We start from the raw sequence: 71,778 nt of genomic DNA, 5'->3' as shown, positions 1-71,778 counted from the left end.
CTGGAATCCCTGTCTTTGCTGGAAGAGGGGTCAGGTGCCCATTTCATAGCTCTAAGGGAAGCGACGTGGTCCTGGCAGAAATAGCAGGATCTTTAGGGGCATTCAGCTTCTGTTGAAATTCAATTCAGGTTGATCTGGTTCCTGCAGGGCTTTCTGGAAATCCCCACCTTAGTATTTTTTTTTTTTTTTTGCCTCCATACTGGTTGTCATCAGCAATATGTTGTTTGTGTTGCTAGAGTTCCCACAAAACTCGTTGCACTGAGTGCAGTGAGCAGGTTGGAGAGCATCCATCCATCCCTCTAGTGCCTCTGTAGGGTAGAGCGTGGCCTTGGCATAGAAATTGTGAGCTGGGGCTCAGAGTGGAAGAAGAAGCTGATATACTCGCTTCTCCAGCATCCCGCTGCTCGGAAAAACATAAACCCAAAGCAGATGTGTCATTAAATCATTTTGAATCATTGCAAACATTGCAGGAGCTCAGTACAAGCATCCATAGCTTTAAGCCACCTCCGCAAAGTGTTCTGTATCTCTGTCATAAAATTTGGATGAACTACACTGGGTAAACTGTTTTACTGTTCCCTGATAGCCACCTACCTTTTAAAGTTGAGGTTTACTGGAGAAAGATAGATACACGTTTCAGTGTATTGTGAGAGCTCACCAGAAGACTGATGTGATTTCTTGGTCCTCATAAAGCTGCTGCCCAACATGGAAAATTTCTCCCTGGAGTTCAGAGAGCAGGCAAAGGAAGCTGCCTAGTATCTGAGATTAAAATATGTGATTATTTAATCACTGGTTAGTTAGTGATAATGAGCAAGTGTTTTGCAAAATGAGCTCTTAAAATGAATGTCTAAACACAGATCCTGGTGCTGCACAGCTGAAATTGAGTGCAAAGTGTAGCCCCGCTGTTCCCCAGAAAAGCTCACTGGATCAGTGGTGGATCTTGGCCAGGCGGTGGTGGCAAACCTGCTGGCCAAATTTCCAAGCAATGTGTGTACCAAGGTTAGGGGGAGGATGTGGCTCCAAGGGTTTCTTAACTCATAAATGTTATTTCGTGTGCTTCACTGAGCTTTTCCAGCATGGATACTTTCCCCTTTAATTGTCAGACTTCTGGGAATGGCTTGTCAGAAGAGCAGCCAAACAGTCTTGTTTTCCTTTGTTAGCTCTTTTATTCTACCTGGATCATTACTTATCAAAGAGGGCTGCTATCGCTTGAAATAAACATGTTTAAACATTAATAAGTAACATAAGAGATGCTCTTTTTGATGCTGTGTGGGAAAACATCATCTGATTTTTGGAAAAGAAAAAAGGTAGTGTAAATGGTTTTTACCTCCTGTGTTTTAATATCCCTCAGTAATTACTTTGCAAGTGGGAAAGCGAAGAAGGGAAATTGCTGCAATCAACTGCCCATAACATCGCCTCGACAAAAGCCCAACTAAGCCAACAAAATGTGAGCTGGTTCCCAACAGCAGCAAAAAGAGGGTGCACCTGGGTCTGCCTTGTGTCCGCCCAAAGATGTGTTGAAGACTGCTGTGAGTCTGGTGGCACCGAAAGCAATGCCCTGGATCTCTTCAGCAGTGGTTAGCACTATGTTAAGACAATTAAAAGCAAATTTTTCTTTATTGTCTATTATAATTACAGCTATGTTGAAAGCCTCAAATAGAGACTCAGAATATAACGATGGTGCCCTTATTTCCAGATTTCTTAGAAACTGAAGATTTAGAAAGGAAGTTTTATTCCATTTTTATATGGCTGAGCGTGTTACAGTGCTGCTCTTCTGTCCACGTGAGGTGCTGGGTTCAACACTTCACATAGATTCAGAAAGTCAATGCAGAAGTCACTGTTGAATCATGTGTCCTTGCTCCAGCATTTCATGAGCCACTGTGTTTCCACTTGCTTGTCTCAGCACAGGGCGCACTGTATCTGACTACACTTTCCTGTGCAGGAAGGCGTCTGGGCTTCATGTGGCATCTCCAAGAAATTAAATATTTGCTACTCTATTTGATAGCCTGTTCAAGAGTTTAATGATTCATAGTATAAAAATACTTTTCTTGTTGGCTCTTCCTTGCCTTCAGCTTCCAGCCAGTGATTCCTTTTATTCCTTATTGCAGAGATAACAAAGCCCTTTTTTTGTACTGTGTTTTCCTTTGTGAAGAGGGTTTTACGCTATAATCAAGTTACCTCTCAGTCTTCTTTAGACAAGCTGAACAGATTGAGCTCCGCGTTTCTCATTATAAGACATTTTTCTCCCATCCAGTAATTTTTACGGCTGTCTCCCATATCCTTTTCAATTTTTCAACATAGTCTTGCCAAGGTTGACCCCAAAGCTATTCCAGAATCCATCTCATCAACTGTGACGTATAGGGGATGAAATTGCCTCCTGGCTTGTGCCTGTTGCATTTCCATTTTATGTGGACGTGGCTTAAGCAGAATATCCCCTGTAATATGGAGAGGTTGTGTTCTGGTCTTCTGAGTATTTTTACAGAGGCATTTTGTTACTGGCTGCTGCGTCTCGTTCTGTAGATACCTCTCCACTCCTTGTGGTGCCCTATAGTTTTGTCTCTTCATTGCTTTTTCAGCAATTAAAAAAGTTTGACAGTGCAGAGCGGTTTCTGGAGAAAGATGAGTTACTAACTTAATGAACACAGGTATTCCCAGTGCTTTATTATTTGCTGGTTTGGCAGCTAAGCTAAAGTTCAATTAAGTGCGTCTAACCTTGCTGCAGGGAAAGCTGGGGAACCATTTGTTATTTTAAATCTCTTTACTTTTTCAATTGTCAAATTCAATTAAGGAAGAGTTTATACTTTCATTGGAAAAGGGCAGCAGCTATAGAAAACCCAGCGACCTGAGCTGTTCCAGGATCTGATGAGGATTTTCATGCTTTCAGCACAGAGTCATCCTCAGAGGTTTTGGTAGTAACTGCAAATAGGTATTTGCTTGTCTTAACATACGGGGAGTTACACATGCATGTTTCCATGCTTTGCAGACAAGCTACAGCCCCAGAGGACAGAGCTCAGCAGCGTCCACCTGAGCAGTGCTGGAAACTTGCTTTTAGCCAGTTAGCAGAAACTTTGGTTTACACAGACCGTACTTTGCTCCAAAGCCGTTGAAAGCAAAAGCAACATTTCCAGGGCACCCAAACATGTATGTGGGGTTTTGGGGGTTGTTTTTCTTTGTTTTAATTTCACTGCCTCCCAGAAACAACACTTCTTTCCTTCAAAGTCTAATTTGTGGATGTTTTCCTGTCTGTGGGAGGGCGAAAAAAGGGCTTATTGTGCATTTGTACATTAGAGGACTTCATATGCAAAGATTGTGGGGTGCTTTAGTCCCATGGGTCCTGTAAAAGTACGAGACAGGCATTGTCATGGGCTTTGTCAGTCATTGGTGCAAAACCAAGTAACAAATGTTGCTTGAATTCATCTGAAACCACTTCTTAACCAGGGAATTGGGCATTTGTGTTGACCTGCTGCATGTCCTGTGCCTGGTTTCACAGGAGACTTCTTGTGTAAAATACCATTCTGAGGCTGTCAGGATTTTCTTCTGTATAACCTGGTTAGGTTTCCTTGGAGTAAACTTTGAGCTTTTCAATAGTCTCAGAGCAGATGCTCTTTCTTCTCTTGCTGTCTCGTCCCCTCTCCTTCTCCAGCTAATGGTAAGAAGTATTTTTAAGCACTATTTCACATAAATCTGGAAGGCTGACTGACTTACAAGCCAGCTGGGAGGATGAATGTTTCATCACTGGAGTAAAACATAGATTTGGGGAGTTTTCATGGGTTTTTTTCAATGTTGCCATTTCTGGTAGGCCAGCAGATGGAACTGCCCACGAGGCCGTATTTATGCGTGCAAACCAGCTGCTGCAAAATGCTGGGGGCGAGGGTTGCATGGACTCCTGTGCTTTGGAGAAGCTTGTTATTATAGTGATAATGTACCTCTGTTTGGCTTAGGGATGTTCTTCAAATTGGTATTTGTTCTTGAAGTTGTATATAATTCCCGCTTAGTTAATTTAGGCCAATGTAATTGTGTAAGATACAGCTGCAAGTTCATAATTGTTCCTCTGAAGAAGAAAAAAGGATCAGAGAAATGGCATGAAACGTGATTTTTAAGATAACATCGCACTACAGGATGTCTGGTGGCGTCCACTGGCATTCCAGGAATTAAAGGATGTTCCCCACTGGTGTGGATGTGATGTCATACCAAGGATTCCCCATAAAAGCACAAATGTGGTCATTGAAGTGCGTGGCAATACTCTTGAGGCATCTGTCACTGGTCCTGAGAGGTCTTGGAAAGGCAGCAGCCAAAAAATGTGGGAATGAGAGTGCCACAAGCTGAGAAACAGACAGAATAGCTGTAAAACTTTTTGACGTTTAGGATGAAGAAATGCAAAATAGTGGCACCAATGGGTATGCTGTGCCCAAGAAGAAAAATAGGGTAATAATAAAAAGAATTGTTTTTTGAAGCCAAGCAGGGCAGCAGCAGGCAGAGTATGAAGGGCCAGATGAAGCCAAATGTGTGCGTTTGCGAGCAGCCTGCTCTGCTGGCATCACAGAAACCGTGAGTGCCCAAGCCAGCCACAAACCAAGCACTGTGCAGTGGTTGCTGCACAGGGGTTCTGTAAATCCTGTGCATGCTGGGAAACCCTTTGGAAATGAATATTTAATACAGAAATAAAATGATTATATGTACGTGTAAATGCTGTATTTATCTCCCTGCTGCCCTATAAATGGCTGGTAGCTATGAGCCCAGGAGGGCTGTAATAATTATGGCTTCACTGACTTGGCTAATAAAAAATCAATTCCGTTGAGATGATCTCACTGGGAGGTGCTGAAAGTGTTATCCCCATTCTAAGTATGCACCTGCAAGGAAAAGGGACTTGCTTACAGTCTAGCTTTCCCCCAAACTGGAAATTTATGAAAATGCTGGTTTTTCCAAAGCCGTCTGTCTGACAGCCTGTGGACATACTCGTGCTCGTGAGCAGCAGCCGCTTTCCCTGGCACCCATCAGACTTTTTCCTAACTAAACGTCTTTGGTTTTGTTTTGATTTGAGTTTTTGGTTTGGTTTGGTTTTTTTCCCAGAGGAAAACTCCAAGACAGAAACTTTTTGCAGATTTTGCGTTGGTTCTGTCAGTATTTCACAAGAAAAAGTTTTTCTTTCCATGGTAGTGTGAGACAGGTAGAAACCAAGACTTAAGAGTGAGACAGAGTGCAACGTTATTTGTGGATGTATGAACGCATCCCCAGTCTCTGTGTGGGAGCTGATACTGGGGCTGGTAATGACTGAAGTCTTCAGTAAAGGCTTCTATATTAACTTTCTCTATTAGGTGGAGTTGTGTCGTCTTGTTTCCTAGGGGCAATATATAATTTATTCACTAATAGACTGTCCTTTTTAGACAAATTAGACCTTTTTAACACCATTCTTATTAATTGGTTTTGACTGCACTACGTTAATTACAGCAGGGATAGGGATGTTGTAATTGTAGAGAATTGTTCTCTAATTTGGGGAAAACAGACAACACTCAGTGCCCGGCTTCCAGTACGAGTTTGTTATCTCTATTTAAACATGCTACTTAAACCATTAACATAATCTTGGGGTGGCTGTAATTATGTGAATAACCGGGTGGGAAGGAGTCATAACATGGTGTAAAAATAGCACCAGGGAGTGCAAACCTGTTTTTATAGACCAAATAAGCGTAGGATGGGGATGGAGATGGGATGCCAACACTGCTGCATCCTGGGGCTGTCATGGATGATTATTGTGGCTTATATAAAGTGCAGGCAGGGCCTGGGTGTTGGCATTGCCAAGCACAGTGCAGTGATCCCTGTCCTCCCAGTGGATGTTTGGGATTTATTGCCTGTTGAAGTGTCTGGGAAATCATTGAAGGCTTTGAGTAAGACCTGTCAAGGTTCATTGGGCACTGCCTCTGGGATACATCTCCCAGGTCGTCGCTTTGATCCCCAGCAGGAGCAGCCTTCCTGCCCAGCAAGATCCTCCTTTTACCCTCATTTAATTTCATTGCTCTCATTTCCTTCCCTCCATGCTGTGCGGAAGAAGAGAGCAGAGAGTCCTCTTGCAGTCCCCTGCCGAAGTTGAGAAGACCCAGACCTGTTGGAGAGAGAGTGAGCCTTCGCAGTACGCCTGATACTGAACCTGTGGGAAGGGACTCTGCTGCCTATGTGCACGTGGGCTGGGGTAAACGACGCACATCAATACGCTGGTTTCCCAGAGCTTGTCTGTATTGTTCTATGTTTTAAAATCTGCCTGGTGCTACTAAATCAATGCCGCTGCAATGCTGCAAGGATGCATGATGCTGGCAGGGTAACAGAGCACCTTTGTCTTTAGTGCAGAAATCTGGGATCTCAGCATCTCCAGCATCTCAAGAGTGTTTGAGCCTTCTCTCAACCCATAGGACCTTCTTGGCCACAGAGTCACCTTTTAAATTTTTTTTAAAAGATTTTTTTTCCCCACTGTTGGTTGACTTTAAACCTGCTTGATTTGGAGCAGGTGAATTGTTGAGATCCCCCCCAGCTCAGCCTGACACCTTTCCCCACAGCTTATAATGTAGAATATTTGTGTTCCCATGCAAGCTGCCTGCAGGATATGTAGTACAAAGGGTTTATTCGTTGCTGCCAAAACAGAGGCAGTGATCCCCTTACTGTCCTGCGTGCGTGTCTTGAAACCATCTTAATATACTGTATCATGGCACTTTAGAAAGTCAAATCTCTTTTTAGCCTGACTTCCTAAGGAGGCTTATGTGATCATGCTCTGTTTATATCTTCATCCCTCCCTTCGAGAACTTTTGAACCTGTGGCCCCCGATCAGCCAAGTTTATCAGCTGAAGGTGTTGGTGGTAGTAAGTCTGCAAGGCTTTTTTGGAGCTAGATAAAGCGGTGACACTGAAGAAAAGTGCTTGTGTGTCAGCTCACAGCTGATCAGACATGAAGTCTGCGGCAGAGGCTTACAGACGCCAAACCACACGCCAGCTGTAGGAATTGATTTTTTTTTTTTTTTTTTTTTTTTTTTTTTTTGCAGAGCATTGGCAGGGTCACCCCCAGTCTGGGTCTTGCTGCAGAGGTGCCTTGGCAACACGGTGGCTTGCAGGGCTCCCCCATTCCTGCTTTCGTGGAGCTTGGCCACGCAAGAGGCCATTTGGCTGTAAATAGCAAGCTGCAAGTAGTGGAGGAGACATCACGACAGCCAGCAGGCTTTCTGCAGCGTTACAAAAATTGGCAACATTTGCAAGAAACAGCAAAACTTGCATTCTGATTTTTGTGTTGGAAGCATACAGGGAGATCATGAGGGCTGCAATAATTTGGGGTTTTTCGAAGCTCTGCATCTTGAAACAAAGTGATGGAGAATCTCAGATTTTGTATTTTCACAATGACTTTCACGCACTTCTAACACCAGAGAAAAAGTTGAATGAAGCCAAGCCAAGCCCACAGGTTCAGGCACAGGAAAGCTGATTAAAGCTGCATCTAATTGTGCACGTGTGTGTGTGTCTATATGCATGTATGTGTTCATATATGCATACATAGGCATGTGTTACTCAGTACTGTGTATTTTGAGCCATTCTAATGGCAAAGTGAGATTCATTATTTTTAATCTCAAGCTTGAGAATACAGCAATAGGAGAACACTCCTGTGGAGTCTCATCCTGGGGGGCAGGCAGGTAAGTTTGGGGTACTCTGACAGCTAAACTAGACCTTACTGCAATCCAAAACCCATGAGCTCATTTAGACTTTGCACCTTTTTTTCCTGTGGACACATGAATGATTCCCTGCAGTCTCGCCTGACCTGAGTGAAATAAAACCACACCCACCGGGTTATATTTCAGGAGGAAAAAGCTTGTGTAAACTGAAGTCTCTCAGCAACAACCTCAATGAACTAAATCCTTCTCTGGGAGCAAAAGATAATGATACGAAGAGGCTCAGTTTCCCCCCGCTGTGCATCTGTCAGTCAGCTTTGCTGCCGTAACCCTCTGGGGAGAGTGGGACCAGATGGGTGGGGGATTACATCTGTGACAGTGAGAAGGGAATTGGGAACGGCCGTGCCAGCAGCTCCATCGCTGCTGGTCCATGTGCAGGTACGGGGAGGTATGCCTCACCGCAGTCTCGGGGCTGCATCCAGCCCTCCTGTGTGGTGGTTTGAGGCATGCATAGTTATTTAAAGGAGAAGGCTTTGCTGCGGCCTGCTGAGGATGCTAAATCCATTTTTACTCAAAAAATGATTGCATTTGAGACTGGAAGGTGGAATTGAAAATGGTTATCCACTGATCTCAAATCACTTTTTTTTTTCTTAGGTTTTAATCTTAAATGTGTACCCTTGTCTTACAGTTTCAATTGGAATAAGCTCTGTTTCTGTTTCAAATTGGTGCTTGACATGACAAAGATTGTCTGATGTCAGTGTATAATTGTAAAGGCAGTATAGAAAAGAATGCTAATTAATAAGTGAGGCTAAAACTTTTTATTTCCTAATTTATGTGACACGGCTCTGAGCCCACTGTAAATATAATATTTTCTGGCAATTGAAATTGTTGCTTTTCTCAGGAAGAATTAAAATATCCTAAAAGAAATGGCATATAACATGAGCAAAAAGGCAGCAAGCAAAACTCTGAAGTGCCTTGGTGGTTCATAATCTCCTCTGTTATTTTTAGCCTGTTGTATCTTTTGGGATCTTTTAGCTAAGAATTGAGGTTCCTTCCATGAGCTTCTCTGATACATTCTGACCAGCCTCTTTATGATGACCTCTCATTGCAATAGTCATCAGGGACACATTGCGTGACTCATCCAAATGTCATTTAGGAGGAAGACTGTAGAAATGGTTTTCTAGCAAAGTCTTTACGATCTCTTTTTTTGCCTTTTTTTATGTGAGCATCATATTGTATACTTGGCTTCCTAAATATTTTTTCCTTGCTGCATGAGTCTTAATTTTCAGCCTCTACTCTTCAATCTTTATGAAACTAATTAAAAAATAAAAATTTCTGAAGGTTAGATGTTTTTCTGCACAGAAAATCTTTAAAGCTTGAATTTCTACTGCCTTGATTTTCCTGCTGTTTTCTGGTAGCCTTTTGCTTGGATGGACATGGGTCTTCCAATACTGTTTTCCTACCAGCACATATGCCAGACTTGAATACTTTAATAACCATGTTGTTGACTCTAGGACCTTTTGGACTGGCTTTCTCATTCTTCTCATGCGGTTTATTATTTTTGGCCTATTAACTTTGATAGGTGGTTAAATTTAATTATATGAAGTTGAACTTGATTATTTAACCTTAATTAAGCCACACTGGTCTCCATTCTTCAAATCTCTTGAGAAAGAATTACAGTATTCCCTTTCCAGTATAACCTACATTAGGAGTATCAGCTAAACTTTTTAAAACTGAGTAAGAGAGGTAGAGCTCATGGGTTTCTTGAGGTGAATGTTGTTAAGGCCTGATGTTCAAGTTTGATGTGCTGTAAACATGCCCCGTCTTAAATGTTGGGCACTGCTTTGTCATAATAAAAGCTTGTAAATAGGTTTGGTGGTTTGTTTTGTTTTTTTTTTTTTTTTAAGAATAGCCTTCCTAGTTATGAATTCTGGAATCTGATCTCATTCAAATAATCTCACAGCAACTGTGTGAGACCTTTTCCTGGAGTGCAGTATAAATTGCAGATTAGGTAAGATTGGCCATCTAAACCAATATTTTAAAATTACAGTCCATCTTATTTTAATCAGGGGCTTCAGAGCTGACTTAATAAATATCAACTCAGACATATTTAATTAAGTATGAAATATAGTGTTGTCCTGGATTTATTTTGAAAGGGTTGAATATTGTGATACTTAGATTTTCATCTGTTTTTTATTTAATTTATGTACCTTCCTATGTGGCATATTATAGGCAGTTCTTATGAGATACTTCAATTCTTTTGTACTGTAATTTGATTACTTTTGTACTGTAATTTGATTACTTTAAGTGAATGATCCATCTTTATGGGTGGAATGTGCGGCAATTATTCTACCTTCATGGAAGAATTAATCTGTGTATAAAGCTACAGGGCTCGGGCAGTGGAGGCCCTTTGGCTCAGGAGGGCTGTTGGTTTTGCTCCTAGCAGAAAACCACTGAGAAGGATGTTCTGGTGGGGGCCCACTTTTGCTCAGTGCTTGCAAATCTGTTGTAATGGTGAGTGCCTGCACTAACTAGACATTCCCCAACTCTTTCTGGTGCATAACGCTGCCCTTTTGGTGCTCATTGGAAGAGAAAAGTAGATCCAGAAAATAAAACTATCCAGATAGGCAGCCCCTGGTTGGGGAAAACTTTCTGTTATGCTGGTGGGGGCTCTTGCACTTGTGAGCCCCAGCTGGTGAGATCAGCCATCCTCCTACCTGCAGTGCTGCGAAATATGGCTAATCTGGAGAAAGAGCTGGGCACCAGGTGAATGAATTTCTGGGATGCTTTGAAGCAGGTTTATCTATAGCTATGTATAGGATGAGCTTTCTCAGTTGTTTCTGGTACCAGTTCTTGAGCTTATTCTGCTAAATGTTTCCCAGGTGTTTTCTCTAATAGTTGCATAAAATGCACTTCTTTTCAAACATTGCTGACATAAATTCTCAGGCTAATGTATCCAAAGGAAACAAATACAAAGATTAAGTAGAGCATTTTGTACCTGGACAGATATTACAAAGATCCTCCCCGATCTGATTCAGCCTGACTGTAAATCTGTTGTAACTTTCCAATTTCCCTCCTCTGTGAGATAGCAAACGGCTGCGTCCCATCCCAGGTGATTACACTGGATTTACGTTAGTGTTGGGGTGTCTGCTAGAGAGCTGTGCGTTGTCTGACTTACACATGAAGCACAGATACGTTGTTCCAAAAGTAGCACATCACTTCTAAGAAAATGAGAAAGCAATGTAAAATGCATGACCAGTTGGTTTGCTAGTTGAATAAGAAATGGTTTCTAGAGGCCATGAATTATTCGCTAAGTCATTTTTAATATTAATTTTATTGGTGCTTTTTAAAGTGGGTCTAGCAGTGGCATTTTGAAAAGATTAGAAATAGTCAGAACCTACGGCAAAGAGCAGCTCCAAAAAGACGATTACCTTTTTGCCTCAGAGAAGAAAATCAGACCTTGGTCTTGTGAGCTTTGATATTTGTTTCGCTTTGAGCACAGGAATAGTCTCATTAACCCTTGTAAGACCAAACAGCAGGAATAAAGTTGTGCTTGTGTGTGGATAGGATCGGGCCTTAAAGCCCTCTCAGCATCAGACCTGATCTGTGCCTCTAAGTTTGGGATTTCCCAGGGAAACGTTCATGTGAGAAGAGGTGGACTCAAAGGTTTGAAGTCAAACCCAGGCTCCCAAGGCAATGTAGACAAATCACTTCACTGTGCGATCAAATGGGGCTTGTCACGCTTGGTTTTTTTCTCCGTTCTGCCTTTTCTATGTAGGCAGCAAGGCCTTTGGTGTAGGGACAGTGTCGTACGTACAGCAGATAGGCAGTGGTACCTACAGTCTTCACAATAACTGGGATGAGTTTGGCTCTTTGACATCAATTAAGCTAAGTTCAGACAAAATCCCTCAGAAGAGTTAAATCAGCATAATTCCTTGGCAGAGCTGGGGGCGTTGGTGCTAAGATGTCTGGTTTAGAAGTGTATTTAAAACCAAAAATCCCCCATGATGCAAGCATGTAACCAAGTAAAAGGTATTCTGGGCCAGATTTTGCAGTTACTTGGGCTTCTGTGATGTGCAAAGCGTCATGTCAACTCGAGATCTTTTCCCTGTCTGCACAGGTGGTGTTTTTACCAAGCACTGGGAGTTTTTCCCTGTGTGTGGAAATACCATTGCTCGTTGAATTAGTTGTTGCTGTTCAGTGATTGAGTCATCTGTGTAACTCTCCAAGGCAGGATGCTGAGTGTAAGCATTGGGGCCTCATCCTGCAAGGTGCAGAGGGCTCCTGGTACTAAGCGTAGCACTGGCTGGTGCTGGCAAATATGTTTTGAACCTTGTGTTGACCAACAGTGTAGGGCCCATTGGGTTTGATCCTGCCAGAGATATCTCTCCTTTCTGTTGGCCTTGGAAGCTGTGAAGCATGCTTTGCCGTTCTTGAGTCTGGGATGCCGAGCAGCAAATCTGGGAAGGATGGACGGCTTTCTAGGCAGAGAAGGAGAGGAAAACATGAGTTGTACTGCTGGCAGGTGGCTGACCTGGGTCCCATCCTCAGTCTTCGCCCATCTCTTTGTTTTGAGGAGACACTGAGAGACACTGATACGAGAGCGTTTAGAGATGTTGTTGGGGAAACTCCTTCTGAAGGTCCTCTATTAAATCCCTGCTTTGAATAAGACTTTGAAGAGATCTGGATCTTCTTCTTGCACCCCAGCTGAGCTGTGTAACTGCATGGCCTTTCAGCATAGGAGCAATGTTGTCACCTTTCCTTCTCCACAACAGCTTCATGAGCAATGCCTGCATTTCTAAGGCAGAAGATAGCTGAACCTGTGTGCTGGATTCAGCCCAAGTTCATAAGTAACCTAGATTCTCCAAAACAGCATTTTTAAAAAAAGTCTTATTTCAATTTTCATCTGACACATGGCTGATGTTTCTCTTGGGCTCTCTTGACATCTTTTCCATAACTGTTATTAGTCGTTACTAGCAGGATGAGTGCTTTCGCTTCCCAGCTGGGTTGAGCGATTGCCTACATAGGAGATGTTTCTTCAGGCTGCAGTAGCCACAAGCCCCAGCACACATGGGTCCCATGAGTCTTGGTGTCATGGGATGACACCTCCCTGAGGCAGATCCATGCTCAGCCTTTTTTTTATGAGCTCACCGGGGCCTTTGTCATGTGTTTCTCCTCCTTCACCAGGTCTGTCCTGGCTTGCAGGGCACCCTCCCAGAGCAGCCCCTGATTGCTGGGTATCTACTGTAGGTGGCGTTCCTGTGCTGAAAGGGACGGTATTTAGCAACAAGTAAAACATTTGCTGGTGGAAAGCTACAGCATCTGCAATCCTCGATTGTGTTTATGTTGGCAATTTCAGTATCTTTGCCGTAATAACAGTAATTTCAACAGGTACTGTTGACTGAAGGACAATCAGGAATTGTTAAATTTTACATTTCCCTAATATTCACCACGAGCTGCTAGCGAGCCCCATTCTGCTGGTATTTATAGTACTATGACTGAGCAGCCCCTTTGAAGTCAGTGGCTGTAAATCAACAGGAAACCTCAGGAGCACTGGCACTGGCACTCGGCGTGGCTCCCCGGCGGCGTGCCATGGTGCTGTAGGTGGTCACAGAATTTGTTCTCCTCCTGCAGAGATTCCTACGCAGCTGCTCTCCCCGACAGCCTGATTTATGCCCTGGGATTTATGGAGCTGAACGAATGATTATAGAAGAGCTATGCGTTTTATTACGCTTGAACCCATTTTCCCAAGCCAGAGGGCAAATCCCCTATTCTCTACCTGCGCTCTGGTTGTGCAGCTGCCGTGCATCCTCTTCGATAGTCTGGAAGCTGCAGATTCGGGGGTTCAAGGGGCCAAAGGAGTGATTTATGCTCCTTTGGAAGTTGGGCCCAGGAACAAAGTAGGTGTTGCTGTAGTTTGCCACCAGCCGTGACCTTGCTGGGGGATGGAGCAGGGTGTAGGGGGCCAAATCCATCAGAGCGCAAGTGGAAGCAAAATTTTAAAATGGAAATTAGAGGGAATTTTTAAAAATTTCATTTACATTTACGGATGTTTGGTCTCAAAGCTCATTACAGGAGGGAGACTGAACACTTACTTTCATTTCCATTAGCTATTTTGATAGTCCAGGAACTGCATTAGTACTGCCAGAGTTAATGAAGTGTGCAAGTTAAAAGCTTTATCTAGTCCCTCCGCTTTCTCAAGTGTCACTGAGGCCTGACTCGGACCATTCCTTAGCAGTAGGTGTGCACAGATGTTGCCAAGTGTGAGATCTGACCCACAGGAACTTCACTGGTGGTGCCAAACAAGCCAGAGGAGACCTGGCTGGACTCTGGGATCCTGGCTTGAGGTTTCATCACTCTGGGATCAAGAAATGCAGATTTCCATGTCTAAACCGAGCCCATTGAGCCTGGAGCATCGCCAACACCACAGAATTACTGTTTCCATGGAGGCAACTGGGAAACCAGATTTTTGCTTTTAAAGAAAGGCAGAGAATGGGACAGAGCACATGTACTCCAAACGGGTGGAAATTATTTACCAAACCCTGGCAGAAATGCACTTGTACTGATAAAACTGCAGAAAGCGAGCCTCCTTTAGCCGCTCCTGCATAAATTAATTTCCTATAAGCCAATTGCAAGCATGTATTTGCAGAGAGCTGAGGATTACTCACGTGTGCTGGGTGGCTTCTGACATTCCTGTGACCATGGATGGATGTGGGGTATTACCAATCTCAGAAGGTCTTGCTTCCAGGGAAGAAAGAGAGGGATAAAGAGCTGAGCTCAAAGGAGTTTTATGGATTTGTGGAGCCCTCCTTTTGGGGGAAGGGAGCTGCCAAGGCTGAGTCTGTGTCTAATTAACTCAATTCTGAGTGATCAGGGTGCTGGGAGAAATACGCAGGACAGACTCAGCAGAAGGGACCCGCAGCAGCTGCCACATGACGCCAAGCTAATTGTGCTACCGTCCCTTCACCCTGTGTAAAGTGAGGCTGCTCAAATCCTCCTCCCTACCTTTTAAGAGCCGCTCGGCTGGCTTTCCCCTTCGGTACTGGATCAAGTCAGAGCTCTCTGATTGATTCAGCTCCTTCTCGCCTGCCCCCTCCTCCCTTACTGAATTTTCTGTTGCATCTGGCCCCTCAGATGGCTGAGCCTCCCCCTCCTCTACCAGCCACTCACGTCGATACCTCTGTGCTGCTCCCATCTTCCCGAAGAAACCCAACACGATTTCTACCTTTGTGCCTGCTGCCCTGCCCTCATCGCTCCTGCATTTCCTGTTGCAGACCCCTCTCTTCCCTGCCACCCTGTTGACCTGTGCACAGTTTCCCTATAGAGATTGTCTGTCCGTTGTGTCTGTGCTACCGGCACATGCAACCAGGGCTTTTGTTTAAATGCTGAGAGCATCCTTCAATGCGATTGATGTCACGAGAAATAAATGCAACCTGATGCTTTTGCTGGTTGGGGGGCGTCACAGTGCAGTGGTGGCTCCCCAACTGCCCGATGAACGGTTGCACGCTGAACATTTTCTGCAGTTTTTTCTGGTGTTTTGTGTTGGGGAAAAGAGCTTGGTGCCAGTTAGCACGGGAGAAAACTGTACAGCAATGGCTCTGGTAAGGGGTAATGCTGCCTTTCCTGTTTTCTGATTCAGCAGGATAGATATTCTTAACATACAGAAAACCTTACCACAAAGGTCACGTACCCCGCCGAGCGGATGGAGCACAGGGCGAAGAGGAAGGTGTCAGTGGGAAGCAGATGGACAGCACAGTATGCGGTTTGTCTGGCATTTGCTGCTTTGCTATAGGAAGCTCAGCAATTAGTTACAGTGGAACCAAAGAAAAAGGAGAAAAGGCATTGAAACCATCAATATTCAGAAGAGCAGAAGAAACAAATGTATTGACCTAAATGGCCATTGGTGACTCAAAAGCTTGAAGGCAATACATGTAAAAGGCGATGGTGCCGTTAAGCAGCACGAAGACGTGCAGGGAAAAGGGGCTGTGAAGGCAGACATGGGCAGCTGCTGACTTCTGGAGGAAGATGCAGACTAATGGAAATAGTTGCTTTGAGGGTCCACTCTTTCTGCCCTGACCACAGAGACTCTTTCCAAACCAGATTTTTAGGTTAAAGTATCAACTTCTCCCGAAAACGATTCAAGTACTGCTGCCTTCCTTGGAGAGTGTTTCATTAGGCTAATTCAGAGAATAATTCAATCTGAATCATCTCCATGTGATTCATCTGTATGAATTGCAGACTGATTGCAATTTCTGCCTGTGTTTCTCCCAGCTGAAAAGCAAGCTGACCTGCAGGTTTTTGCTTTGGTGCGTCCATAGGAAAGTTTTCCTTTGCTGGCCTATCGTTATTTTTTCCTCATTCCACATTTTTTTAGACAAACAAAAGAGATTAACCTGGGTGGAAGGCTTAACTGACCTCTTTCAAGCAAATCTCTTTCATAGAGAGGCTTGAATTAAACCTCCACTTTTATTCCTGCAATTTAACTGACTGGTGGTCTCTTGTCTGTAAAACAATGTACTCTGATTCATTAAGCCTTAATGTCTTAGACTTTTGAAAGCTGATTTTGTAGAGGTACAGAATGTATAACACCTGTCCTGAAACCTGCCATGTTAATAATGTATTAATATTCTGTCCTGATTTTAGGCATCTCGTAGTCTTTTACATTTGTTTTTGCCTTTACTCTGTGTCCTTGTAACCATAATTTGTATATATTTCCTACCTAATCCCTGCAGTGCCCAAGTTTGCCTCTGTATTGCCTTGTGTATTTGTTAATTTCAGTGCATGATGTTATTAAGGAAAATCCTTTTTATCTGCTACCGTGAGCAGATGGTCTTGTGTTATTTTGCAGCAAACATCAGGAGTCAAAAGGAGAGGGGAGTAACTTTGCTCTTGATAACCGGAGGTGACAGTGAGGGTAGGGACAGAGTAATAGCTGACGATGAAGTTGGGTTTCAGATGAAGTCTGGAAGATTATTTTGCATAAATAGGTAACAGAGGAGTGGTGTGGGAAAGGATAGGTAGGAGCTGGTGGAGGTAATCCTTTGGGAACCAGCCCCAGCTCAGCAAAGGGAGCAGGAGCCTGGCGAAACAGAGCCCTGGAAAAACGGGTGACGTGGAAGAGCTGCAGGGGGTCCTGGCTCTGCTTGGAAAGTGAGTATGGAGGAGGAAGCTACTACTGAGTTCCCTTCATGTGCTCTTCAGATTTAAGTATGCCTTTAGCCAAGAGGAAAAAAAATGTAGTTCCTCCTCCCCCCTATCCATAATTTGTTTGCTCTGATTATTACCAAGTGTGGAAGCACTTGCCTCTGATGGTTGCCAGCAGCACTGGAAAGCTGTCATCAGGGGTGGGGGGAAGAGAAAAAAATCTCTTCTTATGTTTCCTGGAGCAGAGTTCAGTGAAGGCATTTCAGATGCTTGCGTTCAGATTATTGCTATTTTGCTTTGCCTGTAACTTACCTTTTCCTCTGAATTAGAAAACTACCTATTAATAAGCTGATATGCAAGTAGTCATTTTGCATGTTAAATACTGTGATTGCTTCATCCCAGCGGGATTGTACTCTTTCAGGGTTGGACAGGTGAAAAATACATACATTGGTAATTAAATTGGACTTTATTTACAAGTAATAGCTCAGAGATTTTCCAAGTCAGAAATTTCTGTTTCCTTTCCCTTTTCTGATTAACGTAAGTTTTGCAGGATTAAGAACTGCAGGTCAGCTTTAATCCAGTGTTACAAAACATTGGCTCAGAAAACATCAATGAAGGGGCACAGTTTAAGTTGCAGAGACTTTGGTTTCCATTGAGACATGGGAGACAGTGACAGCAAAATTGAGGGAGGGAAGCAACATCTGCTCTAGCCTGTGTTACAAAGAAGGGGAAAAGGAAATAAGCTTTCTCAAAGTCAACCATGTTCCCCCTCTCCCCTGCTTTTGAAGGTGCTGTCACTGTATAGTGTTATTTTTCCCATCCTGCTATCAGTAGAGGGAAGTAGAGAAGAATTGGCTGTTTCTAGGGTCAGAGTCCTCCCACTGAAGCCAAAAAAGTTGAATCGGGACCCAAATGATGCTCCAGAAAGGCTAAGACTGTGATAACGCAGCTCTACACCAAGGGGAAGATAAACGGCATTTGAAGATGACTTTCAGGGAGGTATGAAACACCTATCTCTGCTCTCATAAGGTATGAAGGAGCAAGATTTGCCCTAACCAGTCTGATAGTGACACAGGATGAAGTCTGAAGCTCTTTGAATTTTGGAGTTTCCCTTGAATTTTGCAACTCCCTCCCAGTAAGTCAAACTGTAAAAGAAACAATCATGCTACCCTAGGAGATAAACTTTTTTTTTTTTTCTGTTTCTCTGTAAATACCCAGCGGCATATATGGCATTTTTTTAAATCAATACACTGAATGAACTGATGTTTTTAAATGGCACCTTTAACGGGCGGTTAAAGGATGCATGGCAGCTCCACTGCAGATACAGCTTTTCCAGCCTGAGTGAGAGAGAAGCAGCTCACACGGACTTTGCACTGTTTTATTCGTATCACATCTCGTATGTGGGCGAGCTGAGCCTTCATCTTTTGGCGTCCTGAGCATTGGTTACTTTCAGGGACACGCCACCAGTGAGAAACATGGGGGAAGAGATGGTGTTATTTCCATTTAAAACATTCAGCCTATATGTAATAAGGAGAAAGAATAGTTATAATAACATGGTTGATTACCATTGGAGTATTAAAAGGGAGTTTTATTGGAAAAGGTATTATACAGCCCACTGTGCTTTGCATAATAATTTTTAAAGCTGTTCAGAACGTCTTTGTGCCTTTATCCTGAAGGAGCTGGAAATAATTTAGAAAACCAGAGCTGTCAGTCGGGCTGGACACTGCCCACGATCGCATACACCAAGGTGGGTGCACAGGGTGCAGCCAAAGCCTGTCAGGAGCACTCATGGAGTGCAGAGACTAACTTACAGGGGGTATATTGTAAAGATGTTATTGTCATTCATTTGTGATGTCTCAAATAATTTGAGTATCATGGCTGTCTTAAAATCATCTTTCTAAAACCTTGTATGTTGCCCAGGAAGCGCGCAGCAAGTCATCTTTAATGCCCACCTAGAGCACAGACAATTTTCAGAGCAGCTGAAACAAAAAATACCAGGGAGTGTATTGAATCATATGTCCAAAAACTTGAAGAGAAACCTAGGTTGACATTTGGGGGGGTTTAACTTAAATAGCTCTTGAGTTTTATGTTATTTCATATTTAAGAACAAAAGGAAAATGGTGAAAATTAAATTAAAGGTTTGCTAGGACAATATATTTCATTTGACCAGAAGCAATAATTTTATTCCAGTAAGAAAATATTTCCATTAGGATCTGAACTCCTTCTGCACACTAATTTCTTATCTCAGCCAGCAAATTTTGCAGTCTCTTTTTTCACTAAGTGCTAACTCTGGCCCCCACCACCTGATGTAACTGCGCATGTTTCCTTAATGCGTTTTTTTGCAGTCGCTTTCCCAGCTCATCTTTTGATTTCCCAGTTGTATCAGCAGCTTGTTGGAGTCATTCTGTAACAAAGTGGGGAATGAATGAATTAATGAACCTCTTTGCCTCTGGAAACAGTGGTGAACACAACCCCAGTCAGCACTCAGAGATGTCCTTTTTTTAAAATTATTATTATTTTCTAATTGATGATGTATTTTTGCTGCTGAGCTTTCATAAAGGACCTGCAATCCTAGACGCAAATATTCTAAATTTGTATTTTCTGGGATATAAACAGAGGGCTCAGGGCCTGGTGGGCTACTGGCACTATTTCAATGATCAGGATGGAAGCCATAGGAAGCCATGAGCCATTGATTCCTGAGAGATGACAGCCACGTTCTTCACCTCTGCGTAGGCTCAGCATCTCCCACTTTGTGGTAAATAAGATTTCTCAGAAAATACTTGGAGAAGATCTTGCCTTCTCTTGCAGACTCCTTGTTACGATGGCGTTTTCTCAACAAAACAGCCTCCTTTGGAGCTGCTTGCAAAATCACTTGGTGCAGGCTGGGGAGGGATAATGCCATATTGTTCAAGCAGGAGCATTTCTTTTGGGAGAAAAGTGGCATTTTGACGTAATTGTCTAAATGTTTGGAAGATGAAGCAGATCATACACACAGTCATGTGACAGCTTCCCTTGGTGTTTCTGGGGGTCATCTTAGCTGGCCACTTAGTCACCTGGCAACCTCCTCTCCTTGTTTTTTTGAGAGGCTGGAAGTGTCCTTTTGGAGCATTTCAGATTAAACCCTTCATCCTGGAGAGGCAGAACATGCCCTTCCCAGGAACAGTGTATGGATGGACCTAGCAAAATGCAGTGATTCATGTGCGTGCATCCTTCCTTTGAAGGAAAGAATCGGAGCTGCTTTGTATTGCAGCATCATCTCTTGGGAGGTGGTGGTGGCCTTCTGAGATGCAGTAACCTCTCCAGTTGCTCAAAACCTACCTGCAGTCAAAACCCATTTCTATTTTTGTCATTTAAAAGTTGGAAAACAATAAAAAAACTCAGAGTAGCATTCATCTTTCTGGATTTGCACTGATTGCCCAGAGATGAAAATGTGGGGGTGTTTTTCATTCAGTTTACATTATATTATGGGTTTTGTTTGCTTTTCTGGGGCTGGTCTCAAAACTTTCACATCGGTTTGAGATACAGCATGAAGGCTCTCCGTTTCTCCTTACAACCTTTATCTCCCAGTTAAACAGAGAAGAGGTGAGACCCATCGCTTCCAGAGTGATGTCTGGAGATGGCAAAATACGAAGTCTGCATGGCAAGGTCGCTTAGCTCTGAAAAAGTTAGTGTGGAGGAATTGTTCAGTTGCAATTATTGATTGCTGGGGATGATCCAAAGGGAGGAAGACTGAGCAGGCATTGCTTTATAAACATTCAATGTTCTGTATAAAGAGCTTATGGTAAACTTCTGAAGGAGGTAATAAATAGTAAGCTCTAGCAAACCTATCAAGGGATCAGTTCTCATTTTTAATATGGAAACAGAGTATTGCTGACAGCAACTCAATAGATAATAGGATGAGAATTTACTTTCAAACGAGTTTTTTAGTACAATGCAGAGTGAGGGAAAAAAAAAAAAAAACAAGAAAAAATGTAAGGACTAAAAATTTAAAGTAGAATCTATACATTTGTGATTTATCGTAAACTACAGAACTATTTTTCCTTCAGTTATATGTTAAAGTGTTACAGAGCAAAACCTGGTACTAAAGAAACCCACAGTGATAACAGCACAGGTGATTTTCATCTTCCATATTCTTGCTGTGGATACATTAGTCTATAGACATGTTTGTTTGCATTTAAAGATATTTTGACATCTCAATCTGATTTTGTTCCATTTCTTGCTAAACACTTACAGGTTAGAAGATGTGTTTCATCCTAAAGGATAGTCTTATCAGAGGCTTGTCATTAACAATGCATTAGGAAGCATTTGTTTCTGTTGATCACTCATTGGAAAGCAATTTTTATTACACATGTTATGGTCATAGAGCAATTCCTGAGAGCCAGCACAGCCTGGATTGTTTCAGTGGTAAAATAAGAAGTGTAATTAATATTATTGTAGAAAAGAATCAGCGTGTTGAATGCGAACATACCAGTGAAGATTTGTGGCAGGTCAGCTCCAGAGCCCCCATCTCATTAATGCGCGTCAGTAGCACGTGGTGCTGTCACAGGCGTGTGTCCCCCTCCAGTCCTGTTAGTGCTCATCACTGCCTGCCCTGTGGCACTCACTGGGTGCTGTAAAATAACCTGTGCTGGGGCAGCAGGCACCCCTCTGGAGCCTCTCCTCGATGCAGTTTTTATGTTCGTGGATGTAACCAGCACAAGATAAATTGGCTTTGAGACCTAGAAGACATTTTGCATCCTTTTTTTAAAGTAAAAGCTGTTTTTTTACAAATTACCCAAAAAAGGATACATCAATAGTAAATACAGGGCATTTGTGAAGAACAGTGTGGTCTTGTCATTAGTCTTTCCTGTAAAAAAAAAAAAAAAAAAAAAAAAAAAAAAGAAAAAAAGCTCCACACCAGCCTAACACGCTTTGATCACCGGTATGTTTGTAATGCTGGCTTTGCAACGACCATCAAGTGTTGGGGAGGAAACTCAGATTTAGAGGGTTAAAACTAAAGCTCTACATGCAAAACCAAGACATTTTAACATTGGCTTCGCAGTGCTAGAAGTCAGTGCCAATCCATCTATTGTGCTCAGGCTTTGCCAGCAGACCCCACTGAGGATGTGGCCCAAAATGCAAAGAAGGTGTAACCTGGTGTGTGATGGGTGAGAGCAATTTTCCAAGTGCTTTTCAAGCACTTTCCTTGTTCTTTCTCTTGGCAAATGTAGGATTTAATATCCTTCCAGTTCTTATCCTACAGTCACTCCAACCTATGGGAACATTGATATTTACTAATACTAATATTCAGAATTAAGTAATACTGTTTCACAACTCTGGGTTTCCTGCAGGCTTTCCTGATCTCTGCTCACTCTGTCTTCTCTACCGATATTCTTCTCACTTTCATTCTTTATAGTATTTCCTTTTACTGATTGTTTTGAATTAGGAAGAAAATGTAGAAATAGAGTAGCTGTTTCAGACATAGAAATAGAGTACCTACATCCTTTATAATACAGAACTCTGTATTTTAAAATATTAATAGTAATTTCAACTCAGAAAAAAAATATTACAACTGCTTTGAAGTTTCAGAAGTAGCTTGAGATTTGGGGTGTCTCATTTAGTAGGTACCTTATTTAATACCCCCTCCCTGTGTGTGTCCAGCATTTCCTACAAAGTTAATACCATTAATTATCTCAAGCTGAGCACCCAAAGGACTGTTTGCTTCTGCAAATCTGGAATATTTTCCATTTCTAGGGATGGAAATTGAGTTACCTCCAGGGGTTGGTGGGGTTTTGGTTGTTTTTTTTTTTTTTTCCCTCTTTAATCTGCCCAGAGCTGTTGCAGGCTAATTCACCGCAGGAACCTCTGTCTGTACATTGCTGTATATGTGTGCATGTGTATAAGATAATAAAGAGTGACTGACTACAATACATGCATTTAAGCTACTCAGCTGAAAATTACAGAGCATTAAAATCCACTGGGAATCATAAGACTTCTAAATTAGGAAAGTGCATGTCAGTCAGTGTGTGGAATGAGTCCTCATACAAGAGTAGCTTTCAATAAGAAGAATGAGTATTGTTCCCTGGAGTACATCAATCCCAGTTTGGCCACTCTGTACTGGCTTTTACTATTTCTCTAGAAGCATGCATTGCCTTTTGTTCTTATTTTTTTCCTGTATTTTGTTCCATTGTGCACTTCTATTAGATATGTCTTATGGGCCGGCTATCAAGAGATGCCCTACTGTGCCATGACAAATGGAGGTATTTTAAACCATAAACAAGGTATTGTGGGATTGAAAAGAAACGTGGACAATGACAAGTCCTGGACAGCTTCTAATTGTTTAAATGTATTTTTATTATATTGTGTAGTGACACAAGAACTCTGAAAAATTGGCTGATTTGACCTAAGGTTGAAATGAGCAGAATGCCATAGGGTAAATGAGGGGCTTTGGGAAAGATGGCATTTTTGTACTTGTCAGGTGTGGTCTAGTCCCTCAGTATATATTTTTCCGTGATTAAAGCATGTATTTTAACAGTGTTTAAATGAGTTATGAGTCTGTCCCATCTCAAAAAATACAAGGCATCTTGAAAATCCGTGGCAATAAGTTGAATCCTATTGACCATCAACCTTTTTTGTTCCCATGTGGGCATGCATTGAAAATTGTATTTCTGTAGTTGTTTTGAAGTAAAAAAAAAAAGATAGATAGTCTGAAAAAACTAGATGGTCACTATGTGTGGAAGAGCTTAGTAAGATGATAGAATACTCTCAAAGAATACTCTCAAAGTTTGGGCTGTATGAACTTAGTTCATTCAGGATTTGTAGATTCTTTTCATTGCTGCCAGAGAGTCAATGTTTAAAATTATCATCTTGATTCAGTAGTAGGGTATGTCAGAACACTTTCTATGCATTTATTTTATTGTTCCCAGATTGAAATGCTCAAAGCATAATTGAGAAGAGCAGAGGGTTAAGCAGGGGTCACGGGAAATGGAGTCTCTAATTAGGCAGATGAACCAAGCTGGTATTCTCCTGTATTTGGTGTTGTCCATGGACATGACAAAACAAACAATATCCTATTATGAGGTCTGAAGCTACCTTGTATCTAAAGAAGTAATGAGATTTCCCTCTAGATAAGACCAGTAAATGAATGAATAAATAGAAGACATGATTGCAGGACCCACCTACCTGTAGTTTGAATGTGCTCTGCAGGCAGCTGCCCCTTGTTCCTGGGTACCCCCTGTTCATGTCCATCCTGTGCATCCAGAAAGATCTTCTGGGAGGTTAGGGAAGTATTTAGGAGTATCTCACCTGGGAAGTCAAACAGGATTTCTCCTCTGTCCCAGAGTCAGAGTGGTGTGTCCAGCCTGACCTGAAACCAGAGTGGTTTTTAAGAGCCTTTCCATTAACTATATTGGCTTCTCATTCAGTCTGCTCTGCTTTTCCAGGTATTGCTTCTTGTTTGACCTCCTGAAAAATGGGGTAGTGTTCTCTGTATTTGCAGTTAAAAATACAAAGATAGAGGTAAGTTCTTCTAAAAAAGAAAAAAAGTATGCCTGCAGGCAAGGCACACTTTTTTTTTTTTTTTGCAAAGGAAACTCATGCTCTGATTGCAGCCAGCAGCAGAGGGTCCCAGCTGAGAAGCTTTGAACTATCCTTAAAGCAAACAAAAAGGAAATGCAAAACTATGGTTGTTGCTATTTCTTATTAAAAAAAAAAATAAGCATTTGCCTCATTTGTATAGCTATATAGGCAAACAGATATGTGTTGATCTCCTTCTGCTTGCCTCAGCAGCAGGAGTTGCACCAGTGTGAGCTGAAGGAGAGCCAGCATCATTTTTACCTCTTGCTTATGGAGTATTTCTTAGCAATTTATGCTGCCATCAGACATTTGCTTTCTCCTCGAGAGACTGAGTATCAGCCCAGCTCACATTTATCTGGAGTACTGGCTACGGAGGCTGACTTGACACATTAATTTAATTTGTGCTTCTCAATTCATACTCTTTCATTTACAATCAAATATTGGGACAGGTTACAATTAATCAGAGCACTGGAACAGGAGCTGGCAAAGCTAATGACGTATTACTGTGTTTTGTTTGCTCTGGAGGGGAATAATTGAGGTCCTTGTGCTACAGAAAACTATTATTAGTAAGTAAAAATTATCAAAGGAAAGCAACCTGCACCCGTCTCGCATTTCACAATCTGTGTTTCTAACAGTTTTCTTTAAAGTTCTTAAAAATGAAGCATTTTATTAATGCTCCTGGCCATAACCAGGGTTTTTGGCCGCGTGGCTGCCTTGGGGGAAGACGTGCTTTTTCACGGGGCATTGGGGGATTTGAGCCCTCGCTGCTGGCCCTAAGTCTCGGCTTGCAGATGATACTCAGTGTTCATGGAGGCAATTTTCAGATGCTGATAGCATGCCCGTCCTCAAGGGAAAAGGGCTCTGCTGCTGCCTGCTCAGCAGAGGAACCACAGGGAATCCCTGCAGAAGAAATACAGGCTGCCAGACTTAACGAGGTATGCACCTCCTAATTGAAAATGAACTAGTTGCTGACTGTTTAAAAAGCAAATGCGTTGCTGGGCTGAGGCAGATGATGAACACTGAACCCTTCCCAAGGGAATATTTACGCCCAGCCCCATGCTCCAGAAAGGTGTGCATAAGAACTACTTACAGACTTCCAGGAGCAGCATGGGGTTGTTGGCAGGCACTGCTGCTGGGCACAGATGATTTCCTTGGCTTGGTGGGACTCAGCGTCTGGCTGCTGAAATACTACAATGAAAAAAAAACGAAGGTTTGTGTAGCTGTGGTATGCAGCCATTAAAAGCTCCATTTTTATGTAATACCCATCTCACTTTCTTATTCTAGTTACTAACTTTATAAGGTTATTGTGTGGTTTTATGTATGGCAAAATTTCACAGACCTTTGTTCAGTGTTCATGGGGTCATCTGGGATGGCAAGTGCCATTGTCAGTGCTTAGTGGATGCACTTGGGACTCTGATAGTTTTCAAGATTACAGGACAAAATAAGTCCTTCCAACTTACCTTGTTTTTAATCTAAAAGAATAGCTACTGGGAAGGGCAGAAAAAAGTGGCTCTGAGTTTCATTGGGGACAGAGTCTGGCAGAGTTGAGCAGACTTCTCTCATTTGGTGGGTTGACTGGAATACTCTTATTTAGGATATGATAAAAGATACAGAATACAATTAACCTTAGGACTGAAGGCATCTTTTTTCCTTTTATTCCCGCTGCTATGGGTTTTACATGCTGTAAGTGCAAAAATCTGTTCTTTGAGGCTATTTACATAAATCTGAACTTTTCCGTTCATGAGTCCCCCTGAGCGCCCCCTGATCTTACCTACAGGGGAGGGACAACCCACCAAAACCCCAGGATGGGGCCAGGTGTCTGAGACTGAACAAACAGAGCAAGCTGTCACCTCTGAAAGTGAGCTCAGGGGTATGAGCTGGGCAAGGCTTTAACTTTTTGTGGAAAGGCTGTTGCTGGAAATGTTGCCCTGAGCACAGACACCCTCATGGGAGGATCTGAATGGGCTCCCCTGGCACCCAAAATCATACTGCCACCCTCTTGCTCCAGGATAGGGCTGTAGGATGCTGCTTGATGGAAAAAAATAGCTTCATTTGTGACTCAGAGGCAGCACAACAATGGTGCAGTAGCTGACAGAGTGGATTTGCTTTGCTGGTCCATGTTGCACACCTTGCACAGGCAGTATCTCAGACACAGGGAATTTTCTCTGCATGTGGGGACCTAATCTGCTGTTGAAGGTCATGCGTGAAATTTGGACCAGTTGAGGAGTCTGTGGCACTGTGATGCTCAGTGAATTACTTCTGTGCATAGAAAGGAGTGAAATGAAAAAGAGCGAAGTCTGGCATAGATCTAACAAGCAGGGTGTGCTGATTAGCATGTAATTCAATTTGTTAGGCACTACAGTAAACAGCATTAAGTGCAAAATGCAGTGATTGCTCCTGATAGCACCCTTTCAGCTTTACCTCAGTTCTTGCAACAGCTGGATGGAGCTGTGTTATAACTGTTCTGCAGGCACCAGCAGAGCTGGTGGTACTCCTTTCTTGGGCAGAAGCTTGAATAACACAAATACTGCTGTTATAAAAGGTTTTGGGTAGGCGTATCTACAGAGCACAGCTCACACATGTCTCCTGCTATCCCTGCTCCTTCCCATTACCCAGTGGCACAGCTGGGAGCAGCACTGCTGTGGGTTACTTGGCCATTGTCAGCAGGAGAGGTGGTGAGATAGTCTGGTTTTCCCCACCAGTGTTGTGTTTTCCACCAATAAATGTCATGTCCATATTTTTGCTATCATAGCTTTGGTAAAGAAAGTCCCTCATCTTCGTTCTTGAGCCATGGTTGGACCATGGGTTGGAGGAGCCCCTCAGCACCGCAGCCCTGAGCTGAACACAGACTTCTCTCCTGGCTCCCCCACTTAAGAACAGACTTGCTTTTGGTCTCGTGCTGTCACACTTATTCAGTTATTTGTTTGCTGCAACTGGAGGACTACCTCCTTCAAACCTCCCATTCACAAACACAAAATGAATGTGCTGCTTCATTTCAGTGTAAGGGTAGGTAAAGTCTTTCTATAGAAATACCCCATTGAAGCCATGTGATGATGAGTCCTGTTTTTAATCCCCCCGGCAAAGATAGCTCAAGCACACTGCCATCACTAGTAGCTGCTGTTGGGGCAGGCTCTTCCAGCCCCTCCCTTGTGTCAACTATCAACTTGCACCACATACTTGGTGTTGAAATCAGCCAGACTATTCATTGCCAAGGTACATGCAAGTAGAGGACGGACATCCTGCTTGTGCTCATCCCCACAAAAATAGCAACAAATTATGAACACAATACCTCTCATTTCCTCTCGTTCTGAGAGGTAAGCACCCAAGGAGCTGGACAGAGAGATGGCATTTGCTGAGACCTGGCACAATCAAGAATATTTTGGAGGCTGTCGGGAGGAATTAAGTTAAGCGTGAATGCTCTGGCGTGGGGAGGATTGGGAGAGGATGCCACACAGGCAGCTCTGCAAAGCTGCCCTGCAGCCACTTACCTCCCTTTGCCTCTGCTAAATGCAGGCAATTGCCCCGTTGTTTGTGGGATGTTTTCCTAACTAATCCCATTAGGAAATTATGGTTTCTTAACAACTGAGAGAGGATTGCTGTTTTGCGTTACAGAATGGATAGGTGCCTGAATGAACTTTCAGGTTTATACATTTTGTGCTCTTGATAGAAATTTCGTAACATTCAGGTTGCGTACACATTATCCAGCATCCTGGAAAGGTCCATCATTTCCATCTCCTCAAAGCACTTATTCCTAAAAGAATTTTATAAGCCTTGGAGAGCGCACTCATTTATTCACTTGTCTAGCATGTTTTCTGCTTCCACACATGATTAAATGAGTAAATGTGTTATTGTTTGTATCATATCAATAAAGCTATGGCAAAATTTAAGTCATCTCTCCTTTTTTGAGACCTGAAGGACCAAGCACACTAGTAGGGACTGAATCAGAACTCTTGCAAGCCAGGAGCAAGAGGTTTCACAGGCTTGGCTGCCCCAAACCCACATCCTCACACAGTTAAGGAAAACAAGTAGCATCATTCCCATTCTTTGGGGGAAATCAGGAGAAATTAATTTTCCTTGCAATTGCTGTGTATATTAATTACAGCTATTTAGAGGGGCCCCAATAAGGAGAGGTCAGCTTTGTTTTGCAGTGAAATGGAGAGACCTTGCAGGCTGATGAAGCGAAGCAACAGTGCACAGCATTTATTATTGATACTCTTAAGAGCTGGTTGAAGCTCTGTTCCTTTTGATAGGACCAAGCAGCTGTTTGCAGAGCTGGTGGAGAGGCAGTATGGCCTGGGAGGGCTCCTGCCCCGCTCCCACAGGGGGCCAGGGCTGCCATCAGCCAGGTTCCCTGGTCACAGTTCACAGACAGAGTCCCATGGGAGATGTTCTCCAGCCGCCAAGATGCATAGCATTTCCGCATTTGCCCGCATGGCTGAATCCATCCCTTGCTGTGCAAGGTGCCCGCATCCCTGTCTCTCCTGCTATAGCTTCACAGTCAATTAAGCTGATCTAAACATGAGCTGCAGTCAGAAGAGGAAGGCAAGTCCCACTGCCCAGATATCAGACACCACCCTGTGCAAAAATGTGGCCTTCGTCTCAGGTTTTAGACTGAAATGGTCTCCTGAGAAGGTAAAGGTCCCACTAGGCCAAATTTCACTTCTAGCTGCAGTGGTATTGGAACAAAAGAGAGCAATGTATCAAAGAGCAATTTAAAAACAAAGGAGTGATATCTTGTTGAACGAATCCGCTGTATATTTTTTAAAAAGGCAGTATGCAGCATGTCAGCTGATGTGCTTTTATTTATCTGGTGTTGTTTGGGGCTCTGGAGGACTTCAAGCCTCTGATAGCTGTATTAGGATGCAAGTCCAGCGGGAAACCCTGCGACCATTGGCATTGATCAAGTGAAGAAGTACATGTCTAGAGCTGATGGTTTAAAATGTGACTCCAATAGGTCTCATAGATTCGCATCCCAGAGGGTGAATGAAATCAATCCAGTGCCACTGATCTACAGCTGGCTGCGATTTGTGGAGCCCTACAGATGAGCAGTGAATAACAAGGCTACCACCTGAACTGCCAGCTGCTTCTGTTGGAGCCTTGAAAACAAATAATCTTTGAGTAGAGACCGACCACAATGGCTTTGGGTTAGGCTGGAGACATTTCTGCAAGTGCCACAAGGTACTCAACATGCCACCAACAAGAAATATAAAAAGATAACGATGCTGGAAGTGGGAAAAGGGCCCAATATCAAGGTGATTGTAAGAGGTTTCAGGAGATGAAGGTGAGGAAGATACCTGAGTTAATAGCAATGGAGTGAGACTGTCAAAAGGGCAGGAGATTTGGAGGGATTCTAGAGAAAGAGAGAAAGCCAGAGGGAAGTGTGGAAGATGAGACCTGTGAAGAAAGGCCAAGAGGAGCAAGTCTACTCTATCTAAAGAAAATATGCATAAGGGAGACATAATCACCTGCAAATACACAGGGGGGGACTTATAAAGCAGCCAGCAATCGATGTTCAAATAACGGACCTGATCTTCAAATAAACTAGTAAAAGGGAATGAGGGCGGAATAAATATATGATGTATCATCCCATCTTTTTTTTTGCAGCAGCAGCAGCAATGCAGCTGTATTTTTTACCCTGAGCTTCTCCTCTCCACTTCCTGAATCATAAAGTCAGGGCAGCACCTTTACAGCTGAGTCTTTCCTGTGGTACAAAAGGTTTTCTAGAGCTGCCAGCCTCCTTGCCCAGCTGCTCAAGGGCTTACCAAGCCCTGCTTGAAATAAGCATGCAATCAAGGTGGAGGACTATTTTGAGACAGCAGAAAGCAGGCGGAGGACTTTTCCAGGACAGGATAGTATTTTATCAAAAAGCAACAGGACCTTTATCTGTTTCCCTGGGACCAGAAATCTCTCCTTGCCTTACACAGCAGGTTTCAGAAAGTCAGTTCAGAACTTGCCTCAGTATAACCATTGAGCTTCACTTTGTTGTAAAGTGAAACTCACCAATCCCAAGGGTTAATCCAGATTGTAAGTGTATTGGCTATTTCCCGTGCCAATAGAGTGAGCAAATTCCTTCATCCCTTTCAGTTTGCAGCTCATGCTTCCTGCCACAGCCTCTGAAACCTCTTTTGCCCCAGCTGTCTGCCCATGCTCCCTGTGTGCTCTGCAAACCCCTTTGCTGCCTTCCCGAGACTCCTCAGGAGGGGCAAAGCAGACAGGAGGAAGACAAACAAACCCACTCTTGTCAGGAAATAACTAACATAGTTGACTAAAAAGCTCTACTTTGTAGAGTAAGTGCTGTAACAATTAGCTTTACCAGGCAGTCAGGTCAACCCAGGTCTCTCCAGAAATGCTGGGAAGGCCATGTTTTCTCCACGCATTCCTGTGTGATCTGCTCTAGGTGGTCCTGCTCTGGCAGGGGGGTTGGACTAAATGATCTCTCAAGGTCCCTTCCATCCCTAACATTCTGTGATTCTGTGTAACAGCCTCCAGTTCCTTGCTTGCACAGCATCTGAGTGGCTCTCCCCCTTCTCCACACCACTTGCACAAAGGCTGAAGGAGCTGATTCTTCCTCTTGGACCTTAAAAGGAGGAGGGATGTTGCTGTAATGGATCCCATCTGAGTCTGCTGGCCAGAAGCCAGCAAGCTGCACCCACCCAGCCATAAACCCAGGTGCTTCGGGCATGTAGCTCTCACAGCAAATCGTTTCTTTCCCGAAGGAGAAGTCATGCCGTGTAAGGGTGATGATTATAGCAGCTGATACCTGATATTGTTTCTAAGCAGGTCCCTTTACAAATGCAGAGGAAGGCCCTTAGACCAGGTTGGAATTAGATCTGAGCTCTCCCTCTATTTGCATAGCTGAAATGGTGTAGGAATAAATTCCCCCTTTCACTGCTGCTGGGTGAGATCTAGATATGAACATAGCAGGGCCAGGCTCTCATCTGGGATGTGTTGTCTTTTCTCCAAGATTGAAGATGCAAAGCTGTGTGTGCACTTGCTCTCACAGCGTGTCAGGTCACGGCTCGCCTCTTGCACCATGTGCTTTCCTCTGAGCAAAGCTCTATGCTGCTGCTGGTAGAGCTCAGGGCTGTGAGCTTTCATGGGACACATCTTGCAGCACAAGCAGATCAGCAGAGAGAGGAGTAGAAACTAGGACCTGGGGCTTTCTTTCCTGGGAACAGAGGCATTTCCTTGTTTCATAAGGTATTATGAACATGCATGTGTTAGAGACTGGGTTAATTTCTTAAAATCTCAGATCCTGGGAGAGGAGGTCAGATAAGTGCTTTCCTTGCATAGATCTCAAAGATGGTATGTGTGGAGTAAGATTCATGTAGGTATTTGGCTAATAACATCTAAAAATACCTATGAAATAGAGAGAATGGCTGCAGGTTGCAACAAAACATAAAGACTTTTTTTTTTCCTTCCCTGTTTCGCTGTATCTTCTCCAGATTTTTCCACCATGTTCGGAAAGAAGAAGAAAAGGCTTGAAATTTCTGGGCCCTCTAACTTCGAGCATCGGGTTCACACTGGCTTTGACCACCGGGAGCAGAAGTTCACGGGACTACCTCAGCAGTGGCACAGCTTGCTGGCAGACACGGCCAACAGGCCAAAGCCTATGGTGGATCCCTCATGCATCACTCCCATCCAACTCGCGCCTATGAAGGTATCGTGCAAAGTCACCTTTGAATTTCATAACCTACCTTTAATTGCATTTAGCCTTAATAAAGTAATATTAATAGTGGCTATCCTGGGAGGCAGGAACAGCTGGGGAGTGTGCAACTACAGAGAGTGCTGCAAATCCAAATGTTTAGTAGTAGAGCTGCAAGGAAAAAGTGTTACATGTATAAAACCTGTACAAATGTCCCAGAAGGGTATGAGTCACGGGTCTTACAGGGACTGTGCCTTCGTGCTCCCTGGCCGCAGGAGAAAAAGCCACAGGTCCCAGTGGAGGCCCAAAACGATGCTCCTCTGCAGCATAAAGTTCCTTCATAATATATTTAAGAACGGTGCTTTAGGCAAAGGCAGTTTGGAGCAAGGGGGAGAGGGAAGAGTACACCAAAGGAAAAAAATTAAATTGCTTGTTCAGACAGGCAAGGAGCTCAGGGAGGGATCTCATTGCCACCCACCACTGCCTGGAGGGGGTACCACAAGTGATGGAGATGAGCTTCTCACCAGGTGATAAAATGAGGGTAGGCAGACCCAGGTTGTAGCTTGGGAGGTTCAAGCTGGACAGCTGGGGAAAAAACTTGGTTTGGAGGGTAAAGCAGCACTGGACAGGGCACCAGCATGGATTCAGGCAGACAAATTTGCCCTGATTTTGCAGCATTTCTGGGATTGCACATCCTAACATCCCAGTAAATCATGCCTGTGTACTGGTGGTAGCCTATACCCTGCTAGGCATATACATCTCACTGTCTGGCAGCTGAGAAATAATTTAGGATTTCATCTTCATATGCATTTTTCTGCAGCAGGGGAAAAACAGATAATTCTGAGAGCACAGACCCTGTATTTATATTTGATAAGTGCTTTTTGCTAAATTTACATTTACTGCCTGCTCTTGAAGGACACTCATCACTTGCTGATCAGAACTGCCAGGTGTTGCTACAGGACAAGGGAGGTAAAGCCAAAGTCGGGATTTTTGCTGTAATAAAATATGTTACTGTATAATAGAGGCCCAGAGTAATGCGGGAAAAAGTAGGCAAACCTTTTCCTGCTAGAGGAGGATAGCAACTTTGTTCCACAGCCCTTCTTAACAACAAAATACCCCTGTTTTTTTTGACATGAATGTACAAAGATGTTTTCAAATGAAGAAAAATCAGTTTACTGTCTTGCAGCAGTACCATCTCTTTTCTGCAGTTCTGGAGCCATAAATCTATAACCTTAAAAAGTTTTAAAATGTACCAGTTTTCTCAGCACCACACAGGCAATATGATTCTGGGTCTTGGCCAGCAAATGGATGTACACATAGCGTGGTTCACATTCAGAGTCCCACTGAAGCAATATACACTGCAGTGTGTGAAGGATCAAGCCCCAAATGAGTAATTGCCACATTTTGAAGTAGAGAATATCACTGTCAGTTGTTTCCAAGAAATTGTCAATTCTTGCTTTTCTGTCTGTATATCAGAGGTCTCCGTAGGTCTGTGTATCAGGGGTCTATATATGTGCACGTAGCAGGGATGCACTTCTGCACTAAACCATCCTGTGCCAGGAAAGGGCTGGGGCCAGGAGCCAAAACGCAGCTCCCAAGCTGTGCTTATTCTTCCATTTTAGCGTTAGGCCATGGTGGTCCTTAATGCAGCCATGCATCCCACAACATCTCCCCAGGATGCATGGCCCGGCGACAGGGTGGCTGCGGCCTGGTCCCTATCTCAGCAGTGCTGTGGGGCTGAGCACAATCAAGCCTCTCTGTGGAGGGACCCGCAGGAAGGGTTTCTGAGTAGATGGAAGATGTGAATTTGGAAGCAGATTACCCAAATTGCAGTTAATTGCATGCCGCTGCTCCAAAGGTATAGTTAGACAAGGAAATGGGATTAAGACTGAAGGTTTCGAGAAACTGTGCCTTCACCCTCCAGTTACTTTCGCTATCCGAGACTCAATTACAGCCTGTTGAAGTGGGCCTCCATAATAGTGCTAGAAAAAACAGGTTAGTTTTAATAGGAACTAAGAGGCATTGACTATCATCTGAGAATTTGCTAAATTTTAACTCTGTTGCAAGATACAATTTAACTGTATATTTATTAAAAATTAACATGCCTTGTTAATATAACAACTTACGGAGAGAAACTGAGTTGTGACCACTTTAAAACTAAGAGTATTTAGTGTTTCTAAACTAGTTCAGTATAATCATTTAATTTAGACAAATGTTTTATGTGTGCAAATGCACCAGCACCTTTAGTTCTGTTGAAAGGTTATTTAGGCACTGAGGATTTCATAACTTCAATGAGAACTGAAGATTTAAAATACACTTGCTGTTCATGAAGACAGGAACCAAAGGTCCCCAGGTCTCAATCTTCTTTACAACTTTTCTCTTTTCCACCCAGTAGTTGATAGTTTAATTAATGCACTTGTGAATGCACTGAGGTGTAGCAGAAGAAGATTCGTAATTGTGTCCTGAGTCACAGTATTAAGTTAGGCTGAGGCATTTGGCCAGAGTTAATTTCTGCCATGGTTTCAGGTCGTACAGCAGCTCTGTAACTCCGCTGTTCTGCACTCCTAAATTTTGTTCTCTAATTACTTCAGTATTGACTACCTGTATGGTGTGAGGCAGAAGTGTTCCTGCTAATAGGTGCTCCTTTGTAACTGAAGAGTAGCACAGATCGTAGAGGTAGACTCTGAGAGCGTGATTTCTTGGTTTTGAGACAGAACAGGTCTTCACCCAAAGCTGAAGCAGAGGAAGGGAAGGATTTTTTTTCTTGACTTCTGTAGGTTTTACAGCTTTCTCGATTGGTGATGTTTGCTTGTTTCTCAGTCTGCAAAGCAGACAGCATCTGATGGTACATAGTGTATCCCTTTGGGTAAAACCAATAAATGATAAATATTCTCACTGCTCCGTCTATATTTAAAGGCGGCAGCAGCAGTGATGAAGAGGCAGTGCCCTGGGCTCCCAAATATCCTGGGGGATGTCATCGCCCTGCCTCTGCGTTGGCTGGGTTGAAAGGCTTGTAGTGCTTTTGCACGCGGGTGGCAGCAGCTTGTCATGGTAATATCAGCATTTGTATCCAAACCTGAACTGACTGTACAAATTCATTCATTTCAAGTACAAGGAGAGGCAATAATGGGATTCCCCTTCTTGGTGTGGGTGACCCAGATACCAACAGAGTATTGTGTGTTTCAGATGCTAACAGGAGTCAGTAAAATGCAGCAGAAAACTGCATGAAAAACAGAAAGTGACAGTGATCTTGATAGGTTTGGGGTGTGGAGACAGAGGGGTTTGAAAAAAGGCTGGTTTTTCACTGAAAATGTCTCTGCATGAGAAATGTGAGCCGTCTGTGTCTTTCTGTGCTTAAAATAGACTTTATGAAATCTGAGATCGTCTTGCTGCAGTACTTTGTAGTTGTCCCGTGTGTACCTGGAGCTCATGGTTTGCATCTGCCCCTCAGCACAGAATGTGCTTGGCCTGTCATCACCGTTACGCTACACAGGAGCTTCAGTTTGTTCCCACCCTTTGATTTTTGGAAAGCTTCAGAATCAATAACTAAGCAAATGCATTGTCCTTAGGCAGCAAAACTCATTCTTCATGGTTTCTCCACTCTGCTAAAAATATTAGGAAAACAAACACCAGAACTCTTATTTTGGGGATTTTTGCCAAAAGCGCTTAGCATTTAAGCCTTTGTAAAGATACTCCATTAAGATGCTTGAATGTCTACTGCTGTCAGTGGGAGCAGAATGGCGCTGAAGGCTTGTTAAAATCCCTTCTCATGTTTCCCAGTGCAGCAAACAGTTGGGCTTCCTCACTTCTGTCAGTTACTGGAGGAAAAAAATGCCATTTCTTTCTGAAAAAATACCATGCTAGGGTTATTCTTCAGTTGTCTGTGCTGGTACATGCGTGAAGCCTCCATCACTTTGCTTTTGTTGATGCTATGGGTAATCTCACCCATCAACATCATCAGCAAGTCAAGGCACCCAAATTGAGTATGATATGGTGGTGGGCTTGTCCTTGAGTAAGGAGGGAGGTGGCCGTGAGTATTTGAGTGGCCAAATATATAGGGGCATCAAGAGGACTGAATCCTTCCTGCTGGGACCTCCACATGTCCTTTTTCCCTGAGCACATTGCAGTAAATCCAACCGTGCTCATGTGATAGAATTTCACGTTTCCTGAATTTTCTCCAGCATTTTCTTCCCTCAAAAACACAGGGTGTAAGGGGATGAAGGCTTTTGCTGCCCTGTGGTATCTAACATGCACCAAGGTATTTACACAGCTTGGCAATGGAGAGGGGTCAATGTTCAGCCAGCAAAGGCAGAGCGAGATCCTCAGCTTGACGTCGATGCTGTATTGTCAGCAAAACAGAAGGAGCCTCTTCTGTGCCGTGTAGGTCAAGCTGTCTTAAAAGTAGAGAAGATATCATCCTTTCCATCACTTCACCAAAATCCCCTTGAATGCCCCCACAGCTGAGCTGAGGTGCACATTAATTGTGCCATTAACTTGTGGCAGTTCATTTACCTGGTGTCCTGCAATGCATGGGTGTTGCAGGGCGGAGAATTTCTGTAGGAGACAGACTTCAGGGTCACTGGCTTTTCTTTCTCTGTTTCATCCTTATGTTTCAGTGGTCTAATATATATGTTTTGTCTTGATAGTTTTAGTTTTTCTCACTTCTGTCTCTCAAACCTTGACCCCAATCCTGGCAAGTTAACTGTGATTTTTAAAACTTTTCTAAGCTTCTACTGCTATATTTCAGCCTTTCTACTACACAGAGGAAAAATAATCAGAAAATTAGTTGCTGGTTTTGGGTCTTTTAATAGCTCTGACATGAAAATCAAAGCTTCTGTTTACCGTGCATGTTGACAGAAGGAAAAGCAGGTATTTCTCTTCATCCTATTTGGCCTCTTAAAGTATTTCCAGCAATGAAATTCAAGTCTTGTTTAAGGTGTCATTTTTTTTCCTACGTTTACATGCTTTCCTTGCTTAGGTGGAGGACACTGATTATTTGCATAGAGCCATGCACAGCAGTGCTGAGTGGCCAAAGGCCTCAAACAAGAGGCATGAGCAGGAGTCCTTGTCTGGTTTTGAGCAGTCAAAAATGTCCAGCTGTCATTAGAAAACGCCTAGCCCTCTCCTCCCATATGGAATTGCACAGGGGAAATGCCTGACCAGGAAAACGGAGATTTAGAAATAAAGAGCTGCTCAGAGGCTTTGCCCACTGCTTGGGGGTGAATGGACAAAGCAATGGTTGTCCTGACCTCTCTTTCTTGCCCTCTCAAATTTTTACCTCTCCTTCTTGATAGCTCCTTCTTTTTGCTTATGCCTCCTGTGGTACCTCTGTAGATGGGCCAGTCTGAAGTTCTGGCTTGAAAAAGGTTGGCTCCCTTCCCACCAGAATGCTGTGGACCCACAGCACTACTCTTGCTGGGACAGGACCTGGAAGACTGCTGACATCTCGTGGGCCTTCCTTGTAACCACATCATGAAAATTCTTCCTTAATAATTCATGTTTCCTAACTACACGCTGTGCAATTGCACACTGGGCCTGGCACGTGCTCAGCCAGGAGGAGGTGGAGGAGGTGTCTCCAAAACAAGCAAGAGCCAACACCCGGCAGCATAGGAAATTCTGAGTGAAAGGAAAATGTTTTGCCAGCAAGTGTGGTTGAGCAGCAGGATAGCAGCCTGCAAGGACTGTGGGGTCTCAGCCTTTGGCGAGGGCAAAATTTCATGGACAATGCCCTTAGCAGCCTGATCAGACTTGGACATCAGCCCTGCTCTGAGCAGGTGGTTGAACTCGATGACCTGCAGAGTTCCCTTCCAACCTAAGTTCTTTTGTGATTTTCTTTGTCTACAAGTGATTATGGTCAAGATTTGCATGTCCTGTAAGAAAACCCCACCTTCATTTTATTTTGATCACTAAACAGGAATGCTTTTGATGCTACACAGTGCCAGAAGAAACTATGGCAATGTATTTAAGTAAAAACTTTTTCTTTCAAAGGAATAATGCTTCACTCTTGAGGGCTATTTGATTTACCACATATTTAAGTGACAATACTACTTGAGTTTATCTCTCTACACCCTCTACACTGTACAGATATAATACAAATATGCCACCTAGTGTCCATGGATGGGTCTTACTGCGACGTTTGCTTGGTGTGAGAAGAGCCAAGTTGCCAATTTTTTGTAATCTTGCAGGAAATCTATCACTGTACAAATAAAAATCAGCCACAGTACGAATAAATGCAAGATGTACACAGCTCAAGTTTTTTCTCGTTTATATCACTAGGTTAATATGCTCTCATATGGACTACATTGTACAGAGGAAAGTTTTGGGTTTATTTCTGATTATCTGATTTCAGAAAATTACAGGTTTTTGTATAAGTCCTATAGAAGAATATTGCTGCTGCCTGTGAAGTTGAGTTCAACAATAGAGAAATGCCTGAATAAAAGAATAGGAAGACATTTTTCAGATGAGTAGTTCATTTTATGGAAAATGCAGTTTCACTGTAAAGAGTGTCATCAGGAAGAGGATACATTTTGGAGATCAGAAATTGTTTGTTTCAGGTTTTTCTGTCAAAATATTTAAATAGATCAAAGCAGCCTTGGATGTGAAGTGCCCCAGGAAGCAGCCTAGAGTGGGGCTGTTACAGCAACTTATCTTCTGGCACCACCATGGCAGGTGCTGCCTGTCTCTCTTCACCCATGGACCCTTGGTAGGGAGGTCAGGTGAGGTGAGAAATCGCCCAAGGACAAAAGTTAAGGGAGAGGAGTGCTATTGCTCCAATAATACTAGTTTCTACTTTCCTTGCACCCTCCTCAGGTCTTCTCCATACCCATGTCCACATACATTCAGTGATATCAATAGATCTTCATCTCTTGTCAAAAGTGTATTAACTGGTGCACAGATTTTCTTACTACAGAGTCACGCTGGCGACCTAGAGTCATCCTAAAATGAAGTCAAGCCTGTCAGTGTTTTAAGAGGCATTTGGACAATGCCCTTAATAACGTGCTTTAACTTGGTCAGCCCTGAATTGGTCAGCTTTTTAGCAGCAGCTATTTCATTTTCATACCATTGTGTTTCATGCTGTTGAAGCACTTCATCCAGCCTGACTTGAAACTGTTTTTCTAGAGCCTAATTTGGAGAAGAAAAAACACCACCATTATAATTTCAGATTGACTTAAAACATAAAATATTCCTCAGCTTTGCAGTTCAACTAATGAACCGGAAAATCAATTATTCATGTAATTTTTCTGACCAAGATATTTGTCCCTCGTAACAATCCCCTCAGGTTCAGCCAGGTATGTTTGGAGGGTCTGTCTACAGCTGAACTGTAGATACCAGCACCAGGGTTTACAAGCAGAACCTGGCCATTCTAGAGAAATACTGAGGTTGCCAGTAAAAAAAAACTTTCCTGTCATGCAGAATAAATACCGTAAGTGGCAAACCAAGGTTTTCACATTCTGTCTTATTTCTGTCCTTTAAATATGCTCAAATGATGCAGATGCCTGCAGGAATGTCATTTTCAGAGGTGGTCCCTCTAGCTAATGCAGATAGTGCTGAGTAGGGAATGATGCTTTAGTCCATGCTGGACTAAGTTCAGCAAGTTCATGCTTTAGTCCATGCTGACAAGTTCAGCACTGTACTAAGGCTTTCAATGCATCATTTTGTCCCTCTGCCTTGGAGGGGTGATACTCAGTTACCTGCTGGACACGTCCTTCATTTAAAAAGTCCCTGATATCCCTGAAGGAGCTTGTGCTACCAATACCCTGACCCTGCAGATACTTGGAGGCAGGCTTGCATCTACACCTGAGTGGTTCCCCTGAGCTCTTCCCTGGAGTAGTGTTGGAGTTTGCTGTATGCAGGGTGGAGATCTAGGAATGTTGTTCAGAAATCCTTCATCATCTGAGTAAGCTTGTTCATGCAACAGTTGGCATTGATTTGTATTAGTCTGCTCACATGAGGAAGGATTTACTTTACCTGGGCCTGCAGCAAAAGCAGGCAATAATATAGATTACAGACTTCTGTGGGTAAAAGTAGTTTTCACCAATACAATTAGTAAAATAATGTTTTTAAATGCTGTTTGCATCAGCATTGTGATTTTAAGTAATATTAGTGTTGGAGGAATTTTGTAAGGGCAAGCTTTACTTGTATTAATGAGAGCTGACGTGGGTAAGCAGAACTTTGCAATGCACTAAGTAAGGATTGAAAGTAAATTTAAGTTCACGTTCTCCATCTGCTGAGGCAGACTAGCCTGCTTTAGAGCTCAAACCCCATGTTGCCCTGTAGGTCTACACATGAAAGGGGCAGACTCTCAGTGTCAGTGTTTCAGAAATTGAATCTGGTCTCCGCTGAGAATGCTCTCCAGGTAGCGCTGTATAACCTGAAACGAGCCAGGAATTAGATCCTGAGCAAGGACACTCGTAATCAGGTTCTTTTTTTAATGTGGAAGTTAGTCCCTGAAGACAAATCTGTAGGAAGCTGTTTCATTAGCTCCTCTTGCTGGCTTGCCTGCCCTGATAAATGAGCCATGCTCCCAGCTTGCTGCCTGGAGGTGCAGAGCTCTGGCTCCATCGCTGCTACCATGGCTGTTGTTTCCTTCTCATTCATTTAGCCAAGCTTTTTCCTCCAAAACTTTCCCTGTACTGACCCATAAGATGTCTGGGGCTAGAAGTGGGGCTTGGGCCCTGAAGGATCAGGCAGGCAGAGGTGAAGGTTCGTGGCCGCTGCTGCGGTGGTAGGGTCCTTCTGGTTTGTGTACCATGGCAGTGACCCCCCCAGAGCAAAGTGTGGAAAAGAAACGGTACAGCGTGAGCAGTAAACACTTCCCCCAGTAAACACATGGAAAGGCTGAATGTGTTTTACTGAGCTTCAGTCAAAGAGATCAGCGAGTTCTCGCTTGGCTCAGCTGAGAAAGCTGATGGAGTAACCCCTCGAGATTTCTTAGTTCCATGGACTGGCCGAACCTCTGATAGTGCTGCTCAAGCCACTTAGATACAGATTTGTGTCGATGTTAGAAAATCTGCTCATTTCGTCAGTGGCCAGCAGTGGGAGACACTAGGTGGCAGCAAGAAATCTCTGGAAGTTTATCTCCCTGCATGTCAAAAGCAGACTCAGACAGCAGAAGTAATGAGAAATCTGCTTGGGCATCCTGATGGTGTTTGTTCAAGGTAGATGTTTTAGTCCACTTCATATCCCATCTGCAGAGGCGATTTCCATACAAAATTGGTCTTGCTGCATTTGCACTCCTCATCGACACGAGGGCAGTGTTTACTACTTCCATTTCCATTTAACCATGCAATGACAGTAATCATTCAGTAACTACATATTCTGCACATCTCCATGAAGTATTTGTTCCTAGATCTACTGATGAACTTGTTTTGGTCCATTGTAGTCCAGAACAGAAACTGTACTGGTTATAGTTCCATTAAATTATATTTGTTATTATAAACCGAGTTTATTCAATCCTAACAGAGTTTAGCTTGAGAAGAGCAGTAGGATAAGGGGGAAAATAACGTTGCCAAGCAGCTTGCTCACCTGTGGAACCAAAGCTTCAGGTGTAAATGTGGGTTTTTTTTCTGTCTCCTGCTCTGACATGATTAGATCTGGGCTTTGGTGGCTCTCTAGGAATTAGAGAAGTGCTTTGCTGCCCTTTCTTTCTTGCCTTCCCCTTCATGCAGGATACAATTACACTAGACAAGCGCTGTGTATTACGGGAACAACACTGACTTGCCTGCAGAGACTTTTAAATACCTTTTCTGTTGTCTCTGAGATGAACTGTACAGGCCAGGAAAAAAAAGGGCATTTCAGACACAGGTCTTTGGAGAGAGAAAAGTGAACAAAAGAGAAGAATTTAGGATGAGCATTTCTGCTTTTTAATTGCCAAGATCAGATCCAGCAGGCTTTAGTTAGCTATCAGGATCACACAGTTAAAAAGAATAGCAAGAGATTGTAAAGTTTACCAAATTTACAGTTTTGTAGTATGAACAAAACAGTAATTGCTCTCTGTGTCCTGGTTTGCATTTAATAATTCCCACCAAGCACAGTGCAAGTGAAGATCCTTACTGCTAGGACTTACGCTTCCATATCAAGTAGCACTTTCCAGAAGCGTTGGGATATGTAGGCATAGAAAACTGGTTTAAACACGCCGGCTTTTATGAACCACCCCAGGAAAATGCTCTCGGGTGGGAGATCGGGTCTGACTGCGATCCCACATCCTGGGGATGAGCAGTCCCATTTCTCACTTGTCAGCAGTGGCTGCACGGCCCTTCTCCTTCTTCCTGACTTTCTGTGCTGTCCAGGGGGGGTGGAGGAAGGGGAGGGAGCAGCACTTTGTCAGGCAGATTAATTTATTAAGCGTGTCAGGACCAATCTGCCACTGGGGACAGAGTGCACTTGGCGGTGGCGCAGCCCAGCAAATCGAATCAAATCGAGATTACTCTAGAAATGTTTCAGCGGTTTCTTGTAAATGAGATATTGTGGTGCTGTGCTGGGCATCACCCCTGCACATTACTCTGCTGCGGAGCATCCTCTGAAATCATCTGCCTCGGTTTGTTCTCGTCGAGAAGGTGTTTGACTTGCACTTCTTGTTTACAAGAGCGAATAATTAAAACATCAGCTCAGGAAGCTCCTTATGTCTTCCCTCTCACCTGCCTTGTAAATTTGACCAAATGGTTAGATTTCTGCACAGGAGCATTCTTTGCTCTGTGTCCATGTTTGCGGGTGAAAATTGCTCAGTGGGAGTTAGTACCACTTAGGGCATTCTTTTCGCTGCACTTCCCACTTTTCAAGGACAGCCAATATACTTCATTGAAAGAAAGAATACTGTAATTTACAACGCATATGAATTTTTTTTGTGTTTTTATTTTGCCAGTACAAATTCCTAAATTCTCCAAAATCAAAGCATGAGGTTTCAGAAGATAAAGGAGCCCATAATATTCAAAGACGTCAGTCAGATTAAAAAGCACACCTTATGTGTGTGTGGCCAGGAACGCACAATTTTAGTGAAGTACCTTGAAACTTTCTGACTGTTTTTAAGGCCATGAGACTGAGGCATTTTTCAACAGGGCACCGGCTGCAGGGTGATTTCTCCTCCTCTACCTTGATGGTCCTTTCCCTGCCAGCATGGCCAGTGCACCACACACATCATCCCGCCCTTCCTCGGTGTGTTAATCCCAAATACACAGGACTGTGATTGCGGTGACTGTCTCAGCACGGAGTGGTACTTTGCTGGGCTCGTGTGAGATGAGCCCCCTCAATCTGCGAAACGCTGGCTGCGTGGCACTTGGGACTGAGGCACTCATCAGCATCTTCTGCTCACTGCCTTCGCCTGATGATTTATGAAGTGGGAAGGTAATTCACAACCCTGCACTGCAGCTTGCAGAGCACACGGAGCTTCTCAGGCTGGCCTCTGTACGCTCTGAAATGGAAATGTTGACTTTGTCTTCAAGCATCTGCCGTAGATAAAGCCTCCTTTGCTGCAGTAAATCACAAAGTAATACTGTTTAAATTGTTTCTTCTAAATTATCAGACTGTCAAAATCCTCATTTTAATTAAAAGCAGGGAGATGACCGTGATGGCAGCAGGGTGACCCAAGAGCCTCTGCCCTCCTAAGCAAGTGCCCCACTGCCAGAGCTGTCACATGAAGGCAATTACTTCCCTAGCGTAAAATTTTATCACAGTGGAATTTGCTTAAATATTTCAGAAAGCTCAATCAAACAGCAGCCAGAAATCTTTCACTGAGAAAAAAAGTGCTGGGATCATTAATTGGGTTAATGCTCCATCAGCCTTGCCTTTGTTAATGGGCATGTTTAGGGCACGAGGGGAACCTCATCTGGGGAAATGTCATCTGAGCTAAAAAGACGGTTTACGCTGTAGTGCGACTTTATGAATTACAGACTGTCCCTCTCTTCAGGCTTTTTTAATTGGCATTGTTGGTCGAGAGGGGTCATTATAATAAATGTACGGGGTGGTGAGAAGAACTGAAACAATGGGGCACTGTCTTTTACACCACCCACCTTACTGCAGGGCTCCTCTCCCTGTGCGAATCCCACACTAATGCCTTTCTGGCCTCTAGAATAAAATCTGTGATGGTGTCATGCACTTTGGTTGTAGAAAGGCTTTTTATTAAAATGCATATCAGCCCTGCAAAGACTCACATCATGTTGTGCCCCACCAGTTCCCAGCACTAATCATGTATAGAAGTAAAATACTGACCCTGTGCCATAAAAGCCCAGATTTCTGAGGTACCAGTTAGAGACACTGGAGCTTCATTGCTTTATATTAACTGCCCTTAATTCTGTTGTTTTTATTTGGACGTAAACCCATTCAAGTCACACGCAGCCCTGCCTGTGGCAAACTTTGGTCCTGGAGCTGTGACATGTCACAAGTTTCCACTCTGCTGCTGTCTTGGTGTTACAAGACTTAAAACCAGAGCTGTGTGACTTGGAGGAAAGGGTTTCTGTCATCTAGCCCAAACATCCCCAACTTTGCTTAGTGGTTTTTAGCTGCTTCTGAAGTCAGCCCAGTGGGAAAGCTCTGGGGTGCCATCCCTGCAGGGTTCCTCCATCACCACCATGGGATGCTGCATGGTACAGAAACCACACCAGTGGTTGCTGGACCACAGCTATACCTCAGTAAATCTTACTGAATTTGCTTTACAACTTCCTTGGGGGAAAAAAAGAAACTTGCACTAGCACAGAGGCACTAGCAGATGACGTGGCTTTGAAAGGAGGGAATAAGATGCCTGGTCCTGCTGGTGTTCATCAGCAGGGCTGCCTACGGGCTTTCTGAGTCAGCGATCTTTTGCTTTTCCTGCCAGAAAATGTTAATTTGACAAAATAGGGAAGTTTGACATTGATGGACAGATTTTTTACAAAATGTAGCCAAAAAACTAAAGTCTTTGATGTGATTTGATACAGCTGATGTGGTTTGATACAGCTTTTTGGCTTAGCAGGTCCACTCTGCATGCTGTCATGCTGAAATGATTGCCATCAGCCTTAGGAAAATGCAGCACTATTGATAGGGCAGTTAAAATTCCTGCAGTTAATGTTTTTGAGGCATTTCATCTTGTGGGACATTTTGCTTTTTCATTCTGTCTTGGAATAAAAGAAAATTTCGAAATGTCCTATGAAATAGATATTCTGGGGTTTTGAGATTTCTCCATTCCTCTCCCTGTGAAGTGCTTGTGTAACTGATCACTAATAACATAATTGTCTCACTCAAACTAAAAGTTTTAAGTCACATTTCACTCTCATCTGTTGAGTGTCTGAAAGATATGTGTGTACATATTACATATAAAATTGCACGTACCTGATGTGTTTTAAGTAGACTCAGAATAATTGTTTTTGACATTTAATATTCTCTAATGGCATTTCAAATGACATATAACAACCACGTTTGTGTATTTGAAAAAAAAAAAAAAGGAAAAGTTACTAGAATGTAGATACGTCAGTGGAATTTTAAAACTAAATGTTTTGTTAAAGTTACTATATTTTAAAATGTCAAAAGAATTACCAGTGAATGTGATTATAATGAAATGTTGCTCTTGTTGTTATGGCAACTAACTTTTAAAACTGCTGTGAAGTGTGACAAATTAGAGAGTGCCGTTTTGGTTAGCCTTTTTTTATAGTTTTCCATCATTTTACTTTTGAAGGATTTTAAACAGCTGGCACTAGTGGTGGTGTTAAGCGTATAACACTTCTCTCAAACCTTTAGCTATACCTTTACATTGACCCATCAAGTAATATATGTTTTTCAGACTGGGTGAATTTCATTTCTGTATCATCAATGTAGCTCATTGTCGTACATCTTTCAATAATTAACATGTGGCCATGCCAACATTTTCCCAGCTTCTCTCCTGCCCTGTGCTGTTGCCAGTGTCAGGTTAATTAATGTGTAGTATTGGATGTACGCACCTGAAGGCTGCATATTACCAAGCTCAGCTCTCTGCTGTGCAGTGACTTTGCTGTGCGGCAGGAAAACAAATTTGGCGATGCCAGTGTGTGCTCAGAAATGTGACTGCAGCATCGGCGGGCGCATTTCATGGGTTTCCATGTAGCTGGTTTGCAGTGGCAGGAACCTGATGATGACTGCTCATCTGACCTGTTCGGTCCAGCCCCCATGGACAAGACCCACCAAAACGTGCTGCAGAGCTCAGCCCAGGGCAGCTGCAGCGTTTTGTCAGGCAGCACTTACAGAAGCAAGCAGGAGATATTTTTGTACAGGTGGATGGACGGGAAGGAGTCTCTGGGACCCATCCCTCCTCCAAAGGAGAAATTATGAGAATGGTTTATTTTTTTACTCCATTGAATTTAGTAGACCAACAAGGGCACAGTCCTGGAGTAACGCAGCTGTTGGATAGCCCAGCATTATGCTCCTCAAAGCTCAACATCTCTAGTCTGCTGTTAAGGAGACCAGAATGCTGGGGAAGACCCCATACAGAAGAGGTAAATCAGCCTGTCTGGGGGAGGTATTTCTGAACTAACATTACGTACAGTGACCGCTCCCCCCTTGGAAAACACGGTGTTACCCGTGGCAAGGTGTTGGTACAGGTATCAGCTGCCTCTTCTGTCATAACACAAAAAAGAAACCCTATGCTCTGCTGCTATTAGCATCTGTCGGGAGGTGAATAACGTGTCAAATGATAGTGGGTGGGCAGAGTAAAACCTTCTTTTTCTTATCTGGTGATGTTGACTCTGCTCTGGCAATGAGCACATCCCAGACATGGCACATCCTGCAGCACCGCTGTGCTTAGGTTTGGGGCTTCTGCCCTCCCAGCTGACAAAACCATGGAGGTAAACTTGGCTGAGTTTTGCTTTGAGGTTTTTAATGTACATTTAATTTCTTCTGTGCCTGGGAAAGATACTAAGAGCCATCCCAAACAGGAATTTCTGGATCTTCTGGAAAAGGATTAGAGAAGTTCATGACAAGGTCATGGCTCACATGGGCGAGGGGCAGGTGGCATGTTCTCGTGCTCCTGGTTTTGAAGGATGAATCTGTGGTGTAAAGTGCGTGTATGATCCAGGGAGCAGAGACCCACTCCTCCTCGCCCAGCTGAGGTATCCAGCACCAGTGAATTTTGCAGAACTCTTTCCTCCAGGAGGGATCTGTGGGATATCAGAAATGATTAAATTTTTTTATTATTATTTTTATGGAGAGAATGAGAAGATAAAGCATTGGGAAGGAATTAATAACAGAACTGATATAAACTCTGAGACTTCCAGGTATAAACCAAGCTCTAAATTACAGGCTTCAGGAAGAAATGTTCTGACATACTTTCCTGTCTGTTGTATATTCCTTGTGACTAACTCTGAGTAATAGCTGTTTTGTAGACAGGCTGTAGATCAAAACTGGAGCAGATCCCGTAGGACACTGCTGGAGGGGTGCAGAGTGATAAATTACATGTCTTCCCATCCAGTACCATTTCTTGCCATGTATCTGATGAGTTTCTGTGATAAAAGGCATGTTCCCAGGGTAATGCTGTAATGCACAAGTGCCCTAAACTTCCCGCTTAGTTTAATGTTTTGTATTCCAAGGGGAAAATCGGTTGGTTTGGTTTGTGCGGGTCGTTGGTTCCAGCCCATCCATCTGTCTGGCTGTATCTGCTCATTGCCTGCCGAGGTTAGGAGACAGCTGCCCAAATGCAGCACTTGCTTTTCACTCGCACAATTCATAGCATCCCTGATTCTGACTCAGGATGAAGTTGGGTGGTCCCACAGCCAGAAGGTGGGGTTTGGTGCAACCCAGGTCTCAGGGTTCAAAGCAGCAAATATATTCAGTTACCTCGCTCATGGTACAACCGTACAGACACAGCATAGACGTGGTTATGGAGAGGACCCTGCACTGGTGGTGGGAGCAGATGGCACCCAAAGGGACAGAGCCCTGGGGTGACTGCCGGTGTGGAGAGGTCACCCAACACTAAGGCCACCGTGCCAAGACCTAGGGGACAAGTCACCAGCTTCCTAACCCTGAGACTTTTGGGAAGCGCAATGTACGAATGCATTCCCCAAGACACATGCGCCTACATTAGGTGGAAGGAAATGCGGAGGAGAGAAATGTGTCATCAGCACAGACCCAGTCCTTAATTGTGTCTCCAAACCCCTTTTGTCCAAAAAATAGACAGGACTCATGTCCTTTCTTTTAAACATGGTCTTATATCTGATGGCCAAGGCTGATGCATAAGCTTGTCTCCTGCAGATCATAGGATCACAGAATAGTTTGGGTTGGAAGAGACCTTAAAGATCACCTCATTCCAAGCCCCCTGCCATGGCAGAGACACCTTCCACTAGACCAGGTTGCTCAAAGCCACATCCAACCTGGCCTTGAACACTTCCAAGGGATGGGGCACCCACAGCTTCTCTGCACAACCTGTTCCAGTGTCTCGCCACCCTCACAGTGAAGAACTTCTTCCTAATATCTAATCTAAATCTCCTGTCTTTGAAACCAGTTTGAAACCATCACCCCTCATTGTATCACTGCAGGCCCTGATGAGTCCCTCCCCACCTTTCCTGTGGGCCACCTTTAAGTACTGGAAGGCTGCTCTATGGTCTCTCCAGAGCCTTCTCCTCTTCTCCAGGCTGAACAACCCTGACTCTCTCAGCCTGTCCTCAGAGGGGAGGTGCTCCAGCCCCCTCATCTTCATGGCCCTCCTCTGGACCCACCTGAGCAGGTCCATGTCTTTCTTGTGCTGGGGTCCCCAGAGCTGAACATGGCACTGCAGGTGGGGTCTCACCAGAACGAAGTAGAGAGGGAGAATCACCTCACTTGACCTGCTGGCCTCACTTCTCTTGATGGCAGTGCATCGTTGGTTGGGCACTTCTGCTGTGAGCAGGGGAAGAACGACCTACCATAATGCCATCATCAGGTGGGGGAAAGAGGGGATGGAGGTACAGAAATGTTTTTCAGTCCTTTCTCATGAAGCTTACCCATTCAGGTGTTATTAAGCATGCACTGGAGCGCAGTAGGATCACAAGGATGGCTCCAACACTGTCATTTGGAAAGGTGACTCAGGGGTTAGAACTTGTCCTCAAGTGAATATTCAATGGAGAAGAACCTTAAGTGAAACAGTGGGCCTGCATACTTGAGAACAACTGTCCTGGATCCCAGCTGAGCTCCCCAGTCACTGCGCTTTCATCTGCCATCGCTTTTTCTCTCTGGCAGCATATTTACTTCTCCATTTAAAGTCAGCCACTGGAGAACATGGGCAGGTCTTCATCTCTCATCTCCCATCTTCCCCTTTGAGCCTGCTCCTTGTGTCAGCCCTCAAGATGGCAGCTCAGACTTAAAATTTAGCCTCACAAACAAGGGAAAGGAGCCCACTCCATGCTGGCCCCAGGTTGCTGGAAAAAACATATTTTTGCTGCATGCTTGCAGTTGTCTCCAGGAGTTTGGAGGATCTCCAGCTGTTTTGAGCTGCTCTAAGGACTTTGGTTGGTCTGAGGTCTCACAGCCTCTCCTGGTGAGAATAGATCAACTGCAGACCCCTGACACCCATTACACAATTGCTTGCAATTATAAAACTCTGTTACTTCCAGGGAAAACCAGAGTTTTCTGTCTAACATGATGACAAGGATCAGTTTTTCTCCCCAGTGTAGTGCTCTTCACATTTGCTTACACCGAGGAGTAAGATGTGGTGTTGTGAACACAGCCGCAAATACTTTGAATGTCTTGCAACACAAGAAGACAAATTACTGACACATCCGTCACTTGCACTTAGATTACTTTGACCAGCTGTGCTTTATGCACTTTTTTTAAGATATGCATAGGCTGTGCTTTTAGTTTATGTATAATGCAAACGAGGGGATATGCTAGGTAGAAGCAAAATCAGAGTTTAGATTCCCTGTTTTTAAGGGTGACATTTCCTTAAAAGACCTTTTTATTTTTAACCCTGCATGTGAGAGAGATTCTAAATCCTCATCGATTTCTGAAAACAGCCATCCAGGAGGACAAAGGATGATATATTCTTAACGAGCGTGTAAAGTATAGTAGTTTTAAAGACAATAAATGCAAGGTTGTATTAGGGCAAACCAGTTAATTACCCACTTCATTATTGTCAAGGTTAATACAGTATTTGAGCGCAGAAGCTGTTTTTCATCTCCTTTTGGAAACAAGGCAAGACAGCGTTTCTTCACAGACAGATCCATTATAGCTTATCACCGGAGGACAGACTGCTACAGAAACACCATGAAGGATGTCTACTGTCACCAGGCTCCAGAGCAAGCGCCAAACCTGTCCAGAGAGCAATGGAAATGAAATGAGAGCGGCAGCTTCAGAGTACCGCACTTTAATTCACAGAGATTGCGCCCCATTGATTTAATGTATGATGGTAACGGTAGCATAAAATTCACCAGCACTCCTTCATCTGCTGTAGCATTGATCCGTCCTAAATTGCACAATGCGCTGAAAAATGTCCTTTAATAAACATGGGGTATCGACTATAGCAAATCCCATCTTTCCGTGGTGAACCCAGTGAACGCAGCACCTGTAGTAGGGCTCGATCTCTGTTTTTCATGCATGCCTGGATGTTGTACAGGTTTCCGTTACATGAGCTCAATAGACAGAAACAAAGGCCTCATAAATCTTAGCCCATCAACCTTCACGGATAATGCCTTGCTTTTAACTATCTACTTTACCTGCAGCGACTTCGAAAATTCCTAAAGTTTAAAAATTTGGAGACTGGTAAGTGGTTAAAAAAAGATGAGAAAAAAAATCTGTATAAATAGATGTAGTATATATATAAAAGCAGAATTCCCTCCTTATATGGAAACACAAGTTGGTTTTTTTTCAGTTTAAAAAAGCTTTTAAAATTGAAAAAACTAGTTTAGTTCCTATGAAACTAATTACCAGGATAACTGCGTTTATATCGCTTTCGATGTAGCCTTTTTCTGTTACATTTTCTTTCAAGGTTTTTGTTTTGCTTTTTAAGTTAGAGCTAGAATTTCCTGTCTTTTGTGATTCCTGCTGTTTTATTTCGGTTCTAAGAGGTTTTCCCTCTGCTCACCGATGCAGTGCACAGCCTGATGATGCAGTAACCAGAGTCTACATTCCAAAACCAAGACACCCCCCATCAGCAATTTGGTGTTGTACTTTTGAACCTGCGTGCTTCTGGCCCTGGTGCTAAGATTAGGCTTTTGAGTTTGGGAATTTGGGCAATGGTTATGGCAGTTCTCAATCTCTGGCTTCTTTCTGCAAATACTGTGCTTCCCAGGGAAGCTGCGGGCGCTGGTGAGCCCCTGGCACACACTTTCCCTGTAGTAAATTATTTTAGGACAGGTTAACATAGCACAACATATGTTTCATTCTTTATAACATCTTTGATTTTAATTTTTAATGCTCTGTGGACATCGTTACAGAGCAATTACTCTTATTACTGTTATAGCATGATACCTGCTTTGGGATATTAATTTGTTTTTTGAGCCTAGTAAATTGTTCTGCCCAGCAGGGAGGCATCCTCTGTATTTCAGATTTGTGTATAAACATCTTAGGTTCTATTCAGATAGTAAAATACATGACAATATAGCGTATTTCACAGGGTCTCGGTGAAACACTTCCTAAATTATCCGCTCTACGGACACTACTGTTCTTTTGATAGGAATAATGCTAGAAGTTTCCTTGTAAAAAATCAAGTTTGTATAGGCTGGCTGATTTAGCCATCTCACCAAGATGTATGCCTTTCATATAAGGGAAGTACTAAGTTTAAAAACAGGCCAAAGCAAATATAAATGTTGATGCTGTTATTAATAATAAATAATTATATTAATTGATACTATTAATAATTTTTATTAATAGTAACAAAGCACTGACTATTCTGTAGAAAATGTACCTCTGGGATAGGTAAGTTTGATCTTCGCAAGTCTGTTTGCCAGTGATCATCCTTAAAGTACTGGGAGAAAAGAAAAGGGGTTTAGTTCTTGAGCATCTTAGCTTCATCAGTCTGGATGAGACAGCACTGAATCCCAGCGCTAACCAAGACTCCTTCATCAGACTGGCCCTTCAGTGGCAAATGCTTCTTTTTGGAAAATTGGAGTTTCCTACAAGAACATTTTACTGTTAGTACTTTTTAAAAATCCTCATAATCAAAAAGGTGGCTCTCAAGCATGCACCTATCTGCAGAAATTCCCTAGACAGCAGGGTTTTGTCATCAGTGAGTTCCCTAACACATAAACCCTCAACTGCATTCTTCTAAATCCTCCTTCTGAAGGTATCTAAAAATCCTGCTTCCAGAGAGCATCTGCTTGCAGGAACAAAGGGAAGATTCCTCTTCCCTATGACTGAAGTGGCCGCTCTGCTCCCAGGGGCTCGCTCTGGCTCTGAGGTCCCTTTGTGCAGGCACAACACAGGTCCTCTTTGTGAAGGCCAGTCCCGCAGAGAGTATTAAATTGGCTTTTTACTCCTTGGCATGCATTTGCACAGGGGAAATGGGGTGGCAGTTGGGTATTTCAATCTTGTTTTCAATTATAAGCATTTCATTGTTGAATGTTGCTGGTTTATTATATGATAATTAAATATGAATGATCGTGCAGTCATCCTGCCAAAGAGGCTGTAGCCGAATGAAACCAATTCCTCTCATCTTGCTGAATGGCTTCAGAAGCAAAAGGAGTGATCTATTTGCTGTCCCTTATTTTTGCTGTCCTATTGTTTCAGTAGCACTAGCTTCAAAATAGCAAACTAGGCAAGTAATTACAGACATAAATCAGAGCAAGGATCAGTATGAGGTCAGGACTGCTTTGCCTATAGCCTGACTTTTCTCAGCTGCCTTTTGCTGAATAACAGAGAAGTACATTGCTGTTAATATTGTGAAAAAGTGATTTTATTAGTGATGAAATGGATATTTTGACAAAGTTTGAGCCTCTGTGTGCTTTTGAGCAGGGATTGAGCAGCCTCGCCGTGCCTGGAACAGAGCCTCCTCTGTCGGCATTGCAGTGAATGAAGGGGCAGTGGGCCAGGCTGGATGCCATGGTCAGCATCCGCTGTGCCATGGTTGGTGTCCAATACACCACAGTCAGCATCTGACATGCCACGGTTGGTGTCTGATATGCCACAGTCAGCTGCAACGTAGGCAGGCTGCAGCTCACAGAGGGACATCTCCTTGGGGTGACCACAGTGATTCTGTTTAAAAACTCGGCAAGTTAAATAAGATACAGCCGTAGATATTTAGCCAAAGCGAATCAGCAAAGCAAATGTGTTTTCAGTAGAGCTGCACTGATTTATGGCCCTGGCCCTTAATCTGTACATCTTATTCTTCTGGGTTGTCTATAAACGTGAAGCGGCGCTCGATGGGAGTCAGCTGCTGAAAAATGGATGCAACCATGTGTTACAGTCTTCAGATGGTACTAGCTAAAAATAGTGAATCTTTCTTGAAGGAGAGCTGTAACCAAGCACTGCTTACCTCCCATCCTACCAAGAGCACCAATGTTTTGGATAGAAAGGAGCAGGGATGGGCAGGGGGTTGTGGGCAGTCAGTGGGAGCAAGTTCATGTCTGTAGTGCTCCTACACACTCGTCATACATGGCTGAGGGATTGCATAGAGGACTTTGCAATAATTAGGACGCAAACAGGGCCACCACCACTGCCACCACGACATCCATGATGCGGATGGCCCAAAGCCACGGTAATGCACAGCGGTTTGCTGGATGCTGTGTATTGTGAGAATGAGATGTAGTTAAGTTTTTTTCACTCTTCCCTAAGTGTCCTTCATGCTAAGTTAACTAGGAGGCAATCCCCAGTGGTAATTCTACTACCCAGAAGCATACAGCTTTATAAAAAAACCCACAAAACCGAGTGCCTACTAAACTATATGCTACTTTATATTCCAACAGTTTCTTAAAATATCATGTAGAAGTGACCGCTGAATGATTTTCATTTGGCTAATCCATACCCTATAAATCACAGTCAACCCACCAGTTCGGCTTGATGTAGACAACTGAATAATAACAAATAAAAAATAAGTAGTGGTTTTAAACATCTCTGCTGTTGGCTGCTGAACACCTACCCCTTAAACGGAACTTTTTTTAAGAGTGTCTTGGCGTTGCATGCCAAATGTCAGCATATGATATACAAGGAATTTAACGCCTTTTTGTGTATTCATTTCTGTGTGTCCTATTGTAAGTATTTATTGAGATTTTTATTTCTACCAGTGAATTATTCTGAGGTACATCACCAAAGAACATAACACATTGCTACAGGTATTTATGGGTGAATCATAGACTTTTTTTCTTTTTGGTGGTTTTCTTGGTCAGATATTAAATGAAATCAGTATTTAATCAAAGCAATTTTTTATTCCCAGACTATCGTTAGAGGAAATAAGCCTCGAAAGGATTCTTCAATCAATGGCCTGCTGGAAGAGTTTGACAATATCTCAGTGACACGATCCAATTCCCTGCGGAAGGAAAGTCCTCCCACCCACCACCAAGGAAATGCAAACCATGCACCAAGGCACCAGGAGGAAAATGGTTATATCACATATTCCCAGTACTCCAGTGAGTCAGACACTACAACAGACTATGTCGTGGAAAAATATCGAGACAAGACTCTTTACGGGGAAGAGTTAGACAGGTACTACAAGGGGAGCTATGCTGCCAAGCAGAACGGGCACATGATGAAGGTGACTTCCCGGGACATCTATTATTCGGAAGTGACGCCCCTGCAGTCAGACCTCTCCAGGTTCCTCCCGGATTACCATGCACACCTGGAGACAAAGCCCAAACCACTGGAATATGGTGGCCTAAAGCTGGAGTATCAGCGGATCCCCAGTGGATCCTCCCTGGACTATAGAGATCCCTTCCCTTACATCCCATCCCGAGCGTCGGTGCAGAGTGAGTGCCCCAAGGAGAGGCTGGAATACAGTGATGGCGACTGGGGACATGGCTTGGGCAAGGACGACTACGACAAGAGGCCAAAGTCATCCTACGTGGACCCAGCAAGCCCTCAGCCAACAATGAGGCAGAGGTCCAGGTCAGGTTCTGGTCTGCAGGAGCCGGCCATGCCCTATGGAGCAAGCGCTTTTAAAGCACACCAGCAAGGACATTCCTACAGCTCCTACACCTACCCCCGCTTGTCCGAAACTGCAGCAGGCATCCCCAAGGTAACGTGACATCTGGTAACATCCCCGGGAGCTGCGTGGCTGCCGCTTGGTGGATGTGAAAACCCACCTGCTTTACCTGGGTATCTGAAAATGGATGTTGGGGACCAGCAAGTTTAAGATATTTATTAAAAGGCAGGTTTGAAGATGCCCAGCTTCTGAGGTTTTACTTGGGATTCCCGATAACCCCAAGTTCTTTGGCAATTTTTGTAGCGTTAGGCGTTCATATGCCTGTGCAGATCTCCGTGGGAGGCGAGAAGCTGGTCTGGTTTGTATATCAGATACTAATGTATTTGAATTGTTACTGTGCAAGGCTGAAACTTCTGTGATTTAATATTTATAATGTATTTCTGTTATGTTTACATTACAAGGTTTATTTAACCCTTTGCTGCTAATGAGAGTAGGGGCTTACCGCTCTCTGCTTTTCTTTTAAGCAGTGAAATTAAATCAAAGCAGCATATCTCACCCAAGACATTTTAAATGCAGTTAAAAAAATAGGATTAAGGTGCAAAAAAGCATTTCAACCATGATATCTACAAGCAATTCCTCTGCACAAATTTGTGGCCTGCTCTGCCTTTTCTAAGTCACATGAGGAATATTACCCATACAAGCTGTGCTACCCTACTTGCTGTAACTATTTATTCAGTTAAGAGAATAATACTTTTCCTACACGTCTAGTCACATAGCTACAATGATGACCTGCTTAAACATCTAATATTCTGCAAGAGATGTTTTTTCTTCAGTGTAGATTGCATTGAACATTACCAGGTTCCCCTAGCAACGGGCACCAAGATGATAATTCATTTTTCCAGGACTGAAACAGTCTTGGGTTGCTGTGACTTACCAAATGTGCTGAGGTAGGTAGCTTGTTAGGTGGTGAGATCCACTCTGCTGTTTAATGATGGTTTGAACATGCATTTTCTTACTGGCTCTGTGCACTGAGAACGTGATCCTGCCCAGCTGCAGACCCAGAAGTCGTCCCAGGTCTCTGCATGCCCTGTGCCGGAGGCATGTCTGTGTCTTGCTTGCTCAGGTTTTGGCTGCTTTGCTGATCCTGGGGTGCAGAGTTATGATCAGTGCCTCACAGTAAAGGGAGAGGGATGCATTTTTATTTCATATTGCATTAAAACACTGAGCTGGGCTTTGAAGGTTGTGGATAAATCATGGAGGGAGTAGAAAAGTTACCAGGTCTCTTTGCATGCCTTTCCCAAGCTCGGGGTGTGTTGGAAGGGATGCGCATGGGTAGTTTACTGAGCGCCGGAGTGTGGCATTAAATATGGATTCTGGAAGGTGTGAGGAAAGCCAGGGATGAGCTATCTGCCATTTCCTTCATTGAAAACAATCATTTTGTCAGAGTTTAGAAAGGAGGACTAATCCAGTAATTCATACACTCTCCTGTGCCTGCTCCTGCCAGTTTTACAGCATTTAGTAGGGCAGAAGACAGAGGTATAGTTTACAGGACTCAAAGTACTCCAGACACTTTGAAAAATATCCCATTAAAATGCAGTAACAACTTTTATTAAAAAAAAAATGCCTCCATGCAAGATTCATTGTGAGCTGTTCCTCAGAGCATCAAAAACACTCCTACAGCCTTGGTGTATTGAAACTTGATGATTCACTGTTAAATGCAGCCGTTTCAATTCCCAAAGCTGTCCACAGCTCCTGAAAGTGAATAGCAGTTTCTTGTCTTGGATGATTGCTGAAGAGTCTTCTTTTCAAGGAGGCGTTAGTAAGATAATGGTTCATCAAATGGGCTTAGTAAATGAGACTCGGGTCTCAAATCAGATATTTTACAAATGAGATTGGCTTTAAAGTATAATTAAAAGGGGGGGAAAAAGTAAGCAGTAAAAAAGTCTGCAGGCGCAAAAGTATGGCTTCAGAATGCGTTTAACAAAGATGTTCATTTTGGCTTCTACATGTGGAGGGCAGACTTACTTCAGTATTATTTGCGGGTGATAGATGTCAGATAAATCAAAACACCTGCCCTGTTTCATCATCAGTGATTTCAGAGGCATTACGTCAGAAGAATTCACTGCACTGGGCTGGGCCACCGCCGTGCAGTGGGACCATGGAGGTGTTGGAAGCCGGAGGCTCAGATTTAGTTCCCTCCAATCCATGCCCGTGTTACCCACCTGCTCTCTTGTTCCTGAACACTAACTCCAGTAACATTTGCATGGGGTCGCAGCATCTGCTGTGTTACCCTCACAACACAGAAATTATGTCCCACTTTGTTCAATGGAGTCTTCTCAACATTGCCACACAATATCAAACTCATCCCGTCAGGTGTGCTTATTTTTGGACACTCTGTACTGCCTGTTTTCTTTTTACCCTGCTTTTCATCACAGTTAGCCCTCTTAACTTTTTGCACCAGATCCTGTTATTTCAAAGCTCCTTTTGCCTGACATTTTTCGGTAGCAGCTCACTGTGACCCTCTCCTCCCCTCCTCCAAGGGACTGTGATTTCTGCTCTCCCGTTTCCTACCTCTTACTGTTGTAACATAGCAGAAGTCTCTCTAATCTGGCTGCTGCTCAGCACCGCCGTTTTCCTCCGGTGTGTTTTGCAGACACTCTGCTCCAGGAGGACATTTCCAGCCTGGTGAAGGAGGGCAGAGCCAAGCCTTTAGTATCAGAAACCCTCGCCTTTTTTCCCTGTTTTCTCATTCACATGCCAGTAGCTTTCTGTGAGCACCGCCTGTCACCTCCATGCACGGAACAGGGAATCTCGGAGGTTTCCACCGGTGAAGCACCAGAGAGTAACCTTTCCCCTTGCAATCTCCATGTGATTTACAGACCATCCCTTCTGCACCTTGTACTTTGGCAAACTGAAACCTCCTCAAACAGAAATCCATTTTACGTTTACTGAAAGGTGAGCCCATCTGGCCAGGGGCTGGCCGCTCCCCTAGGAGGGTATGGGCTCCGGCTGCAGGACCGCGGCTGTCATGTCTGCCGCAGTCCCACTGCAGAGTGTGAGGGGACACCCGCCCTGCCTTGCAGGGACGGTACTTCTTACGAACAACCAGGCGTTCCCTCCACATGCGGTGCAAAACATCACTGTCATCAGAGTGGATACTGAAATGAGTTTAAACACGGTGTTACATCCACCTGTCAACAACGAAAAGACCCGACTGCCGACGTGGCCGCATGCGGATGCGGGTTGTGCTGCGAGCCGGTGCAGTGACCCAGCCAGCAGCAGCAGCAGGGTATCGCCTCGCACCACGGCGCCGTGATGGATGTCGTGTCAGAGCTTCGGCTGCTCCTTTGACCTCATCTTGAATGAGCGCAGGACTGGTTTCTTCTTTCCTTTGTAGTATTTAAAGAATTTCCTTTTGGTAGGTAACTGCATTCAGTAGCAGAAATAGAATTATTAGTGGGATAAAGTGTGTTTGATTTTGCCATGATGTGAAGCACTGAGTAAGGACGAAGCCTCAGAGGAGAGGTTCAGCTGATTTACTTATCATAGCTTCTGATTTTTTGTAAGATTTCATAGGATTCAGGACGTGAATGGGTTGTACTGCAATGCTAACTCAGAAAGCTTTCAAAAATTCATAGCAAGCACACTGAACCTCTGAATTTTCGTTTTAAAATTTCACTGCAGAATTTACTTTTACCAATGTGTTAAGCTTAGGACATGCTCAGAAATATCAGGCATGGGTGAAGCCTCAAATAATTCATTAGTGTGGATTTATCCAGTTTGAATTTCTAGACAAGGCTTTCCTCATCTCAATAGTTAAAAGAAAATGGTGTATTTGCAGCCAAAGCAATTATTTATGTGTCCCTACGCACACAGCTATATAGGACAGGGCTAGACTGAGCTCCCTTCCCTCCACCAAACCATCTGAGCACTTTTCCATGTTAATTAGTTTGGCAGCTGTAATGTCCTTCACTAAATTCATGATGTCTCTGACCGTCATCTATTTTATGGCTACCCCTGCCTGACGGAGTAAGCAAAATTATGGCTCCAATCATGTGGATGTTTTCTTTAAACAAAACCAGCATCCTAGGAGGTGGCTGTACAGCACTGTTATGTGCACACTGGGTGCTCCGTATGGCTGGTAGCTGCCAGCGTGCGAGTCTCAGGCGGAAGCAGACTCCAGCTTCACGTTTCCAAGGGAAATCTCTGAGCAGCCCCTCTGGAGAGGCATTCCCTCTTCCCTGCTAAACCTCACGCGAAATTAAAAGACGGGCATGCCTGGCTCACACATGAGGTAGGAAAGTGCTGATATAATATTGCGCTCGGAGGCTTTTCTCGAGGCGACTACATCTACAAACTCCTCCTCACTGTGCAGCAGCCTACAGTGATAAATTGATGCTGCGGCAGATTTTTTTTCTGTTTTTTTTTTTTTTTTTTTTTTTGCAGTCTTAGCATAAAATGGTCAAATGATGTTCCACCGCAGAATTCAATTTCACAGTTCAGTTGGGTCCTTGATTACACTGCCAAATTCAGATTAATGTGCATTTAGCTAACATGGATCAGGGACTCCTGGCCGGCAGCCAGCAGTAATAGTAGCAACCATGAGCTGCGTAGAGTTTGCTGCTCTGTCCACCCCCGTGCACTGCCGTCGAAATTGATTGATTAAATGAACTCATTGCCATAATTATTTGTAATTGTGCTACATCATGAGCCTGTGTTGAACCACCCCCCCTGCCCTGAGATTCTCCACGTGTCGTCAGGAGTCACATATGTTGTATTGTAAATGTGGAGATGCTCTTTTCTGGGGGAGAAGATGTCTTTTTGGTATGGGTGGGATTTTTTGGTCTTACATCTTTTCTTTTTTTTTTTCAGTTCAGATAGATAGAAGCAAACTATTATGTTTGCAAATGTGGAGTGTTCATATGCTTTCAGTGTAATAAGCTTAGAAAAGCTTGGACAATAAAAAGAAAGAAAGGAACTTGCTAATGAACAAGGCCTCCCATCAGGATAATTTCCTCTGCGATTGTCTCTGATTTCAGATGAAAATTAGTGGTTTCGTGACGCTGCAGTTAAGTAGTGTGTCACTCTGGAAAATTATTTAAGCAATGGTAAATTGAATTAGGCTCCTTGTCATACTCTTGTATGCAATCACTCAAACAGCAGCCAGTAGCGGGGCAAGGCAGGAGATGACAGGCATTTCAAGGTACCACCGCCTCTGCCAGAAGAGGTTGGGACATTCCTGAGTTGCTGGAGAAAAGCATGAGAAAAGCATAAGAAAACAGTAAGGGCTGAGAGTCAAAACCCAGGAACTGATATTTGAAAGGAAAGACAGAAATTGGAATTTGCCAGAGGGCTGCTGGTTGCGAAAAAGATTTTTTTCTTGGAGGCAATTGCCCAGAGAGCCTGCAGGGCGCTGCAAATACAGAGCAAATACACTTGTTGGAGCATATGCTTTCATTAAACAAAGATTAATATATCTACAGACAGGTACCTGGACAGAAAAATGGACCTGAGATGCCCAAAAGATCCTGTGGTCTTGCCTGGCCTCATTTTAGTGCTGATGAGAGTACAGCAGTCCAATGGTCTAAAAATCTCTTTTCAGATCCAGGGCAGCAGTGTCATGTTGAGAAGAGTGGGTACATGCGGGAGCACATTGTGCCTGCACTCGCTGAGGACCTCTGGGGGTGCCAAAACCAAACCGAGTGGATGGCGAGCAAGAAAGCTGTCTGTTCACCCGCGTTCACTCGTCTGCTTTTGTGTTGCAGGTGGATTATGATCGCGCGCAGCTGGTCATTAGCCCACCGCTCTCTGGATCGGACACCTACCCCAGGGGCCCGGTAAAGCTACCTCAAAGTCAAAGCAAAGTCAGCTATTCAAGCAGCAGCTACCAGTACCCTCTGGTTTATCACAAAGCATCCCACTATCACCAGCCGTCTCTCCAGCCCAGCTCTCCCTATATTTCCACTGCCTCCTACCCAAGCTCCCCAAGTATCACGTCAAGTGCTTATCCTCCACCCAGCTGGGGATCCTCCTCGGACCAGCAGCCCTCCAGGGTGTCCCACGAACAGTTCAGAGCTGCCCTGCAGCTTGTGGTCAGCCCCGGTGACCCCCGGGAGTACTTGGACAACTTCATCAAGATCGGGGAGGGCTCCACGGGGATTGTCTGCATCGCCACTGAGAAGCACACAGGAAAGCAAGTCGCCGTGAAGAAGATGGATCTCAGGAAACAGCAGAGAAGGGAGCTGCTCTTTAATGAGGTACGTTGTTTTGGGTGGTGCAGCGCGTTTTGCAGGCAGTAGGTTCAACAGGAGACGTGGGCCAAATGGCAACCTCAAGAGCCAAACTAACACCTTTCTAAAAGAGATGGTGCGTTCCATGCGTATCTATGCTGTATAAATACTGTGTAACCGGACCAGTTTCAAATGAGCTACATCTCCTCCTGCCTTTAAACTTAAATGTAATGTAGTGGGAAGTCACAGCAAACAGCTAAGACATCTGTCAGCTTGTCCATGCAGCATATCAGGTGCACAGACATGGTCTGGCTGCCTTTTTCTGACCTTTGCTTGTCCAGTTTATTCTTCCCAGAGAGAGGATCGAAACTAACCAGACCATTCAAAAAGCAAATGTACCGTGTTCTGGTGTATACATGGTTTTTGTTTCCTCCCTCCTTCCTCTCCTAACCTTTAGCAGTCCCTTTTGCTTTCTTGATGGTTACTAAGCAAAGGGCTGTCAGTCCCTTTTTCATGGAACCATCTGTGTTAATTCCTACATCTCCTTTCCTGAGTGCCAGTTCAAAGCCCACAACTGCTTATGGAAGATTGTTTTCCCCATGTACATTATTTTAAATTTAAGAACACTGCTTGTCATTTGCCATTTTTTTCACCCAGTTGTTTGGTGCTGGAGTTCCTTCTGCAACTCGAAGGGTTTCTCCTTTTTTACTTTTTACTCCCTTAAAGAAGCTCAAGATCACTTGTGAATAAGCTCATCAATGCCAAAAACATTGCAGGTCCCCAGGGAAGCCTCTTGTGAGAACTAGCCTTTTGATTCTATTATTTGTTTCCTGTATTTTAACTATAAGAGGATCTTCCCTTAGCACACAACAGACTGGCTTCTTTAAAACCTTTAAAAACTTAACATTTTTTTTAATTAAAAATATTAGTTTTTCACAAACTTCACACAGTTCTCCTTTGCAGAGTCCATAACTGTACTGGGTATTTTGGCTTTGTTTTCCCCTGCTGGAAGACCGCACTGAATTGCATTGTGGTAGCTCTAACCGAGCATCCCTTGAATGGGAACATCTTGAAGCAGGTCCTGCATGCTGTGCAGGACCAAGCTGCTTCCCTGACATGCTCCAGTCACTTGTGTCACCTGAAAATGTCTTTTCGGTGGTGCTGAAATTCCTCCATGTATAATGAAGCCTTCCCTGGCTGCTGTTTTCTCTCCTGCTCGCCTTTCTGACATCCCTCAGTTCCATGTGGTGATGGTTGCTACCTTGGCTGGCCTGCTGTTGCTGTGGTCCCAGTTCTGTACAGTCACTTTTAGATGTGGGATTTGAGTCACCTTATGAACATTCCCTATATTACTGTTAAAATTCTGTGCAAATTACCGTTTGGTACATGACGAAGACAACTTTGATGGGTTGAGAAATTGAGCAGGTCAAAAAAAAAAATCCCTGTTGTACTGAAAGCAATAAAAAAGCAATGAAATAAACAGTCCTGTTCCTGCAGCCTGGAAAAAAAACGACAATTAACCACAACTTATACTTTAGCAACTAAAGATTCTTCCTTCTTCCTAATGTATTTATGATGGCTGTTATTTTTGTGTAAATATATTGATTTTGTTGATGCGTTGGCATACGGATTAGGGAGGATGTGATTCATAGCAGAACCTTTACTAAGCACAAAGAGAAAAGTACAGTGAAAAAGAAGGTCAAAACAAGTGTCAGATAATGCTCGTAGCATTCACATACCGTCTTTTTCCTCCTCACAGGTTGTAATCATGAGAGATTACCATCATGAAAACGTGGTTGACATGTACAATAGTTACCTTGTTGGCGATGAGCTGTGGGTTGTGATGGAGTTTCTGGAGGGCGGCGCTTTGACAGATATAGTGACTCACACGAGGTGGGTTGGGTGTGCTGCCGGGGACCAGCAGCGTAAAGCCCACAGCGTAAGCTGGGCAGGAGGGAGGTGCCGTGGCTTTCCTTCGTGGGTGCCTCTGGACCTCACCTCCTGCTGAGGGAAGCTGGGTACCTCCTGGCTCTATATATGTATTTTTTTACATACATTTATCGCTGTATATTTGTATATACTTACAAAACACATATATACAAACATAAAAACACATACAATATACACACATGGAAAATATATATACATATGTATATATGTATGTATGTGTGTGTAGCTATATGTGTGTGTGTGTGTGTATATATATATATACACCTATACGCATAGTGTAGCATGCTCACTTTACCAGCATAAATAAGCCACTGCAGACGAATTCCTGTCAGTCCCAGCATTTTTTAAATAGAAGGGAAAGAAATATCTGAAAGGGCTTGCTGGTAGATGGGGATTTGCTAATGCTTTAGGAGGTAATTTAGCAGCAACATGACTTTTATCCATTACTTCCTAAAATGGCAAAAAAAAAAAAAAAAAAATCTTTGTTTGGTGATCTGTATTGTTGTATTTGCTGTCATAACTTATGTCAGTTCTAAGGGTGATGTCTCTCCATACTCGTAACCCAAGTAACCACACTGTCAGAAATGTTAACCAAGCCTAAAACATACTGGGAAAAGTATTTTTATATCAGAATATTTGTGCTTACGGTAGACCTTGTTCCCATATTTCAGTTAATATTGTGCCTTTAAAGAAGGCGATTCACCAGCACAAAAGCTGTGGTACATGGAACTGCTCTTCCTCTTCTGAGTGGAGACATTAGATTTTACAGCCCTCTTTACATCTGCTCTTCACTCATCTTTTCCTGATAAGCAGGATAAAATGCAATAGGGAAGAGGAATTGTTTATTAAATTTCTTTCTCTTGAATAAAAAAATTAAAATTTCCACGCCAAACCAGTGGGAGAGTATTTAGGTGACCAAGAAGAGAAGCAAAGCATACTAAATTAGAAAATTTTTCTTCGCTCTTAGATCCTGCCAAAGTCAGAGTTGTAACGCAGGTACACAGGTATTTTATTTTTTAGTGTTGCTGTAGCTGATGTGCTGAATTAAATCACAATATTGCAAGTAATTTGTTAACTACTTCTCCCCAAAATATTAAAAGCTCTATCTTCGATATTTCTGACAGGCGTTTAACAGCAAACAGATGTTCCCAGAACACCACTTCTTAGGAGCTGTCATCTATTTTTTTACTCAAAATAGTCTTTCCTTAATCTTCTGGATTTCTTTTTTTTTTTTTTTTTTTTACATTGCATGACCTTCCCTCAAAGATTTTGCTAAAATACTGCAAACAAAGTCAAAGCAGAAATCTCCACAGGTACTTTTCTGCTCGCGTACGTAGTAGAGATGCTGGGGACATGCAGCAGTGGGGCAGCCGTACCAGGGCACATGACCTATCCCGGCCATTGCCATCGTGCTGTGGCAGATGGCTTCTGCCAGAATGGGGTTTTGCACACATGCACAGAAATGAGGACTCTTGCTGTTTATTTTTCTACTGAAATACCCTAAATATTTCTATAGAAGGCATAAAACCAAAGGAGGGCTCTCAAAGAGCTACACCCCAGGCCTGATGTCTTGTCTGCACAAATAAGAGTGGTTTTTTCTCATATTTATTCCATGCCTGTTTCTATCCCAGTAGTGATTTACCCTCCTTGGCAAGCAGGGAGTTTGCTGTAAATACGGCCTTTCCGTTATTTCCCAGAGGGAAACAGGCTCGCTGTAACAGGCTACATCACACAGTACACTCTGCTTTTGTAGCGCTGCAGGGAGACTTATCCAGACCTCGTTGCAGAGTTGTGCCTCACCCTTCATCTCCCCTTTTTTGACAGAAATAGGACCAGAGAGTCGCCCAGCAGAGCTATTGCCTAAAAGATCCCCTGGTTGCCTGTATACTGGAGTGAAGGGGGACTTGTGCCTCCTTGCTCCAGCTCCTCTTTCCTGCTGTCTCTGTTAATGCTCGGCTCATTTTTCCACCTTGCTGTTCCAGGATGAATGAGGAGCAGATAGCGACCGTCTGCCTGTCCGTCCTGAGAGCCCTGTCCTACCTGCACAACCAAGGTGTCATCCACCGCGACATCAAAAGCGACTCCATCCTTCTCACAAGCGACGGGAGGGTGAGCGCCCCACGTTTCCCCTGCCGTCTCATGGGGCTGGCATGAAAATAGCTGTGCACGTTCAAAGTGACACTAACTTAAAAAAAAATAAGCCAGGCATGTGAAACCAAGGGACACGACCTGGGAATAACTTGTTAGAGAGCTGAATCAGAAAAACACAGGCTTGGCCTGTGATTGACATCTGCACTGCATGCAGAGTCACTGGTGGGGGGCATTGGAGCCATCAAAAGGCGGTGGCAGAAGAAATTGTGCCACATGTGTGATGGTTAGGTAATGGGAGACCTTCTTTTATGCTGCACTACTCTTACTCTGGTGCCTCTTAAAAATACTTTCTTTTTGCTACATTTGGTTACCTTTAGTTAGCAAGCTGCTATACATTTGCTCTGTTTTCCCAAGCTAGTTAGGAGGCTAACATCGAGCTATACGAATAGGAAATACTCTGCGTTACTGCTGAAACACTCCCCTGATGGTAAGAGGAAGCTTTCACCGTAGGTACACTTGCAAGATGCTTGATAATACCTAACCCACACTTCCATTTGCTTGGATGGGGTGCTGCTGTCAGTGAATTGGTCATTCTGTGTGGTGTTAATGACTGGGGAGAGAGGGAGACAAAATACTGCACGTGGCCTGCTCAGTAAGCGCAATAAAGTTTGCACACAAAAAAATATTACTTCGGCAGTGTTTGGTCACAGAGAAATTACTGTTTCCTTACAAGGAGAAAGGTGGTTTTGGGCAGTGGTGTTTCTGGCATACACAGCCATAAAACTTGAGGCACCTAAAACGTGGAGCACCCAAAGGCTTAGGTGGAGGGAGGCAAATCACTCTTAAACAGAAGAGCCCAATTTCTGCTTGGGTTAGGCACTACTTTGCATCTCACCTCGTGTCCCCATTGGGGTAATCTGAGTAGGAACTAAAGCACTCGTGGCCAGTGAGTCCCGTAAGCAGAGCTTTAAGGGTGGCTCCACTGGCCTTACACACCTGTCTAAAGCAAGACTTAGCCAGCTGGACTGAGACCAAGAGCTCCCCGTGGGCCTGGAACCAAATCTGGATCTTCTCCTTCAGAAGGTAAAACTCTTGGCTTCCCAGGCCTGGTCTGATTCCCTAATTGAACGCTTGCCTTTGCAATTTGACTCCCACTTCACCAAGGGAGAGGGATTTTCTTCCTGCAGCGGTCACAGGCTGCTCCTGTTAATCCTGTCAGGGGAAGAAAATTCCACGTGTGTAGGAGTATTTCAGTTGCAATTTCAATTCATGTTGCTGAAATAGCATCTGATCTGCTCTCGGGATCTGCATACAGTGCCTCATTATACTCATTACTCCAGTACTTATTATCTGCATTGCAGATTTCTTCATGGCTGTGTTGTGCAATTATCTTTTTTTAGAAAACCGTCTTCTTTTATGTACTCGAATGAGCAATAGATATGCAAAACCTCTTGTGCTCCTACAAAAGAAGATAGGGCTCTGCTGCCAAAATATGCATTATTTCTTCTATTCTTCATCCTGTAAACTGAAAAATACATTTTGCATGGACAACTTGGCTATTACTGGCTTTGTTTTAGAAATACCAGCAATCACTTTGTAATTCTGTTAAAAATAATAACCTTAGTTTTAAAAAAAGTAATGTCTGTGCTGAAGCCAAAAGAAAACAAATCAGTGCTGATAATAAAACGCTGGTCTACACAATGCAGGGATTTATGCAACTTCCCACTTCAGTTGTCCTGGTGCTGTTTGGGCTAACTTCGTATCCCCAGACGCTGAGCACGTGATCAGGTACATGGCTTGTGGACCGTAGGTTGCAGTTGGACATGGTCACAGGTCACCGTTGCACTGTGTGGTGCATAGCTGGGGGTGATGGGGGTTAGGCTGATGTCCAGGAAAAGCCTTACGATAGCTTCTAGGCCTCTAAACCTCAAGTATTACCTGAGGGACGGGGGCAGGGGCAGCGGGGGCAGGGAGACTCCAGGCTTAAGGAACAAGCTGTCTCTGGAAGTAGGTGATGCCACCAACACTCAGACCAGCTTATTTTGCTCAGGGGTTGTAGGAGTTTTCACCTTGGTGTTGTACAGCAACAGGGAGGGGGAGGCGATAATTTTCCATAATTTTTGTTGTAAAAAAAAAAAACCACCCTGGCATAAAAGTATGAGCAGGCACATGATGCAGCAAGAGCGTCTCTCCGGAGTGCTTGTGTATCCCATTATTTCTATTTCAGGTCACTGTCACAACTACTCAAGGACAGTACCGTCTTTAATTCCTGAGCTCCCAAGCAGAGAGAGCAGGTCCTCTTACCTCTTAGAACCGTTTTGGAAGAGTCTTGTGCCCTTCCTTGCCTCCCCTAAATTAGCTTCCCTACTGCATAAAGCAGACAGTTTCTTCAATGGTAGTTCACAGTGTGAGGTCCTGCTCTTGCAAAATCATTGGCAGGGATGTCACTTTCAGAGAGGATGTTAGTTAGATCATGCTCTCTGTGGTAAAAGAAAACAGGGTGAGTGATACTTGTTTCATCTGTTTTCTGGCAAACTCACAGATCGTGTACCTGATACAAATAATAGGAGTGGTGTGTATATCACTTGAAATATGTGTATTATTGAATATCAGTATACATACATAGACTACACACAGGGGTTTTATATATATATATGCAGCAGTAGTTTCATTATAAAACATTGTTACTTCAGAATTTTTTTTGCTTTCCTTCTATTTTTTTAAATATTACAAGCCATTTATCACCACCGCATCTTTTGCTGGTGGAGAGGCAGCGAGCTATGACAGGCGATCTCAGTAATGAGCACCACTGCCACTCTCCTAATTCTTTCCCTTCCCTTCGTTTTAATGAGCTGCGCGTTCCCCAGGCTGTATTGCCGTCTCCAGTCACGCTTCCAAAACTCTGCTGCTGTCCTGTCCCAGGCAAACGCCGCAGCTCTGTCCCCACCCCCCCCAGCTGCAGCTGGAGATGTGTGTCTGTCTCAGAGGCACGTGTGTCTCGGGGGAGTTCGCCTTGTTATTCAAGAGGGTCTTTTTCTTTTTCTTTACTTTTCAGATAAAATTGTCTGACTTTGGGTTCTGCGCCCAAGTGTCAAAGGAGGTCCCCAGGCGGAAGTCGCTGGTTGGGACGCCGTATTGGATGGCGCCAGAGGTGATATCCCGCCTGCCCTACGGCACCGAGGTGAGTACAGGGGGGCACCACGTGCCCCCAGAGCGGCTCTTTGCCCTCTGCCTGGTGCCTTGGTTGACCCCACTGAGCCCTGTCAGAACCGTGCAGTTCAAATGCATTTCTGCAGATATGCTAAATAGCAGCAGTTACGTTTGCCCCAGAGTGCTGCATCGTGTCTTGTTTTAAAGTAATTCTCCAAGATGAAGTCATTAAATAACGATTGCATTTAGCGCACTAAACAATGTAATGCCTTCACATATTTTAGCTTAGGGTGCTCTATTAAAGGAACCTGGCATCATTTTCGCATCGTGAAAGACCCTTTGATGATCTTTACTATCAAGCCTGCAAGCTGGAGCTGCACTTACAGGTGTGTACACCTGCATATGCCAAACCAGCAGCCAAATCACATGCCTGTAGTGCACAGCCAGGTCACATCAGTATTTGCGCAGACCTGCAGGCAGGGATCCACTCTGCTTTCATCCAGCTAAAGTCTGAGATCCCCTTCCTCCGGAGGAGTGCCAGCACAGGCACAGGCATGGTCCTGTAGGGTCCCAAACACAGGAGCCAGCTGGGTGGGTTGGATTGCCACCCTCTTGTAGCGTTTGTCTCTGCATCGGCCCATTCCTTGCAGTCTTTGCTGTCATGAGTTGAGAAATGGACGAAAAAGCCTATCTGTAGGAACTATTTTAAGCCCTGCCAAATGGTCTGAAAAAAGCAATTCACACATTTCTGTTGGAGCTCTGCAGTGCCCCATCCATTAGGAAGCTCTGAGTCACGGCACTGCTGCACTGCCAGCCTGGGAAGAGCAATCCCCTCTCCCGCGCTCAGCCGTGACAGTGACTCACGCCTCCCCAGCCAGGGACATGGCTGTGTTTTCTCCTCTGCGTGGTCACGGGAGTCATCTTCTGCTTGACAGTGCCGGTAGTAACAGCTGCAGAGAGCAAACCTGCAACACAAATATAGATGCAGATATGTTTACAGACACATATATATATATATCTCCATTCATATATATATATATATATATACACACACACACACACACAGAGGGGGAAATGAGATGAGGCCTGAGACAGGAGACGCTGCATCTTCCCATTGCGCAGCAGGGACTGATGTGGCGCAGACAAGGACAGTGCCTGCCCGAGCGTGAGAGCACCCAGGATGTGTGGCACTGTAGAAGCCATTTCAGGGATAATACCATCAGCTATTATTAGCCCATTAATATCACTGAAGGGATTTTAAAGTGTCTGAACTTACGGCTACATTAGGTTTCCCCACCAGAAGGGAAAGGGAAAAAAAAAAAAACAAATGTTTAAGCTGTTGGCAAAAGCAGTATGAACTGGCCTTGGCTGTATTTGGGCTGGCAAATGACAGGAATTACAGTCATCAGAGGCTTGGGATTCTGGAGCAGCTCTGCAGCAGGCCAGGACCAAAAAAAAAAAAAAAAAAGTGTAATTTTATTTTTTTTTTAGGCTGGAGCTGAAACATTTTCCAAAGGAATTATATAATGTGTTACCTGTGCTCACTGGAAATGGGCCTGGGTGTAATAAACGCTTGTGCTTACCTTGGGGTCTCACATGGAGTTCTGTAGCCTTTACGACTCAGGGGAAATAGAATAACTGGTTTCACAGCAGCTGAATTGTACTCTGCTCTCCCACTAGGTGCACCTTTCTGGATACCTGGAGTAAATGTTCAGTGGGTGTATAATATGTATATTAATAGATATATTATATATTAATATATATATTATATGTATGTAGTATGTAATGAGTGCAGCTGCAACGCAGCACAGTAGGGGGCAGCCGGCCTCTCAAACAAGTGTGCCTTAGCAGTGCTTCCCTGGTGGACATCACCTAAAGCAGCTGCACACTCAGGTTTGTAAGAAGTCGTTTCTAATTTATTTCATCACTGCCTTTACTGCTCAGAAGACAAAAATGTTGTCAGCGGATTAAAACAAAAAAACTTCATGGTGATGGCTCACCAGCCTGTTGTCTTAGGCTGGACGCAGGCAGCAGGTACAACAGCGTGAGGCAGCCCAGAGTTTTGCACAGCCCCAAGTGTTGAGCCCGTGCGCCCCTCTCTGCGCTACCAGCAGTGCTTACGGACGGACTGTGCGTTGCAGGTGGATATCTGGTCCCTGGGCATCATGGTGATAGAGATGATAGATGGTGAACCTCCCTACTTCAACGAGCCGCCGCTGCAGGCCATGCGCCGAATCCGGGATAACTTACCGCCCCGGGTGAAGGACATGCACAAGGTCAGACTTCCCATAGGCATTGGGGTCTTGCATGTACAAAGATTTGATAAAACCATAACCACACACTTCCATGCCCAAAGGCTAAATTGCACTTTTAAGGTACCACCTTGAGCAGTGACTCCCACACAGGACTCGTGTGGGGAGGGTGCGAGGCCAGAGCCATCAGTGAACCGCAGCCTGGTTTTGTGCCTGGCTCTGGCTTTGCTCGCAGCAAGTGATGGCAAAGGGCGCTGGGCAGAGCCTCGTGCTCCCTGCGCTTCCCACCCTGCCCGAGGACCAGAGCAAGTCGGCACATCAGCCCTGCTGCAGAGGGGTTGGGCCATCCATGCCCAGTGCCAAAGCCTTCAGGTACCTCCCATTTTGGGTGTGCTAATGCATTTCTCACCCCCAGCATGCAGAGCCATGCAGCATGCACTGTTCTACACCCCACTGAGAGCCAAATACTTACAACATGACTGGCACATAGAAGATGCAGCGCAGTACCTCGGTTGCCATAGGAAAGCTCAGTGTATCCCTTGTCATCCCAAGAAAAGCAGTGTGCACAGACCCAGGGCAGGCTGGAAACGGGTGTTTTTGTCTGCCCCTAACACCAGTGCGATGTTGCAGGTCTCCTCGGTCCTCCGGGGCTTCTTGGACTCGATGCTGGTGCGGGAGCCCTTGCAGAGAGCCACAGCACAGGAACTGTTGAGACACCCATTTCTCAAACTGGCTGGGCCCCCTTCTTGCATCGTACCCCTCATGAGGCAGCACAGGCATCGCTGAAGCCAGCGACTTTTTGGGAGGAGGTTGGTGCAGAGTCTGGATAATGGCTGTGCAGGAATCCCAGCGGTTGTGTGGGAACCACGGGCAGGGACGAGCGAAACCAGCCCCGTGGAAATAATGCAGTATATAAAAACCCACTGGGGCTGTGCGGGGCCGGGGAGCGATCCTGGCCACCAGCTGGCTGGCCACGCTCCACCGTGGACCGTCGCTCCCCAGCGCTGTTGTCTTCTCGGCCATCCAAGCAGAAGGAGCCAAATGCAAACAAGGTCGGAAAGATACTAAGTAGAGGATAGCACAACCAGAGTGAAACACCAGAATTTTATTGCAGGCTACGGCACTTCTATTTCAGAAGAACACTTTTCTGA

The 71,778-nt window shown here is 44.0% G+C and overlaps 1 protein-coding gene across 1 annotated transcript; it reads left to right on the top strand.

Annotated features, from left to right (window-relative positions):
• The first annotated feature begins 31,787 nt into the window (after window positions 1–31,787).
• On the top strand, window positions 31,788–71,413 carry PAK5 (p21 (RAC1) activated kinase 5). The gene is made up of 8 exons (XM_086460819.1): window positions 31,788–31,991; window positions 54,250–55,047; window positions 60,720–61,211; window positions 62,944–63,077; window positions 65,117–65,243; window positions 68,281–68,406; window positions 70,517–70,651; window positions 71,258–71,413. Exons 1-8 carry the CDS (start codon window positions 31,788–31,790, stop codon window positions 71,411–71,413), a joined length of 2,172 nt encoding a protein of 723 aa, XP_086316945.1.
• Window positions 71,414–71,778: the final 365 nt, after the last annotated feature.

Source organism: Leptosomus discolor, chromosome 2 (assembly GCF_034619465.1).
Source record: "Leptosomus discolor isolate bLepDis1 chromosome 2, bLepDis1.hap2, whole genome shotgun sequence".
NCBI lineage: Eukaryota > Metazoa > Chordata > Aves > Leptosomiformes > Leptosomidae > Leptosomus > Leptosomus discolor.
Note: the sequence above shows the minus strand (reverse complement) of the source record. Positions and strands in the feature narration are given on the sequence as shown.

What these genes read in the sequence shown, in the direction of transcription:
- PAK5 (XM_086460819.1), top strand. Translation starts at nt 31,788, where the DNA reads ATGTTCGGAAAGAAGAAGAAAAGGCTTGAAATTTCTGGGCCCTCTAAC. An exon ending in CTGCAGCAGGCATCCCCAAG is followed by an intron (nt 55,048 to 60,719) that starts GTAACGTGACAT and finishes TTTGTGTTGCAG; the next exon opens with GTGGATTATGATCGCGCGCA. An exon ending in TTCTCACAAGCGACGGGAGG is followed by an intron (nt 65,244 to 68,280) that starts GTGAGCGCCCCA and finishes TTTACTTTTCAG; the next exon opens with ATAAAATTGTCTGACTTTGG.